General features: G+C 49.0%; 3 protein-coding genes and 1 pseudogene across 3 annotated transcripts; 2 read left to right on the forward strand and 2 right to left on the reverse strand.

The window, feature by feature from the left end:
* Positions 1 to 18,032: 18,032 nt before the first annotated feature.
* LOC125943040 (uncharacterized) lies at positions 18,033 to 20,636 on the reverse strand. The gene is made up of 2 exons (XM_049661374.1): positions 20,305 to 20,636; positions 18,033 to 19,668 (listed from the first exon to the last, which is right to left on the reverse strand). Exons 1-2 carry the CDS (start codon positions 20,599 to 20,601, stop codon positions 18,409 to 18,411), a joined length of 1,557 nt encoding a protein of 518 aa, XP_049517331.1. The 5' UTR covers positions 20,602 to 20,636; the 3' UTR covers positions 18,033 to 18,408.
* A 14,964-nt stretch (positions 20,637 to 35,600) lies between these two features.
* LOC119440097 (uncharacterized) lies at positions 35,601 to 37,293 on the forward strand. The gene is made up of 2 exons (XM_037705036.2): positions 35,601 to 36,073; positions 36,588 to 37,293. The coding sequence occupies exons 1-2, from the start codon at positions 35,620 to 35,622 to the stop codon at positions 36,974 to 36,976; spliced, it is 843 nt and encodes a 280-aa protein (XP_037560964.2). The 5' UTR covers positions 35,601 to 35,619; the 3' UTR covers positions 36,977 to 37,293.
* LOC125943042 (protein GVQW3-like) lies at positions 37,201 to 37,728 on the forward strand (annotated as a pseudogene).
* Positions 37,729 to 41,192: 3,464 nt separating this feature from the next.
* Positions 41,193 to 43,842, reverse strand: LOC125943041 (uncharacterized). Its single transcript, XM_049661375.1, has 2 exons — positions 43,623 to 43,842; positions 41,193 to 41,569 (listed from the first exon to the last, which is right to left on the reverse strand). Exons 1-2 carry the CDS (start codon positions 43,835 to 43,837, stop codon positions 41,212 to 41,214), a joined length of 573 nt encoding a protein of 190 aa, XP_049517332.1. The 5' UTR covers positions 43,838 to 43,842; the 3' UTR covers positions 41,193 to 41,211.
* Positions 43,843 to 71,554: the final 27,712 nt, after the last annotated feature.

Raw genomic sequence — 71,554 nt, forward strand, 5'->3', positions numbered from 1 at the left:
GTGAGTAGCTTCTCGATTGCCAGTCGCCGGTGTGAATGCCACTTTAGAGGGACGGTTTAAAAAAAGAAAAGAAAAAAAGAGAAAAAAAACCTTAACAGCAACAGCAGTGCACTCGAAGGCACACTCAGGTGCAGCGTTCTAACGCTTTAGCGTACAGGGCCCCGTGTCGCAGAAAATACTGTGTCGGCGTCGGCGTCCCGTCAGCGAAAATTGACCTATATAATCTATACCGCACTAAAGCTCTTCTTCTATCACTAAAGTTGCTCATGCCTTCTCTTGCATTCTTTACAAAGTTTACGGAGTTATTCCTCGGAATTTTGAGAACGACAGCCCACAAACAAATGTCATGAAACCAAACACCGACATCGTATGTTAAATCCTCGCAGACTGAAATACTAAAAGTTCGAAACAGTGACAGAAGATCGCCCAACTCAAGAGGCCGCGCTTCTACCAGAACGCTCGCCTTCGTGCTACGCATTCGCCACTAGCGTTTTCCGGTAAACATTACAGTTACATAAGCTGCAATTGCTGGGAAGCCTGAGAAGCAGTAAAGGATCTTTGAATGTTATCGCGTTCCACTCTTAAATTCGAAGCATACCCGTCCTCCAATTTTTTTAACGTTTGTGCTGAGGATACGCGGAAGCACTACTTGTTGGCTTCGCTGTCGCAATTGCTAAATGTGCCCTGAAGTCGGCAAATAAAAAAAAAATACCACCCGACTCCTTTTAGCCCTTTCCGGTCCAATAGTAGTAATCCGAATGTATTGCAATAAATTTACACACGTAGAAAAAAAAAATACCAATACTGATCTCGAAAATCTGAGCGTCCGCATATCTAATTACTAAAATTGTCCATTTCTCAGTCACAGGTACGCGCGGTGCTACCAGATACTCCCCAAAGACCCATTGCATGTCATCAATCCTAGGTTAGGCCTTTGTAAGCTAGAGCATGCTGCCTAAACATATAACTTATTTTTCTGGTACAAAGATGCTCCTCGAATATATTGTGGCCGTCATTTACATCATTCCGGTTATGAATTAAATAGTTTAGAAAACCGTACGGTGCCTCTGACATCTTCAATTCTTGTAATTTGACGTAAATGACGGAAAAAGCTTTCAATATCACAGCAAAAAGTTTCACTTTTGCTCGTAATTTCAGTCAGACGCACTAAATATAAATTTCTCACTTCAGTTATAAAATTTGCACCAGACAGGGTTAATTACTTACTGTAAAGTTGTTACTTTGTATGCAGATAACATCTATACTTTGCATGAACTTACCCGAAAAGGCGGTCTTTAAAAAATACGTTTGAACTGACGAAAGAAACGAGGGATATCGTGTGATTGCTTGCATCGTCTACGATCTAAAAAAGAGTAGCGCTTAATATTTCCATGTTGAAGCTTGTACGAGTTCTTTGTGTCTATTTATTAAAAGCAAGCTCAGAAATTGACTAGGTTTCAATGTGTCGTCTTCCCTAACAACTTGTGTGCGTATACTGGACGGAACGGCGTAAGTTCCTACGTGAATATAACGCGAATGGAAGCATAATTTTAGAAGCTTAGTAATTGATCTTGTGCAGCACAGCGTAAAATGACGAGGTCACGTGCGCGTCACGTTCACTTCACGATGACCGGCGAAGCAAGTCGCGCTGCGTGATGATTGAGCGCTTAATGCACTGGCGGCCTTGGCCATTGCAAAAGTTCAGGTACACTTTATTTTAATGGTGCGCAACACTTAGCAAGAGTCTGTAAACCAATTTCCCGCTACGCTGGCGCTGTAATAACATCAAAGTGAATTTTTCTGTAGCGATTTGTTGTTGTTCAAGTTATCGGGAACTCCGAAAAGAGCATTTTTGCAGCTTCGTTCATGTTAAAAAATAATCGATCGGTGACCTAACTGTGTTCATAGTCAGCTGCCAGTCGCTACGTTATATTTTCATGACCGTATGAGTGCAGTTCGAGGAATGTGTGAGTAGCTGTAAGCCTACCTCGTTTAAGATTCGCATACAATAAAGAATATATAAAGACTGCGTGTGCGGGTCTTACACAAATACTTACAATATATTCTGTTATGTTAGTTTGCCCCACGTAGCAATATTCACATGTAGTCACGCCTTTGATGCACTGCACACAAATGTCAGAAAGCCTCTATGGAAAAGGCACTCTACTCCTGGTCAGCCGCTGTCAGGTCGGAAGTTCGATCCGTGGCCGCATTGGCGACATTCTGGCATTGGTGGGATGCAAAACAAATGCTCGCTTACAGTGATTTGGGCTTACAATAAAGATTCGTAGGTGGTCTAATTTCATCCGGATCCCTCCTTTACAACGCTTCTCTTAAATGCGGCGTTACTTTCAGACCACGGTAATGAATCGGTCGGTAAACCCTGCTTCCTGTGTGACCTCTATTGTACTGATGAGTGCACAAAGGACTGAAGGGGAGCCCTCTCACATTTGTGTACGGTAAAAGGTCTCCTCCCCGTTGGTCGATGCGGGTGAGAGGTCTACCGGGTCAGTTCTGGTTGGACACATTGAACGCCGACAGCAAAGTGTAGAAGTTGGTGCACTGCCTGTTCAGCTTGGTAGGTGTACTGCTACCCTTAATGCGCCTGCACCCCCCCCCCGCAATCCTTGGACTGCGCGAACACTAATAACGCTTAAAGCTGCCATAAGTCTACAAAAAATTGCGTTGGACTGGCAGTACTCGCTGAAAAAGTCCTATTAGTTTTACGCCTTTTCGAGGAATTAGCTCTTGAGTGTGCCAAAGCAGCATGCATACAAAATCATGAATTTATTTTTGGCTGTTTTTGTAGCTTCTACGTCACAAGTGCTCAATGAATTGTGTTGAAATTACAACAGCTTATTTTTTATTTTACTTCAGCATAACCTAAAGACGGAATATATTACATAGGCGTCAAAGCTAACATTACAACAATATACAAAGTGAAAAAGAAAGCCGAAAAACATTAAAGGCAATCCCACTCTGCAAATAGAAATAAAACATCTAAAGAAAGAAAGAAAAAACATATTGTAAGTCCTACATCTGTTAAACTTTCATTTTTTTATGCAGAACAATGCGATGGTTATACAATGCAATACACTGAAATTTAGCACTACGAAACAGTTCTTTTTAACTGAAAGTAAATATAAAAACCGAGAGAAGAAAAAGAAAACAGGATGAGCGATAAAAAGGGACGAGCACGGTTGAAGAGCATTCAGGGCATAAGATACGACCGAACAAGTTTCTGAAATTGATTAAAGTCGAGTTCTGTTGCGATGTCAGATGGAAGGTTATTCCACTCGGTTGTAGTGCGCGGTGTGAAAGAATGACCGTATCGTGATGTGCGGCAAAAAATGCGTTTTAGTTTGAAAGGATGATCATGACGAGGGAGTATAGCGGACGGGGTATGAAAAAAGTCTTTATGAAAGAACGGGAGGTGACCAAGCTCATGAAAGAGTGTTAAGCGTGCTATTTTGCGATGAACTGACAAATTCTCGAGTTCAGCACGCTGTTCTAACTGTGTGACACTAGTTGTTCTTGAATAGTCAGAAATAAATACATCTCGCAGCACGATTTTGCAGAGCTTCAATATCTTCAACAAGGTACTCTTGTTCTGGGTCCCACAAGGCCGAGGCGTACTCAATCTTTGGTATTAATAATTTAGTCTATGGTAGTTTCGTAATGTAGGGTGAGGCGTGTGTTAGACTACGTTTGATGAGGCCCAGAGAGCGGTTAGCAGATGCTAGAATGCTTTCAATGTAGCTTTTCCACGCAAGATCACTGCGGAACCAGAGCCCTAGGTACCTATAACTGGAAGCAAGCTCAACTTTAGTGTCATTTAATACGTAGGAAGTCCGAAGTCTAGTAGTTTGTTTAGTAAAAGACATACCTTTAGACTTTGAGAGATTTAGTGACATTAACCAAGTATCGCACCAAGCGCTTACAAAGTTAAGGTCAGTTTTAAGAGCCTCTTGATCAATTACAGAACAAATGTTACGGTAAATTACGCAGTCATCTGCGAAAAGTCCGATTCTGGATGAAACGCTGTCTGGTAAATTGTCAATAAGAACAAGAAAGAGTAAAGGCCCAAACACGCTGCCTTGCGGTACACCTGACGTCCCCTGGCCACATGAAGAGTTAAAATTGTTTACTGGTGTGAACTCCATCCTGCAAGATAAGAAGACTTTAATCCATGCTATAACTAGAGGTCAAATCTTATACCTTGCTAGCTTTGTGAGAAGACGGCGGTGTGGAACACGGTCGAATACTTTCGAGTAATCAAGGAATATTGCAATTGAATACATGCATCTATGGATGAATGCTGACCATAAATATAGCCAGCTAACTGAGTGTCGCACGAATATCCCTTGCGTAATCCATGTTAGTACTTAAAAATTAAGTTGTGCGATGCCAAATAATTGATAACATGTGAGTGTATGACGTGTTCTAATAGCTTGCAGATTGTACTTGTTAAGGATATGGGTCTCTAGTTGAGGGGTAAAGAACGTTCGCCGGACTTGAAGACTGCAATCGCCTTAGCCATTCGTCAATCGTTAGGAATGTTTCAGTTAGACAAAGATTGTGAAAATATTGCATAGGCGATAGTCCTTCAGCTGTGTTTTTAAGAATGTTGTGATTGAATCCAATGTGGCCACGCATACTTGAGTTTGTGGGTACCAAACACGAAAACATGTCTGCTAATGACATGCTTACATGTAACTGCCTTTTATCCGTCCAAATTTGTGCGTAACGAACATTGATATTGCGAATAAATGAATTTATCAAAGGAATCTTAAAATTAAATATTTTGCCGATATCAGCGTATGTGCTTAAAAGGAATATCTGACGTAACGAATGGACTTTTCGGATGCACGCGACAGTTGCAATGACTCCAGGCGGTAACTTAGAAAATGTTTTAGAGGGACGTATATTTTTGGCTTAAAATAGTAGAAGAAAGATTTTCCGCTTACCGCTTCTCTGTTCTCCGTCACGTTTCGCCGAAATATAGCGATTTATGGTCGAGATTGTTCAATATAGTACTTCGCCCTCTTACTTGCCTGGCTTAACAAAAATGGTAGTTTCGTTAGCAGGGCGAAGCATGCGCTTGACAGTGATTGCAAGGCTTAGCGCTGCACCTGAACCGCTCGAACGCTGTTGTGAGTATATGCCGGCACGACATGGCTCCAAACAGCACCCAAGACAGCTTTTGCTGGGCATAAGGACCAGCTTCCTGGCAACTACCAGGCGTTACAGTACCCTGACCTCACGAGCGCCTCCAGTGGCGCAATGTCGACAAACCGACAGCAATGCCGTCGGTTTGTCGGAAATTTTCGGAAAGTGCGCAGCACAAGTAAGAAAGGGTGTACTACAAACTGCGCTCAGAAATTGAGCACACTGTTTTCTTTGCTGCGCATTCGGATCATTGTCGTAACACCTATTTCGTAGTGTTTTCATTTCAGAAAGCTACGCGTTATCGTTAGCTTGGCGCGTATGCTTGGTGTATGCGCGGCATGCTTTAGCTAGTACTGCAGACGTGCGCGTGCCGCAGTTTCGCAGCCTGACCCGGGCTGGACGCTAGCAGAAAGCGGTCCAGCCCAAACCGATGATGTACCAAGACGTTTCATGATGTCTGACAGCGCGAATTTAGAGAATGGACGGCGAAGGAGGCGACAAACCGAGACAAGCGCTGACTTTAAACTGATCTTAATTTCCGCAAAAAAGCAAGCATGCAAACGGGGGGTACATGCGCAATTTAACACTGACGCTGGCTCATCAGTGACAAAAAACAAACGCCGAAAGACAGTCATTGTCAAGGAGCGGGCGATCTTTTCTCGCGCATCCCAAATATGATACCTCCTTGGTCGATAGGGCTCTTGACGGCTTGCTTACCGCATCTTTCTCTTGAGTTGCCGCTGCTTCTGTTGCAAGTCTGGTCTGGCCATGTGCGTACCTAGCTGTAACAGTAGTGTCATTGAAGAGAGGGCTACAACCGCACGCTGAACAATGTAGTGCCAAGAAGCCATCCCTGCCCTTCTTAGTTTCTTGATGATGGTTTTGAAGGCGGTAAGCAATCCGTCAATAGCCTTACCAACCAAGGAGCTATCATATTTGGAATGCGCGAGAAAGGATGCGCCCGCTCCTTGACAATGACTGGCTTCGGGCGTTTGTGTACAGATATATAACCCATATTTGTACAAATATGATTGTGTGGAAATACAACATGTCTGAATGCCAGATTAGATTGTACCTTGAGGCTTTCCTTGTGCTTTATTATATTGGTCGAATAATCTAGCTAGAAATGGATCATATCAGCATGCTCTAACATTGATTTAATGCATATTAAGTACATAACTAGCTTACTAGATTGGGATGCTTTTTTAATTTCCAGTGGAGGAGCCACAACATCTGCTCGGGTTACATAGGTTTTTGGTAATCTGGGGTTTCCAGCCCCATTTTAAGCTAATGTGCTGGAGCAGGTAGAAGCACAGGCATGTCAACGAGATTGGCCAATAATTCCGGTAGCTTCTTTATGGTTGCCAATACGAATACAAAATCCTCGTGTTCTATTTTGTTATTGAACAAACAAACGTACTCCTACCAAGGTATTTAATGTCTGCCGTAAGGCTACTCCACTATGCCACGCACTGCCGCATGTTGACTGAAGCTTCTTCATACCGATTCACAGCATACTAACAATGCGAGTCACAGGACGAGAAAGTAGACGACGCCCATGTCTGTTGGAATACTATGATGCTAGGTATACAAGTGACTGTAGCTCCCCTAAAAAGATTGTGGTGTTGGCTTTTATGCCTTTCGATATATTTAGAGCGTACTTCTCTAGATAAATGCAGCACACGCGCCGCGATGGACGGACCAGGCTAGCACTAAGATTGACGTTCACAACTTAAATTCCATTGCACGTTCAGTAATCAGACACAGATCATTGGCGGGTTCCATAAGGGGCAGACGTGAACTTTCGGGTTGGTTCAAGAATAGGGATAGGAGCAGGATCCGCTTATGCACAATTACGAGCAATACTCGTATACGCACATCACTTCTTCAGAAGCTGACGCTAAGCACGGGTAGCGCGAGGGTCTCTCTGCGCTGACAAGACGACTTCACTGCAGCCGAAATCCGAATACTGCATATGCGATGAGGATAGCTATATACGCTTGTTGATAGGTCTTCTTGTAATTTGCCGTAGCGCAGGCAGAACGACACGGACATAGAAGGCACGAGAGAGCGCAAAGCGCTGAACGGCCCCCTGCGAACAGCTTTTTAGGCCCCGCCATGTCTTGTCGCACTAAACTTCAGAAACCGGTGTTGCACACTCCAAAAGAAATTTAAACTTCGAAGTGCTTTTAAATTACAAGCACGCGTAATATTTGCTCCTGTTAAAGATAGGTCAATAATATCGCAATTCAAAGGGGTTATTCCCTACATTTGAAAAATTATGCGGCCTATGCCACAAAACCTGGCAGCAAGCAACCCTGCACGTCGCACCAGCCGCATTGTTGAAAACGCAATCGTGTGAAATGAGCGCTCTAAAATCGCATTGCGATGCATGCCACTGCACCATATTTTTTTTTTGTTCCAGTCGCAGGATGTGGAACAGCCGTAACATACGAGTATTCCGGTGTCTAAGGCGTGGTCATCCATTTAGTGAGCGCAATGTTGTGTTTCAACCTGCTACTCTCCTGCTCACTGGAGGCTCTTCGAAAACCTACCCCCATGGACTTACGAAAGCCGGATGTACGGAGAAGTTGACTCGGCAAATCAATGATGAGTGCATAACCAGCCCGAGCTGTCAAACAGCTATTGTGAGCCTACAGGCGGTATAAGTCCAATAAATGCAAGTAGTGTCTTCATCATGGTGTAGTAACCTGAAATCACAACTATACGATGTAAATATAATGCACAAGACACGCCGAAAGAACAGAGCGCCTTATTAGGAGGTCCTTACGACAGAAAAAAAGAATCACCGGCTGCGTGGTTCCTACATAGCGAATAAGTGCAGTGCAACCATCCCAAAAATATGAAAACAGGTATGCAGGCATGGCGCATCATTGCTGCTAAAATATCGAACCTATGCTTCCTTAATGAATAAAAAGGAGCAAGTTTTAATCAAACATGTATTTCACCCGCATGTGAGACAATGAGATTCAACGGCAAAGTTCTAAGGTTTGGCATCCCCCATCAGTATCAGCCGCTTCCTGAACATTATGCACACTAAACAGGAATGCTAAGGCAAGCATCATTGGTGTGTCATACTTCGGCAACGTAAAACAGCCACACTTATGCTTAGGCGTACAGATATGCGTAAGTGCAATTAACGTAAGTGATGAACGTTTGCAATAGACGAAGGAAAGCGTTTTAATTTTTTTTTACCTTTCGAGCTGTTCGTCTCTCTTGTGGACAACTCGACACCGGCGCATTCCATTGCCTAGAATGGCTCTTGATCCAACGGACACAGTCCACCGCCTCCTCGAGAGCTGACTACTTTGCAGGACGGGTCCAGAATGTGCCAGCATCACAACAGCACTAAAGGGACTTTTCACGTGATGTCATCGACGCAGCATGTCATCATGCTCGTACCTTAACATGGCGGCCATGGTGAAGTCAGCGTACCGAATTATCCCACGTACATCTTGCTGCTTTTTCTTGCGAGCCACCGGCCTATCTGACCGACTGTGATCAGAACGCTCTTCCGGTGCAATGAAACAATCGCACACCTTCTTTGTGAGTGCCCTCGTTTTAACCCGCAGAGAGCAGCTCTCTCAGCCACGATAGGTCAACTGGACAAACGCTTAATAACGCAAATCAACATCCTTGGAAACTGGCCTACACGAACAACAGCGCGAGCCACCTTGAAGGCACTGTTGCGTTATTTAAAAGACACCGAACTCAGTGACAAATTGTGACTCTACACTGTGTGACGTAGGATGTGACGTTGACACTATGCAACACTAGAACGCCTTCGCAGACTGCGTGACAATGCCCATAGTTTGTGTGTGTGTGATTTTTTTCTTTCCTTTTTTCCCTTTTTTGTACTTATTTTTTTTTCTCTGTCTCTCTCCTGTCGAATCCCTTTACCCCTCCCCCGGTACAGGGTAGCCAACCGGAGATAATGTCTGGTTAACCTCCCTGTCTTTCCTTTACCTTTTATTGCGATAGCAATTATATGGACACTCCAAAGCAGATTTCTGCCGTCGGCGTCGCCGTCGCCGTGAGGTTGCGTATGACGTCAATGGAGATGAAATCGTCGCCGCGCGCCGCCGTATGCTGTATGTGAGAGTGAAAGGGCGCGAGGGACGCGCGCTTTCACGGGGAGTGAACGCACGGCGGAGAACAAACACGCGTTCTGCGCCGTGCTCCCTTAAGGGCTGCAGAAATAGGCGTCTCTGTCTCTTTCCTCCTTTACAATCACCATATATGTAGAGCAAACGCGCCCTCTTCCGACGCGCGAAAGGCCGGGGGGGGGGGGGGGAGGCCACGTTTAGCTGCGGCACCAAGTGCCTATTTATATCAGAGGCTCCGGCAACAGTCACCAACGCCGCACGCATCTTGTGCGAACGCGGGCAAAACGCCGACGGCGTCCACAACAGTTCTGCGTGTTGCCGGTGCTACTGCATGTCCAAGTTACTAGCCGGGTGGCGCGGGGTGTCCCCTGCGTCTTCTCTGGACCTCAATAAAGTTATTTCACTCACTCACTCACACAGCTGATTAAGCTGCTATCATTACTCCGTATAGCTCTCTACAAATTTGCAACCCGCCGCGGTAGCTCAGTCAGCTAAGGCGTTGCGCTGCTGAGCTCGTGATCGCGGGATCGAATCCCGGCCGCGGCGACCGCATTTCGGTGGAGGCGAAATGCAAAAACGCCCGTGTGCTTGCGTTGTAGTGCACGTTAAAGAACCCCAGGTGGTCAAAATTAATCCGGAGCCCTCCACTACGGCGTGCCTCATAATCAGAACTGGTTTTGGCACGTAAAACCCCAGAAAGAAGAAGAAGGAACAAATTTGCTAACGCAATTGATGCTTCGCCTTTAAGGTGAAACTGCGCCTTTTTAACACGAAAGTGTTTTATGCCGGGGTCCACCAAGACTTCACTGACGTATTTCCGTCACGGAAATACGTCAGCTTACAATGTACACGAACATAATACAAAGAAAGAAACCAGAAGAAAAAGTTCCACAAACATGCAAAATTTGGAAATCGAACCCACGACCTCTCGGTCCGCGACGATAGATCGCCGAGCGTTTAACCCATTGCGCCACAAACGCATTTGCAGAGAGCTACACAGACGCGCCTTATATATCTAACACTCCTCCGTGTACCCGCGCTCTTGCTCGGGGCGGTGCCGCCGCCTACGAGCAGAAAAGAGAAGTACTGCATTATGACACTAACGCGCACCGACAGTGAACGCTTCGGTGGTCTCAGCACTACGACGCCTCGATGCCAGCATTCGAAGGGACGCTGGCATCAAGAAGCACTACCAACGCCACCTAGGTGGCGTTCACCGTACTCAGCACAGCGGAGCGTGGCCTCCGCAATTAGCTCTGAAATGTTTCTGAAGTTGATCGCGGAGGCTGCAATTACGACGCGCTGTACGCGCTGATTTGACTCGGTGACGATTCAGTTACGTGCTTTGTCTTGCGCGTTGTATTAGTGTGTCAGTTACGTGCTTCGTCTTTCGCGTTGTGCTAGCGTGTGCAGCGTAGTGCAGCTTCCATATGCACGACGGTTGCTCATGGTCATCGACGTTGGTAGTCGTGATGGAGGAGACGTGCCACCAGGCGTCAGCGTGGGTGCATCAACGCCTAAGGGCGCTTTAGCCACAAAACACCAATAGACATTATATATCAATGTGCAATAAACATTACACTACTTCTGTGAAGACACGTTTCACTTTCGTGTTCTATGCCGATTCCTATATAAGAGGGATCAATCACATTTTTTTCTCTCTCTCTTGACGGGAACGGTTTTTCACCGGATCATCAGTGTTATCGATTTGCCCCTGTCCGCAAGACAGATTTCGTGCTGTCGTGCAGTCACGTTTTATTCCGATAGCAATTATATGACACTCCAGGAGCATTTCTGCTGTCGTCGTCGCTGTGATGTTCCGTATGAAGTTCAAGGGCGATAACATCGTTGCCGCGCGCCTTATCCTGTAAAAACGTGCAATGGTGAGCCGACGATAGTGGTACAATGTCACGCGCGCAAGGAAGGAAGGGGGGTAGGGAAGCGCACCGTCTTGCGTCGGGCGCAGGGGAGGGAGCCCCCCTCGCCCCCAACCTTCTACTCCAGCGGCGGCGGCGTCTGTCGCGGGCGCGCGTGGCCGCGCGGGCCTTATCTTGAAAGCTAACTGCGAGGGGACAGAGTCCGCCGAGTGCTGATAGCTTCGTGTGCGCTGTGTTCTCGCTGCTTAGGAGGCGCTGAAGTGAGAGGCAGCAGGAGAATTCGCTGGCTGCTGCTACCACGCTTTCTAAATCCAGCGTTCTGACAGCAGGTGTGTACGGTCATCGAGTGAGATGTGGTCATGTTTGCTTGTGCGCGCGTGACACCATGCTTGTTAATTTACTTAGTAAGCTAATGCTGTTTATAAGGCTGATAACGCTACTATCCTTCCTTCGTAGAGCTGTCTGCGAATTTGCTATAGCGATCGATGCTTTGCCTGTCGTGCAAAAGCGTGACTTTCTGTGTTCATGCTGCTTCTCGGCTAGCTAGTACCCCAATATATCGGCCACGATGACGTCAACATAAACTATCTATACATGCATTCGTCGCATCCTCGACAAATCCCGTCGGTCACCAGCTCGCTGCGGCAACGACGTGGTAGCGAAAACGGTGCACACGTCATCGCTCGGGATCCGACATAGTGACGTGTCTTCGGGCACTTATCTTGAACTCGCACTATAGCACAATGGCGAGTAGCTGGTGATTGAGCCTGCGAACCCTGCGGCTACTTAGTAGTCTGGTATACCGCGGCTTGCGTAGCAGCAAGGGCAAATACATCTTGTTTTCGCGTGACGTCACGCACGCAGCTTCTCAGCCAACAACACCTAGATAGCACAAGGCCTACACACTGCGATCCATGACGTCATGATACCTGGCCCGACTGTCATAGAATCTAATGGGGATGCTCCCGCGTAAGCAACAGTGATTTTGACGTCACCGCTTTCGTCACGCCATCCTTAGCAATGGAAATTTCCGGCCAGGTAGCATGACGTCATAGAGCGGAGTGCGTAGGCCTGTGTAAGCTAGGTGTAGTTGTCTCAGCACGACGGCCACGATGACGTCACTGCAGCACATCTACCATTACGCGCAAATTGTTACGCTTTTTTCACGGGGACCATTTTTCGCCGTATTATCACAGTTATCGATTTGTCGCTCGGCGAAAGACGCGCGTGTCATTCTGTCACATTTCATGTTGGTGCAGCTTCTCTAGTATCCTGAGATGGCGACCATGATGACGTCGGTGTAAAGAAACTACAGGGTGTTTCACTTCATCATCGTCGTCGTCATCATCATCATCATCATCATCAGCCTCTATTTATGTCCACTGGAGAACGAAGGCCTCTGCCTGCGATCTCCAATTCGCCTTGCGCTACCTGATTCCAACTTGCGCCTGCAAATTTCCTAACTTCATCAGCCCACCTAGTTTTCTGCTGTTCTCGACTGCGCTTCCCTTCTCTTGGTATCCATTCTGTAACTCTAATGGTCCACTGATTATCCATTCATGCTACGCATTACATGGCTTGCCCAGCTCCATTTTTTTCTCTTAATGTCAACTAGAATATCGACTATCCCCGTTTGCTCTCAGATCCACACCACTCTTTTCCCGTCTCTTAACGTTAGGCGTAATATTTTTCGTTCCATCGCCCTTTTTGTGTGTTCCTTAACTTGTTCTCGAGCTTCTTAGTTAACCTCCAAGTATCTGCCTCATATGTTAGCAACGGTAGAATGTAATGACTGTACCCTTTCCTCTTCAACGACAGTGGTAAGCTCCTCGTCAGGGTTTGGCAATGCCTGCCGTATGCACTCCAACCCAATGAATAATTTTATTCATTTTGTTTCACTTAACTTGGGCCAAACATTAAAAATATACAAGTGCTACGTAGCTGGACAGACCCAAGGTAATGTTGTTTGCCGTCGCTTGTAGACACTTAAATAAATTTTGCATTTCGCGTAATTAGATAATTAGTCTCAATAGTTATTTGACTTCTCATTATCATTAGATAAAAAGTGTCAATGAGAAAATTGTTGAACAACATGAGGAACTCCCAATACAGCTTTCCGTTGCTAAATACGTGCTACACAAAAGTTATCCTCCGAGCGTGAAAGATGCCCGCGAACACATGCAAAGTGCCTCGAGTGGCCAGTCGCGTGGCAATTGGTTTTAGTTTAGAGTAATATTAAAAAACGAAAACTCCATGTACGCGAGTTTTGTTTTCCTTCACCACGAATATAAAAATGCGCACTTCCACCGTCCTCTGCTACGTACACTCGTGCGCCCTTTAATGTCTGTTAGTAGTTTTTTGGCGTCAGAATGGTATATAATTTCAATCGTGCCCTTCTCTAATGCGCATTTGTACATTTACAAGAACAGATATCTGAGCGATTTTGTAGAAGTGCATGGTTGACCCAAAAGCGCAAGGAAGCGGAAAACAGTGATGAGAAGATCACAAGACGGGGTAGGACAATGCCTGCCCTGTCCGGCGGTCGTCTCGTGCCTTTTTTCGTACTACATGGCCTCTTACGCCAGTCGTGCCCTTTATTGAGTGACACTCCGGTATGTTGTACTCCTTCAAATAGTTTGTTCTTAACGCCGCAAAGCGTCGGCAACGATAATAACACGAAAACTCGAAAACCCGCGAAAACGTCGCCAAGCGTATCGCCCACCAAAAAAAAGGAAGCAAAGAAAAAGAACAGGCGTGGGGCGGATGGGGGGGGGGGGGGAGAGAGCAGGGGGAGGGGAGTGAAGCTCATGACTTAGACGTTACGCGATCCCTCGGCTCCTTTCCACACTGCCTAACCACCTTGTCTTTCCCTTTCTCTCTTTCTCTCGCTCACGGCTTGATTCCTGGGAAGGAATGTCTCACCCAAGGCACCTGAGGCAAAGGGAGAGTATCTTTTCAGGCAGGGAAGCTCGCCTCCTGGCAGCATCGGATCGTGACAATTAAATTTTCCCTGGCTCCCCTATTCATTAAGCAATTTGAAAGAAAAAATTCTCGCGCTGAGCGTTCCTTAGACAGCATCGTACTACGTCCAGACTATACCCGAAATTTCCGACAGCTTCGAGGAGCACTTTCCCACGATAAGTTTTAACTTAATGAAGCACATATGTCGGTGTTTGACAGAAGCAGTAGTAAGGTATGGAGGAGTTCCTGGGGTTCACTTTGATCACGTGGCTGTTCAATAAAGGTACTCTAAACGAAAAATAAGTCGGGCTGTGTTAGTGAAATCTCGTACAGCATACAGAAAAGGCGGCGATCAAACTGTGAGAAGATGCATGTTAAGCCATAAAATACCCATAAACAAAGGACCGGTCACGACAGCGTCTTCAGAATCTCGCACCAGCTGTCAGTGACGTGATCAGTTTTTGCTGCAGCCGAGCAGGTCTAGCTGGCATTTGTATGCGTAAAGGTGAACAACGTTTCATCTTAACGGAGCCAAAAACTGACCGGAGCATATTTTCAAAATTTCTACAGCCAAGAAGCGGCCAAAGTGCGAGGAAATAATTGGAACTCCGGTGCCGCCACACTGACGTACAGGCGCTGGGGTTAGGCGCGAAGTTTGCAAAATTATACTTCGAGATTAATTTTTTATCCTAATAACAAACATTTAATACGAAGTTAACGGAATTTTTTAAAGAGTACGTTGTCACTGTGAAAGGATGTTGCGTTTCTCTTCAGTGTCCCTTTAAAATGACAGATAAACAAAAGCAGCAAATCACTTGAGGCTGATAAAATTGTTTGTCCCGTTTTTGGGTTTAGTTCAGCGAAGTAAGATTGTTGTGTCAAATATACGAAAAAACCCGCCGCGGTGGCTCAGTCAGCTAAGGCGTGGCGCTGCTGTGCACGAGATCGAATCCCGGCTGCGGCGACCGCATTTCGATGGAGGAAAAATGCAAGAACGCCCGTGTGTTTGCGTTGTAGTGCGCGTTAAAGAACCCCTGGTGGTCAAAATTAATCCGGAGTCCTCCACTACGGCGTGCCTCATAATCAGAACTGGTTTTGGCACGTGAAACCCCAGAAAGAAGAATAAATATGCGAAAAATCAATGGATCAGCGTGACAGCGTAGATGGCTGGCAGGCCCTACGCGTACGGGTCTGTACCCATCTGCCACGCCTAGCACACCACCCAGGGCGATCCCCCTCTTTCTCTTTAGTCCTCTATCCCCCCCTCTTCCTTTTCTCTCTCTTTTCTTCAGGTGCAAATAAAGATTATTATTAATAGGACGCAGTGTTGAGCGCGAACGTCTGTTTTGTTCTGTATTATCACTTGTTAAACCTGCACTCCGTTGGTCAGGTCTGCGGAACAAAAAGGGGGGATTTCCGAAAAAAAAAATCCGTATTGGCGTGTGGATAGAGAGAGCTGTTCAAAATTACATGAATCAATGGGTTGCAGCTGGAAGTACGTGGAGAGCCTTTTTTGGGGTTGCTCTCGGTGTGATGTTCTTTTTGTTGTTCCTATTCCTGTATTTAAATATTTATTTGGGTTGTTATTTTGTTGAAAGCAATAAATTGCTCAAGTAAATGATGGGAATTATTAAAGGAAATAGGAGCATTCTGGCAATAAAGCTGTTTTCGCTAACATGTATCTCCGGTGCATTGATTATGACGCAAATGCGCGTTCAGCACTTTCTGCAGTTGAACTCAAATTAATAAAGAATCAGCAATCGAGTTTCAGAAGTTAAAAAAAAAGTTGTCGCAGTTTCACCTGAAAGGCGAAGCATCAATTGCGATAGCAAACTTGTAGAGAGCTATACGGATTAATGATAGTAGCTTTATCAGCTGTATAAACTTGGGCATGCAGCAGCACCGGCAACACGCAGAACTGTTGTCGACGCCGTCGGCGTTTTGCCCGCGTTCGCACAAAATGCGTGCGGCGTTGGCGACTGTTGCCGGAGCCTCTGATATAAATAGGCACTTGGTGCCGCAGCTAAACGTCGCCTTCCTTCCCTCCCCCCCACGGCCTTTCGTGCGTCAGAAGAAGGTGCCTTTGCTCTACATATATGATGATGGTAAAGGAGGAAAGAGACGCCTACTTCTGCAGCCCTTAAGGGAGCACGGCACAGAACGCGCGTTTGTTCTCCGCCGTGCGTTCACTCCCCGTGAAAGCGCGCGTCCCTCGCGCCCTTCCACTCGCACATACAGCGTTCGGCAGCGCGCGGCGACGATTTCATCTCCATTGACGTCATACGGAACCTCACGGCGACGGCGACGGCAGAAATCTGCTTTGGAGTGTCCATATAATTGCTATCGCAATAAAACTAATTTCTTGGGCAACAAGTTCAGCTGCAAATGAGGTTAGAAAGATCGAGACATACAGCACATGTCACTAAAACCATTGCCAACAAAATGTAAGCAGGCTCCTGACACAAGGAAAGTCAACATTTTATTTATTAAACGTACAAAAAGTAACACAAAGCGTGCAAGATATACAAAATTATGCTAACTCTCAACACAGAAATAAACACATCACTTTCAAAGCTTTCAACAGATTAACCAGGCGTCTCGCGTCACCTGCACCTCCGTGATGTGAAATCACGGCACATTTGGCTTGTGATGGCATGTTTTACCAAGTGCTTACATTGATTTGCGGATTTTGCGTGACGACTTCTAGTTGCGACATGTCTTACAGTGCAAAAAAGTCAGAGGCCTGCGCAGCACAGTCACAGCGTAAGCTGGAGAAGCGGCTGCCCAGGTACTTAATTTTCTGCACCAAGCACTACAAGGTCTTATCGTCGTTCTCACGAGAACGATTTGTCCGCCCAGCGTCAACGGCGAGCGGTGGCTTTCGGCGCAACACGGCGGGCTCTTCACGTCAGTCTACTGAGCCCTACGTTGCCGGGTTGCAGCCGCACGCGCAGCTCCACGATTCGCTTCTTCAGCAGAGGTTCGTACCTTGCGAGGAAACGCCATAACGTGTACCGGAGAGCAAACAATCCAGACTGCGTGGCGCACATGTCACATCCCTTGACCCGTGGCATGATGCGATGCTGTTGATGATGATGACGATGGTTTATTGGCATCCCTCTCGAAACGGGGCGGTGACAAATCGTCACCTAGCTTACTTGGGTTAACCAGGTCCAGCTACATGCCCCATGTAACTGGTATATGCAACAGGAGGGGCATTCTGTAAGAGTCCTCCTAGTGTACTGTCCACTTCGGCTGTTGCTATTGGCTCCAGCAGCACGAGCGAGAAGGAGCCAGCCATAAAGTCCCTATATAAGAAAAGTACCGCCATCTACTCTTTCCTCCGCCACCTCCTCTCCTAAATCGCTTGCTTTTTCTTTACTTTTTGCTTGCGAAAGCCAAGTCGACGGTGGCGCACCTAGAAAGTCCACGTTGAAGCTTGCAGGCCGGGCGCGCGCCGCCGCCGCCGCCGGCGACTGCGGCTGCGCAGAGGACTTTCAACATGGCTCTGAGGCGGAAAAAAAAGAAAATATAAAGAAGTGAAAAGCGCGCGCTATCATCGTCCAATCGGAGGTACAGGAGAGAGAGAAGCGGCGTTTATCAAAGGATGGCGGTACTTTTCTTATATGGGGACTTTAGCCAGCCATTCTGCTTCGGGGCACCTGGTGGAATATAGCGCAACTGCAATGCAATGTTCGCACGTATCGACGTTACGCGGCGCGCATGTCACATCGCGCGACAAATGGCACGAGATGATGCTAATGATGATGATGATTTAATGTCTTTCCCTTCGAAACAAGACGGTGACAGTCACTTATCTGGCTTGATTTAGTCAGGTATGCTGTACATGTCTTATTTCTTGCATTTTTGTATACATCTCGTTAACCTTTTTCTTGCTCAAACCTTGTCTATCTATGTACAACTACATATGCAACTGCTACATGGCATGTCACCTGGTGTATTAAAAGATGCAACTGCAATATAAAGCGTGCACGCAAAAGAATATTTTTAAAAGCGTTCTAGACAGCATTGGCACGTCTCGTGACCACTCCTTGAGCCATCGGTAGATTTCACTTGAAAAGACATGCACCAGGCTGAGGAAGCCTTCACCGTGAATGTAGCTATGGCGCGCACTCGTAGCAACGCAGCTGGGCAGTGGCATCGCGCGCGTGCGCCCATGTATATATTGTGCGAGTAAATAGCAAAGCGCACCTGGCGCCACGGTAGTCGAACTTATACCAAAAAACACTTAAAGCTCCAGTAAAACGCGCAACCTATTCGTCGACGACGACTACGTCAAACTTCAGTTCACCGTCGCGAATGAAGCCAGTGTCCCGGGTTTGCGTGACTCCAGTTTTGAACAAGCGATCTGAGTTGCTGTTCTGTTCGGCGAAGTATTTTTCCAGCACGCAGTTTTTCTCGGGGTCTTCGTGCAGCATTGTCACACTCGTGACAGGTGATAGCAAGCGTGACGCACGCAGAAAGCCAGTGCAAGACACCGCCACAAGCAGAGCGTCGGAGGTGGACATCGCACGGACCGCGAATGACAAGCACGCGTCGGTCCGGTGCCAGCGTAACACTTGAGCCGACGGTCGGTCCCGGTAGGTGAACAGCTGGTCGGCGTTCTTGATGGTCAAGCGATACGTCACAAACCTGTTCTCTTCGATGCCGTCTCTTCGTGACGTCGCCAGAGTTTCGTCCGGGAAAAAGTGCAAGAAGTTTGGAAGTCGCTCGCAGTAAGCTGCCGGGCGCCGCGCGTAGGACGGAGCGCATTGGCGCAAGTGTTCTAGGGCAGTCAGCGAAACGCTCGCGAAAACCTCCAACTTTCGAAGGATTATAGCTTGTTCCTTACACGACGGCAACGAAGTTCCTGATCCACTTGCGCCTTGAAATGCGCCTCCTCGACGAACTTCCGGCGCCGAATCTCGCCTTGAACGATGAGCTATTGGGTGCTGCCGAGATTCGAACTCTCTGTGAACCTTCTCAGCGACACTGTTCGCAATTCTTTCCATCTCGCCTTTCAAGCCGTCCTCGCAGTCTTTAACCTTCCGGAGCAACTGCTCGGTGTGACTCTCGAGTTTTTCCGCGAGCTCGTTGTGGTCTCGACTAACCACCGAAGTTAGGCTCTCCGACACTTGCTGCATCACGCTTTTTAAATCACGCTCGCAGACTTCGAGCGTCCGGGTCATTTCAACCAACTGCAGGCCTTGGCTTCTGGACTGTTGGAACAGTTCGTTTACTCGACTCCGATATTGTAGCTCGGCCCACGATTCACTGATATGTACTTTCAACTCGGCTAGTGCTGCATTCAGCTCGTCAACTGTCAAATGACCGCCGTGCGATGTCGGCTGTTGTGTGCCAGCGGGGACGGCGCAACCGGCGAGGTAATGTGCCGGCAGGTTTTGCTGTAGGATTTTTTCTTCGCAGCGCTGACATTCTACCGCGTGGAATATGCAGTCTTTCTCGTAGTGATGCAGCAAAGATTCCATGGTGTCTGTGAACTCGCAACCTTGCGCTTCGTTCCAGCAGTGAGCCTGAAAACGAAACACGAAATAAACTATTTACAACACATGTATGGCCTAACGTTGAAGCCGTATATCAAGAACAGCGTCAGCGGCACTTAAGATAGTGTTGAGTGATGATAGCTAGGTTATGTTATGTCCAGGACTGCCCGAAAGCTGGATCCGCTGCACTCATTGGCTGAAAACACCACCTCAGGTAATCCAGGACTGTCAGGTAGCGATAATCGAAGAGGCCTACTATTTTGCTCTATAAAAACGAGATCGCTCGCGCACTCCACTTCTTGTCGCAGGGTCCGCCGCGGTGCCCCAGCTGCGGTTCGAATGCCATTCGGAATGGCAGCGTTCCAATGATGATGGAATGCAAAAACGTTCATGTACTTTTATTAGGTCGACGTTAAAGAACCCCCAAGTGGAAAAGAATAATATGTTATGTTAGATTCCAGTTATGGAATCTCTTTGTGTTACGGAGAATCCCGAGTAATCCGGCTCTTACTTTGGGACGTTAATTCTATGATTTTATGGATGCAAGCAAAAAAAGCGTCACAAACTGATCAAACATAGCGGCACTCGCGAAAGCGCGGGGTAAAACGTGTATAGTTTCATTCTCACTTAGAATTAATCTGTAACACTTGATGAGCATTCACTCACCTTCAAGCTGTTCGCCTTCCTCGCTGGCAAGCGGATCCTCTCGCATTCTTCTTCGTCGAAGGGCTCACGATCCAAAGGGCACAGGCAGCCGCCATCTTGGACGCTGGCTCTGAGGCACAGCTCACACAGAAAGTGCGAACACGGAAGCACGACCGTGCTCTTTGGAAGGACGCCGCACAGGCCGCAAATACGAGATTGCGGCACGTCCTCGGCGAGCCGCGTCGGTCTCCAGTTGACGCCGACGACGTCGTGGCCGACGATTCTGAGCAGATTTGCGTGCCTTCCCTGTTCTGCCATTACTACGTTCTGGCCACAATCGCTGCACTGACGGACACGGGGTATGTTCGTTTCGCTGACGCCGTCTGCAAAGTCGAGATAACTGCCGCTAGAAGTGAACGGTGGATTTATTTCGTTGTCATGGGAATGACTGAAAAGTTGGGTCTACCACGCGTGACACGTGCAAACTTCAAGACATGGTTCGCAACAAAATCTACGCAGAGCAGCCAGACCAAAGCGATTATAAACACTTCCGCGCATACACACAACACCTTCAAAATAATACAAAGCCCGTTACGCTGTATCTGACGTCATATATTGCACCGCACCATCGAAGGAGGGAGGAATGGTGGTTATCACGTCCTTGCTTTCACTGTCTTTCCTGCAATCTCTGCTCGTCTGCGCATTCACTGTCATGAGCAGCACCTAAAATTTAAATTATGGGGTTTTAACGTGCCAAAACATAGGCCGCACCTTAAAGGGGCCCTCAACCACCCCTTGCGCTTGGTGAAATAACATAGTCCGCAGGTAGCATACGCTGTTGTGAACATCTCAGCCAAGTTCTGCTGTCGTACGCGGCCCGTGGAGCCCGCAAGCGGAACGCGAAGTCACCTTTCTCTGAAACGCTCTCGTTTCGAAGGACTCCATGATCCTCGCTCTTTTCTGTGTGCTTTATTTCGTAATAAATAAAGCACACTCCAATACACGGCTGCTATTGGTCGCGGCGGTCGGCTACACCGCGGCTGCCACGAGGTGCCGCCACGAGTCCTGTGGCTAAGCGCGCTGAGGCTCGCTGAGGGCCACCGCGTTTGGCTTACGTTAGCGCTACGTAGGCACCAAAATCGGAAGCCCAAAATGAAATTTGAACTGCGTGCCACGTTGACGTTTCCGAGGCGGAGCGTTGTGGCCCCGCCCCACTCCGCCGTAGCCTTCTCAGTGCAAGGCATTGAAGGAGGAGGGGAGCACAGTGGAGGCCGTGTTTGACTGCCAATAACTCCGCTTCTGCTCAACGCATTGAAGTACTTTTTGCGGCAAAGTTATTCTGAAACAGCCTATTTTCACTTAAACTCTATTTATCCACTTCGTAAAAAGTAGTTCAGGGCCCCCTTAACACCGTATAATGAATGTTCGTAAAAAAGTACACAAAGTGAGATCATGCGTAACCTTTTGTAGAACTTCGGCGTTCGTAGCCATCAAACGTTCTTTTTCAAGCGAAGCTTGTACACGCTAAACTGCGTCGGCAATGTAACGCAGAGGCTATCATCATCAGCAATGGTTCGAGCGTCGTCGTCTTCTTCCACAGCTGGCTCCATTGCCGCTCATAACATTCCAGCGTAGATGTTTAATTTCTCTTCTGTCGTCGTAATGGGAAGGCAGCGTTTACGGGGGTATGAGCCATTCATTGTGAACGTAATCACTACTATAACAAGTACGTGTGTAGATATGACATTTGCAAACGACATGTGTGACATCGAGATGACCGAACCGCTTGCAGTATACTGCTGCGATCACAAGGTTACTGTACTCATTTTCACAAAGTTGACCGGTGAAGTTTCCGATGTTCAATAAACATGTGTTTCACTGCCAACTTGTCTTCATTGATGTCACCAGTATCCACACAATGCACATCTCGTGAATCACGAAGCACACTACAGTAAACATAATGTTGATTGCAAAGGGGATGGTTAGGTATACGATGGGACAAGCTTCCCATAGCATCCATCTTCCTGTAGTGGAAGGGCCAATGATTTTTTTTCGAATTAGGATATGTTGACACATAGTACAAAAAAAAGAAAATAACACCAACCGGGGCGAAAATGGAATGTGAACGAATGGAAAAGACAAAATCTCGCAATGCAGGAAAATCTAATCGGAAGTCTAGAACTACAGTCGACAGTTGATAATCAGAAGCCTTGCATCGAAGTGGTCTCACGTCTTCATTCCAATAGCGGTTGAACGACTTCATTATCAGACTTCGCTCTGGTAAGGTTGTATGAAACCATCTGTTAACGGTCAACTGCTGCCCAAGGATGTATGCCGCGCGAATGCAGGGTCAGATCCACTGGCTTCGTCCAGAATGTATGCAGAAGGGTCTGAACAGATTAGATGGCAATCTAGACTCTAAATACATTGTACCCATATCTCATTCTTACAGAGTTACTCCAAAAAGAAGATAAAAATTCGAGCCACGTGCAGCCTCCTCTCCCTCAATTTGTATTCAACAGAACTCTCTGCTGTTTCAAGTCCGACATGTGCCGCCATCTATGGCAAGCGGCTGCGAAAGCCGTATGTTTACGGCGCGCAGTCGCGCAGTGTTTAGTTTGGCGCATGAAAGCTAAACTATCAGTGCGCGACCAAGAAATACACTCAGCTGTGCTGTTGCTCGGCTAAGTATGTCTCAAAGAACACACTGAAACCTCTTTAACGCTACCAAAGGGAGAAGTTCTTCCATTGTCGCGGCAATATTGTGTGCGCTATAGCGCTGCATAAGCCCTCATTCACACAGACGTCAAACGTTCCGTCGTGTCATCGTCACGGCACCGATTTTCGTCAGGAGAGAGGGTTTTGGAGCCGTTTTCTCATTAGAAACGGGTTGCCGGTGACGTAAAGCCGTCATCTACGTTGCTGTCCCCAGCAGGGTAATGGAGCCCCACCCCTAAAAAATTGACCAATCAGAAATTAAGAAGCCGTCGCTCAATACAGCCATATCAACACAATGATATCGATATTGTGTTGGTAATGTAATATTAAACAATTTCTTCTTACTTTATACAATCGTTGCACCAACATAAAATTGTTTACGAGATTCAATGCATGATGCAGAATATATTTCCCGAGGTTTAAGCGAACATGAGACCGGTCAGTGAGAGAGAGAGAGAGAGAAAAGTCATAAGGGAAAGGCAGGGAGGTTAACCAGGTTAAGCCCGGTAGGCTACCCTGAACTGGGGAAGGGGGAAAAGGGGTTGAAAGAGGAGAAGGAAGAGAGAAGTTCACACCCTACACATTTACACAGTCAAGCGTTCATCGCTGAGTTTCGTCACAGGCTGTCATACGGGCCAGTGCACCTTAAAAAGCGCAGCAGCGCGTTTGTAACCCTGCACATAGTAGACGCACGAGGCCACGGGCCCGAGATCTTCTCCGTAAAAGGCCTGTCGTCTAAGTGCCCCAAAGCAGTCCGAAGGGCACTCGTCTCATGTTCGTATCTGGGGCAGTCACATAAGAGATGTCTGGTGGTTCCCTCAACACCGCATGTGGTGCAGTTGGCACTGTCCGCCATTCCAATTAGAAATGAATAGGAATTTGTAAAAGAAACTCCTATTCGCCGGCGGCACAGTAATGTTTCTTCTCGTCGGTTTAAACCCGGTAAAAGTTGTAATTGCTTCTGTGGATGCATGGCATATAGGCACCCGTTGGTAAACTCTGGTGTATTCCATTTTCTTGGAGTTACAATATGGGCAAGACTGCTGAGGCGCCGCGCTGCATCCGTTCTTGAGAATGGTATTGAGATTCTTTCAAATTCTTCATGTGCCTCACGGGCAGCTTTGTCGACACATTCATTGCCAGTGATGTTGCGGTGCCCAGCTATATAGCCACAAAAATACAATGTCGTGGCCTCTGTCCACCGCTTGATGGTAGCGTAATCGTATCTCTGCTACCAATTGCTCACGTTGGCTGCGGTGCAGAGCTGATGAGAGTGTCTGTAGGGCTGACACACCGTACACAACTATGCTGCTGTCGGCGCACCACCACCGTCGCCTATTCGTACACTGCTCCGTCGCACCTGCTGTGCGTCTTTTTTTTTTTTTCGACGTGACGGTGACGCGACGGAACGTTTGACGGCTGTGTGAATCAGGCCTAAGAGCTGTCCGGCTCACACATCGTCAATGGCCAGTCATGTAAGCCTCTCTAAAATTCATTGATTATTTTACGATACTGACGTCAATTCGTCGATCAATTCCCGTCGAATCTTTCTGAGGGGTTTTGTAACCTCCATTTTTGTCGCAGTTTTCCTAGACAGCGTCAACGCTTTCAGAAATTAACACGGCGCCTGTTACATTTAGCGCATCCCATTGCAGACTATTGTCACTGCGAAGAAGTTGATGGTAACGAAAAGAAAAAGGACCTACCCTTTTGTGTGCCTGTTTTAGGCTGTATTAATCATTATCTCATCACGCTGTCAGAAAACGGACATGTTTATTGTACGCGATGCACTTTTGCAATAAAACGGAAACAACGCAATTACATAAAAAAAGATACCTTGATGCATTTGATTAATTTTCCTTGAGTGACGTCTACTAACGTTTTCAAATATAGCAATATCAAATAATGTACACAAATCTTCATCGACTAATCGCCTAGCCTGAACACTGGCGTATCTCGTGTAGTTTCGAAAAAAAATATGTGGGAGAGATAAAACGCAACATTTATCATCAGCGTACAAGTCACCCACCCACACGAAAAAAATGTGCTCTATGTGAAGCATTTACCAGGATATTTAAGCGTGGCAGGACAATATTAGTGGTGCCTAAAGAGCCACTGCCAGCTTTGGCCCTTTGTCTGTTGGCTATAGTCAGCGCAGCGCATTTTAGTACACGTACGCTGTGCGAATAAGCTAGCACACATAAAGTTGGCACGGCGACAGTAATGCGATAACGCTGTGCGAAAGAATCGTACTGACGTTATATATTCCCAATAAAGCCCGAACTGCCGGTAGCAGCTGCCGTTATCGCGCATGTGACACGCTGAACATGCGCAGTGTGCATCACTCGGCTGACAGGTGGCGCGCGGCGACAAGGAGCGGTATCTATGTACAGTACATTTGATTAAATCAAGCAGGCTAGGTGACTATTTGTCGTCGCCATGTTTCAAAGGAGATGGCAATAAATCATCATCATCATCATCATTGGTAACGCCATCATACGAACAAACGAGGCCTATAGCGGCTGCCTGTGCACGGTGATCAAGTAACTAATTTTACATGCAAATCCTGTTATTGCCACAGCAGTTATACAGACATTGCAGGCGAATTTCCGCCGTCGTCGTCGCAGTGACGTTCAATATAAAGACCAAGTTTCATAGGAGAAGAAGATATTGTTACGCGAAGGACGAGTCAATTATACGAGCAACTATTTACAGATTATATTTACAACAGCGGTTGCAGCGCTGACCGGTTTAATTCACAGCGCCAGCCCAGTTCGCTCTTCCTCCTCTTTTCTCGAGTGATGGCGCCCGCGCGGCTCGTTCATACAGCCAAATACAACACGCGTGTAGCATAATCCCCCGGCGGCAGAAGCGACGTCGCGGGGCGTCTAAATGTCATCACTGGGAGGGTGAGAGTGCTTCAGTCGTTTAACGTGCACGAAATCACTGGACTGGGAAGCGGATGGGGCGTCAGGGGCGATCTCGTAGGTGGGAGGAGTCACGGCGCGAAGCACTTGGTATGGGCCTGTGTAGCGAGACAGAAGTTTTTCTGTCAGGCTGACCTGACGTGTCGGAGACTATAGAAGCACCAAAGAACCAGGAGGGAAGTGCACATCTCCGTTTCGCCGGTCGCACAAACGCCTTTGACTCTCTTGGGAGTTCAGAAGGCGGTCAGGTTCAATTTCCCTTGCATGGGCAGCGCGGGTGACGGCGTCAAGTGCATATTCACTGGTCGGTGCCGCGTAGACAGGGAGGGTTGTGTTGAGGGCCAGTGCTGGTTCTCGGCCGAACAGAAGACAAAATGGGGAATAACCGGCTGTGTCGTGGCGCGAGGTATTATAAGCAAACGTAACAAACGGTAGAGCGAGGTCCCAGTCAGTGTGGTCTGAAGAGACATACTTCGTGAGCATGTCTGTGAGAGTGCGATTGAGACGCTCCGTAAGGCCATTTGTTTGCGGATGGTATGACGTGGATAGCCTGTACCTCGTAGCACAGGACTGCAGGATCTCTGCGATAACTATTGATAGGAATGTCCGGCCACGGTCTGTGAGTAGTTGTCGCGGAGCTCCATGTAATAATATCACGTCGCGTAGAAGAAAATCGGCGACATCTATTGCGTAGCTTGTAGGAAGCGCTCGGGTGATGGCGTAGCGCGTGGCGTAATCTGTGGCCCAGCGATCCACCTGTTCCCAGTGGTAGATCGAGGAAAAGGGCCAAGTAAGTCCAAACCAACCTGAAAGAATGGCTCCGCGGGAATGTCGAGTGGTTGAAGAAACCCGGCAGGGAGCGTCGATGCTGTCTTGCGTCGCTGGCATTTCTCACACGTTGCTACGTATCTTCGAACGGAGCGAGCAAGCCCTGGCCAAAAGAAGCGTCGGCGGATCTGGTCGTAGGTACGTGACACACCGAGGTGGCCGGCAGTGGGGAGGTCGTGAAGTTCGTGGAGAACAGCCGAGCGAAGGTGTTTAGGGGTCACAAGGAGTAATCCAGGGCTGTCGGGGTAAACTTTGTGACGGTAGAGTACGCCATATTGAAGAATGAATAAGCGAAGGGAACTGTCGGCAAGTAACGATTCCAGGCGCTCAATGATGATAAGCAAGGACGGGTCACGGCGCTGCTCTTCGGCGACATGGAGCAGTGGAAAAACAGAGCGCAGCCGTCGGTGTCAGTATCAGACGTAGAGGTCGGTATTGGACTGGGTAGCGAGAGAGGCAGTCTGCGTTCTGGTGTTGGCGTCCCGACTTGTAAGTCACTATGTAGGGATATTCTTGTAGTCGGAGGGGCCCAACGACCGAGCCGGCCAGTAGGATCCTTGAGCGACGAAAGCCAACAGAGCGCATGATGGTCTGTGATTACTGAGAAGAATTGCCCTATAAATATTGGCGGAACTTTGAAACAGCCCAGATGAGAGAAAGACATTCGCGCTCGGTAATCGAATAGTTGCGCTCTGCAGGTGATCGGAGCCGGCTAGCGTAGGCTATGACACGGTCGCGTCCATGTTGGCGTTGCGCTAAGACGGCGCCGATCCCATACGAAGCGGCATCGGTTCGGAACTCTGCAGGTGCGGACGGGTCAAAGTGGGCCAAGACAGGTGGATTGGTTAGAATCGTGATAAGGTGTGAAAACACGGCAACGTACCTGACGGGAACCTCACGTAAAAGGCACGTCTTTCTTCTTAAGTTCAGTGAGCGGTCGAGCGATTGTTGCGAAATCTTTCACGAACCGTCTGAAATACGAACAGAGTTCCACAATACTCCGGAAATCTTTGACAGACTGAGGTACAGGAAAAGCCATTACTGCTCGAATCTTCTCCGGGTCTGGTTGTACGCCGGAAGCATCGGCGAGATGGCCTAGCACAGTAATCTGTCGGCACCCGAAGTGGCACTTCGATGAGTTTAATTGTAGCGCAGCCTTGCGGCAGACGTGAAGGATAGCTGCGACGCGCTCAAGGTGCGTCTCAAATGTAGGTGAAAACACAAGGACGTCGTCGAGGTAACAAAGTCAAGTTAACCATTTGAAACGTGGCGGGGGCATTGCATAGACCGAACGGCATAACCTTGAGCTGGAAGAGGCCATCTAGAGTGACGAAAGCGGTCTTTTCTTGGTCTTTCTCACCTACGGAAATCGGCCAATAACCAGGTCAAAGGTCTATAGACGAAAAGGATTTGGCGCCGTGAAGACAATCAAGAGCGTCATCGACTCATGGTAAAGGGTAAACGTCCTTTTTAGTGATTCAGTTTAGGTAGCCGTAATCAACGCACAAACGCCACGTGTCATCTTTCTTTTTGACGAGCACACCCGGCGACGCCCAAGGACTCGACGAGGGCTCAACAATGCCTTTGGCGAGCATCTTGTTTACTTCCTGCTGAATAACTTGCCGCACTGCCGTGGACACGCGATATGGTCGGCGGTGAATAGGAACAGCATCATCAGTGTGTATTCGATGCTTAACAAGGGACGTCTGACCAAGTGGTCGATTGTCAGTGTCAAACATGTCGCGGTAAGAAAGCAAAAGGCGATATAGGGCGGCTGCTTGAGTAGTTGCGAGGTCCGGAGCGACCACGGGACGTAATAGGTCATCGAGGTTCATGGCATCCTGCGGGTAATCAGGAGGATCTGGAGACGCGTCGGCTAGAAAAGCAGTGACGTGGTCGTCTGTCACTGACTGGAGCGGGGCCACCGCAATGCCTTCTGGTAACACTTGCTTGGTCACGTCAAAATTTATAGCGGGGACGCACATCCGATTAGCGGCAAGGGTATACCGACGGAGTGTGGCACAGAGATGTCGCGCGCCAGGAGAACAGCAAGAATTGGTACGACGACATAGTTGCCATCAGGCACGGTTGCTGTTGAAGCCAATTCGACGAAGGATAGGGCTTTTGGAAGTAAGCGAACAAACGCTGTAGTGCAGAGGGTGTTCGGTTGTTCGGGGCGAACGTCTGAATTGAGGGGAAGATCGAGGCACAGCGTACCGGCGGAACAGTCAATGAGGGCAGAATGCGTCGTCAGAAAGTCGAGCCCGAAGATTAGGTCACGAGGACAACTGGTCAGCACGGTGAACAGGACTGGAACTTGGCGGCCAGCCTTTCCTATGCCAGCAGTGCACATACCGCTGACGGCAATAGTGGTGCATTTGGCGACGCGTACGGCTCGAGTGATGGCGGGCGTAAGCACTTTTTTGAAGCGACGACATAGGTTAGCGCTCATTATAGACACTTGGGCTCCAGTATCAACCAATGCCGTCAACGGAACACCATCTATGTATACTTCAATTAGCTTCGTGTTCGTGAGGAGCGTCAACGGAGTATTTGGACAGGACGAACGTGATGCAGCAATATTTCTTTATTCGCATAAGAATACATGGAAATGTACCGGAACTAAAAGCCACGAACATGGATTGAAAGTGTTCGAAGGCCCGACAACAGGCAAGGCAAATGTTGCACGAGTATACCAGCGCCCTTAAAAAAAATCAGATCTGTACCCATCGCATAAATGATATCACGATTGGCATGTTATACAGAGAAACCACAAACGATATGAAGACAGTTTACACAGGCAAAGATGCACTTAAATATATTAAACGTTTAATTCTGGGGTATTACGCTCCACAACCACGATTTGATTGAGACACGCCGCAGTACGCCATCTTGGACTCCGGATTAATTTTGACCACCTGGGGTTCTTTAACGTGCACCCAATTCACAGTCGACGGGCGTTCTTGCATTTCACCCCCATCGAAATGCGGCCGGGACTCGAACCCACGCCCTCGGGCTCAGTAGCGCAACGTCATAGCCACTATGCCACCGGGGCGGGAGTCCTTAAATACAGGGTGCCGCGAAGCCAACTTACACATTTCAAATGCGAATAATGCGCCGCCGCGATAGCTTGTAGTGGTTGGCGGGGGGACGCCATTTCATGACGGTTTGGTGCGGAGTCGGTACTTTCGGAATTGCAGGGCCGTAAATCCTTAAAAATTACAATGAACAAACAGTGAACCTTGGTTCAGAACGTTATGTGACTATGTTTATGGCTTTGTTACAACTGCTTCGCACTGACCCTAAATACCTATATTTCCAGCAAAATGGAGCAACAGCCCACACCACGCGAAACAGTATGGCTGTACTTCGCAAAATGTTCGGAACTGTTATCTCTCGTTTCGGCGAAATCGCTAGGACAGCTCGGTCAGCCGACCTCAGTGTACCAGGGCCGGTATTTTGTAGCGATGCCTTTCCGGTGCTAATGCCTTTTGGCGCTTATCGCGCTTTGTCAGTGGTCAGAGCGACGGTCCGCTGACGTTATCAACGGGATCAGCCGGCCGTGAGCGGTGGATGACAAGACTAGTATAGAATAAGTCATAAGGCATCGCTACAAAATACCGGCCCAGACTTTTTACTGTGGGGGTTCCAGAAGACCGTGTGTTCCAGAGGAATATCATGAGTGTTCAAGAACTCAAGCAAGCCATTGGTGGCGAAGTTGCCGCCATTGATGAGGACCTACGCAGGCGCGTGTGCGATACCTTCAAGAAACGTTTGCAACAATGCATTTATGTAAACGGAGGCCATCTGCCTGATGTAGTTTTCAAAATATAATACGGATTTGCGAATAATCGAAAATTTCGAACAACGAATCCAATAGCCTTCTATTCGATTCCGTACTACAAACGCATAGGGCATATTCGAAATACCGAATATCTTTCGAATATTTTTCGCATAACCCGCACCGACGGGTAAAATCCTGAGGAATGAAACGTTGGTACAGCGAGGGGACATTTTTCTTCGTTAATTCACTGAATTACCAATATGCACGCAGTCCAATCTTTTACTGCTCTGTTTTTTGTTGGATTATATTGTTGGATTATTTTTTGTTGGACTAGCCTGGCTTCTGGGGACCTGTTTTCTCTGAGATTTCTCCCAGGATAGTTCTGCCGGACGATGTCCTGGCAGCAACAGAAAAACCCACCTGAGTTATGCAACACCCCAGGTGGGCAGAAAGGTTCACTGATCGTGTTCCATTAAGCCAATGTCATCACCGGTGCAGGGTTCACCATTTCAGAGTCTGCTTCCAGGTGATTGGTTGGCCGCATAGACCACAGGGACGCCCCCCGGGTTAGACATGGGTCGGACGCCCCTGACAAACGCCGATTCCCCATCGGTGAAGCTGACCCAATTGTTCGGGCGCAGGCACGATACCATGCAACCTTCCCGATCTCCTGACGCAGCAGCACTAACAGTGCTGCCACTTGCAGTTTCGGGCAGCCCAGCCGAAGACAGACCGCCCTCCACAGCTCTCGGCAGACCAGGCCCAGTTCTGCTTACCTATGGCACATCCCACTGCACCGACCGTGCAGGAGGGGGTGGACAGCCCGCGCTGAATTTTGCCGGGTGTCTGTTACTTTTTGAGTACAAACGTTTTCCCCCTCACTGCCGCCGTGGTCCTCCGAGTCCAGACACACAGCGTGAGCTCTCCCTCTTAGCCATGTGGGTCCCTTTACCACCCACACGTTGCCCCTGACGCACCCCGTGGAGGTGGGGAGAGCTCCCATCCAGAGGCCGCGACTTCACCCAGGCTAGATTACACGGACACGCCACCATCCGCATCGTTCAGGCACCTCTGGACCATGAATGAATACCGGACTCAACCAGACACCCGACTTCTGAGATCCGACTTCCACGCTGTGGCCTCCAGTGAGCTGGATTACACAGGCACGCAACTAACCCCCAGCCCTAACAGCGTGGTAATTGACTCTCCCAAGGAATGCAATTCCATACCAAGGCTTCCAGGAAGTTGGATTACAGAGGCGTACCAAAGCCCCCAGCCAAATCGGTACGGTTCCTGCTCACGCGGTCTCCCTTGTGAGCACAGATTGTTACTCTTCCTTGGATGCAAGCCGGCAGTACTCGAATTCATCCGGCATCATTAGTGTGTAGGCTGATCAACACCTTGCCCCCACGCAATGGGTTACAAAGGCTCGCCACAAACCTCCGGCATGGACCAGCCATGGCATAGTACAACGCAACACACTATGCGCGCCACAAGAAGTATTGGCCCGCCACAAGAAGTATTGGCCCGCCAAACAGTATGCCCCCGACCTTACACGGTTCAGTCAGGGCCGGGCACCCTTCCCAGGACCTTCACTCATACTGGGTGCAGCAAGGCATGCCGGCCTACCGAGCCACCTCCCAGGGCCGGGACGCTAGCCAGAGCTATACGTCCTGTACCCATTTACGTTGGGTCATCGTCGGACCGAAGTCCTCCCATCGAGCGTGACGGCCTACCCTACTACTGTCACCTCGTTGGTCATGTTGTGGCCGACCCACGTACTCGAGTTGGCGGGGGCGTTAACTCCCCGAATGCCACCCGTGAAAGGCACCTCTGCCGGGCGCCGTAGCGTCCTCGAGATTGGTGATTCCCTTGTACACCAGGCCTCTGGCTGGGAAGCCATCTCTCCCCTAGTATTAAAGCGGTTGGGTTGACGTCACGCCGGCCCTACCCAGAGGGCCTACCGCATCAGTGACAGGAGGCCTGAGTCCTGACATCAGGAAACTCCCGATAGTCACCTTACGGTACTATTCCGAAACCCGAAGGCTTGGTTTCGCTTCCTCGCCCTCTTAGCCACTTTACAGTGTTGCCCGCGGCGTCCCACGTGGAGGGGGGGGGGGGCGACGTTCTACACAGGCAGCGCTTCCTTGATCGAGATCGCCGGCTTGGATTACACGAGAGTGTAATCCAAGCCGGTTTTTTTTTTAAACTTGAGTGTCACCGAAGCGAATGTGCTACCAGTCCACTATCATCATCATGAGATCGGTGGTTTTGTTGGCCAGGTTCTTGGCGATACACCGGGACCCTCTCACGTGCTTTCACTCTATACTCTCGTTTTCGCCGTAAAGCCCAGTAAAGCGAGCCGCCTATAATTGCTCGTTTGTGTAGTTTTCGGTCGGCAACGCTCGCTGGTTGCGCGGAAGTTCCTGCTCCGTAGCGTGGCGAACCATGAGTAGCGAACAGGAGACGGCCCCAAGAAAGCAACGAATTGTAGTATCGAGCTTTCTTGACCGAACTGAGGCTGGATCGTCAAAGTGGCGCGCTTGTGGTTGTGTTTTGAAGATGCCGACAAACACCACTACGCTGTTGATAAAGCACCTGAAGCGCCATCCAGCTGCCCACAAGGAGTATAATACTAGCGCCGCAGCCGCCACACCGACTCGGGCGTCGAAAAATGTCGATAGTAGGCAGGCAAGTCGGTGCGCAGCTTTTCTTCCACGGCGAAGCGCCAACAGCACCCGCTTCCCGGGAGCTCACCATGAAAATTGCCGCGTTTATTGCGACTGGCCTGCATAGTTAAGAAGAACCAGGCTTTATTGCACTCATGGAATGCGCAGCTCCAGATTTCACAGTTCCTAGCCGGACAACGTTTTCTCAAAGCGTTGTTCCTGAATTGCACGCCGCAGCAAGATGTGCTGTCCACGAGAATTTGCATAACATCTTGAAGACTAGCTCGGCCTCAATCGCAATCACCACAGACGGGTCGACATGTTACGTGCTGGTTACAGTTTTGAAGCGATGACATGCCATGTGTTCAGCGACGAATTTGTGCCTCACAATTTTGTGCTTGGGTGCCAGTCGCTCCGTCAGAGCCACACAGCAAGTAACTTGCGTTCTCTGCTTCGGGAAGTTTTGATAGAATGGGATATCAGTGACAGCCTTCCGTGTTTTGTAGTCACGGTCACATCGAAAAATTTTGTTTCAGCTGTTGGGCAGGCGCCGTGAGTTCGTGTTTCATGCTCCGCGCATACTCTGCAATTTTCTGTTCAAGACGCCAAGAAAGAAACGATTGGCTTGCCAACGTATGTTCCAAAGCGCGAACTATCGTCGGCCGCTACAAACAGAGCAACACTACGGGGGCTAGACTGCAGGAAATACACAAGCAGCTTGGCTTGGATCCACCACTCAAGCTCATCCAAGATGTTCCAACACGATGGAACCGCGAATTTGCGATGATAGCTTGTCTGCTGAAGCTGAAGACTGCTGTTACAATCGACCTGACCGAAAATGATTCGGTTTAAAACTTGGCAAGTGTTGAGTGGCGCCAAGTGTCAGCATTAGTGACAGTTCTTCACTTCAGCCAGTGGAAAAGGCTGCAACAGCTGCGTGTGCCGAGTCTTACCCAAAGCTCTCTCTGCTTGTGGCCCTCGTTCACTGCATGCAGCTGTTGCTATGCAAAAAAACAAGTGACAGTGAAGGGTATGACTTTTCGAAGAACCGTTTAAAATCTCTAAAAACCAGGTTTCGGGGTGCAAGCACTACTCCACCGATTTGTCTTGCCACATTGCTTGATCCTCGTTTTAAGGATGTATGATACAATGATGAAAAGCAGGAAGTACAACCTCTGTTGCAATCAGTGCTTCAAGAAATGTGTTGCAGTTCTGCAGGCCAGGAGATGCCTGCGGGAGTGCAGTGGTAACCAAAGTGGACAAGCCAGTGAGTGTTCTCCGGTGTGAAAGATTTTCAGTGTGGCTGCAGGACAAAAAGAGAGTGCTGATCCATTAATGCAGGAATTATCAGATTACCTTCAAGCTCCACTGCTGCCTCGTGTTCTTCTTCTTTCTGGGGTTTTACGTGCCAAAACCAGATATGATTATCAGGCACGCCGTAGTGGAGGACTCCGGAATAATTTTGATCACCTGGGATTCTTTAACGTGCACTACAACGCAAGCACACGGGCGTTTTTGCATTTCGCCTCCATCGAAATGTGGCCGGCGCGGCCGGGATTTGATCCCGCGATCTCGTGCTCAGCAGCGCAATGCCTTAGCTGACTGAGCAACCGCGGCAGGTCTGCTGCCACGTGAGGACAGCCCGTTTCAGTGGTGGCAGACAGTAGGGAAAGCGAACTACAAAAAGCGAGTGAATGCAGCCAGCAAATGACTACCTTTCTATTCCTGCAGCCCAGGTGCCAAGCGAAAGGTTTTCCTCAGCCTGCTCTAACACAGTTACTAGCAGGAGGGAGTCACTCTGTTTAAAACATGTTGAAAAACTAGTGGGCCTCTTCGATTATGCAATCCCGGTCTGTCCGCAAACCGTCCGTGGCTTCCGGTCTGACTAGCCCTGACACAAGAGCGCGTCACAAGTCACGTGATCCAGCTGTCTGGGACCGTCCGAGATTTCGGTCGAAGCACCGCGACCGGAAGTGACTTTCCTGGCTGCGTCGTCTGCTCTTCGCTACTCGTAGATAGCCATTCTCAGACAGAGTTCCAAGCAGCCAGCCGTGTTCTTTTCACAGGCATGTCGTTTGCAGAAATGGCAGGCGATCTAAATCTCGCTGCTGCTTTCATTGACGAGCTCGCGTTCGACTCGGACGACGCTTTTGAGTTTGAGTCTAATGAGGATGAGGAGGCAACTGACCTTTTCGTCGCCTCCGTGACATCTGCCCTCCTAGCAAGAGACGAAAGGAACCGAGTGCCATTCTACGTGGAAAGCGTCGTGTCGCATTACATGGACTTTGAATTCAAGAAGCTGTTTAGGCTGTCGCGAAGTACGGCTGCAACTCTCACTGCTGAGTTTGCAACTTCTGCTCACTACCCGGAAGGCTGTCGCGGAAGGCCGAAGATCTCAGCCGAGAAGACAATGCTTATCGCGTTAACCTACCTTGGCACTCAAGCGTCAATGTACAGCATTGCTGACAAATTCGACGTGAGTGAGTCGACAGTGCACAGTGCAATTTGCCGCATTCTTGGGTTCCTGCTCTCCATCGGCGCGCGAGAAATTCACTGGCCGGATCACGATGAAGGAGCGCGGAACAAACGCGCATTTCAGGCTCTATATCGCCACCAAGGACGCGGAGCTGGCCTTCCAGATGTAATTGGGGCCATCGACGGCTGCCATATCCGCATTGTTAGACCCACGGAGCGCGAGGAAGATTACTACAATCGCAAGAAATTTCACTCCATCATCCTCCAGGGCATCTGCAATGCGGACATGGTGTTCACCGACGTGTTCGTCGGCTACCCTGGGAGAGCCCACGACGCCCGAGTGCTGGAAGAAAGCTTCTTCTTTGAGAACGCCACGGGGAAGTGTGAAGGTATGGAGTATAATATTTTATAAATTCATAATTAAATTTTTGAGGTTTCATATGCCAAAGCATCTGATTGTAAGGCACGCCGTAGTGGGGCATTCCGTAATTATTTTGGCCACTTGGATTTCCTTAACGTGCACCTAAATCTAAGTAGACGAGCGCTTTTGCTAATTGGCCCTATCGAAAAGTAGCCGCCGCGGCCACTGAGCTACTACGACGGGTGTTTTGTAAATTGATACTTGTGAAGTTTTTATTATGCTGTTCGTTCAGCTCTCTGTGAGAAAGAACAGCCCAGCATGACTGATCGTCATGTCTTTCACTCGTTTCGCTGGAGCCGTAAACAAGCACTAGTGTGTGCATTTGTTCTTTGTTCGTAGTCGAATAGTCTGTCTGTAGGTTATATTATGGAAACCATGTGTTGGAATATTTGCAGCACGCCTTGTGCATCAGTTAGATGGCATGCATATTATGCAGATATGTTGTTATGCCATTATATGAAGCATTACAGGTATTCTTGCAGGAGGCTACATCTTGGGTAATGCAGCTTATCCACTGCTGCCCTGGTTGCTGCCACCCTACCGACAGTGCAAAGGAAACTGGCAGCCTTGGATGGAGAAATTCAACGTCGTTCACAGTAGGCAGAGGGTGGTTATCGAAGGCACGTTTGGGATTCTGAAGGCACGATTCCAGCGTCTGGCCTACATCGATGTTGCGTCAATTGAAAAGGCAGTGGAGATTGTCATGGCAGCCTGTGTATTGCACAATATCAGCATGAAATGTGCTGACGAAATGCAGGATGTGGAAGGAGTAGAGAGTGGCACAGATGTTTCACCGATAGATCCACTCAATGCGCAGCAGATGTCCTCCCTGGCAGCCAGGATACGGGACACCCTGGCACAAAGTTTGTGAGCATGTCGCCTGTTCGACATGATACGGGGTCTGTTAGAAAAGTAGCCGACATTTTTTTGCGAACACCTGATGGATATGAAGCAAGCGCGCTTGCATCAGCTGACCTTGAACCTTCCTACGCATGCGCGAATTTTTTCTCGGCTGTTGGTAGCGTCAGTCGTTGGGACGCAGCATTTGAGTGAGGTAGTGCGCAATGCTCTCGTCGGTTTTTTTATTCAAGGAAAATGGCGGTGCGACTGGAGCAGCACTACTGCATCGAATTTTGCTAGGAACTGGGTGACAGCCAAGTGAAAACCATTCGGGAGATTCAGACGGCTATTGGTGACGATGCTATGAGCAGCACACAGATTAAGGAGTGGCACAACCGGTTTAAAGACGGCCGCACATCGGTGGAGAGCGAGCCACGCTCCGGTCTGCCATCAACATGCCGAAATGACCAGGTTATTGCCGAAGTGAACGCTGTGGTGATGCGGGACGGTCGTGTGACTATCTGAGAAATTGCGGAAGAGGTGGGCATCAGCATTTTTTCTGCACATTCCATTATGACCGAAGATTTGGCCATGAAGAGAGTTGCGGCGAAATTCGTGGCGACGCTGCTCACGGTGGAGCAAAAGCAACTTCGTGTTGAAGTTTCACAGGAAATGTTGGATTCCACAATCAGTGACCCCGACTTCATGAACACCATAATCACTGGTGACGAGTCTTGGGTGTACGAGTACGACCCAGAAACGAAATCCCAGTCGTCACAGTAGCAGCATTCCACGTCACCAAGACCAAAGAAGGCCCGCCAAGTGCACAGCTACGTCAAAGTTATACTGAGTGCTTTCTTAGACTCCCACGGTGTGGTACACCATGAGTACGCACCACAGGGTCAAACAATCACCAAAGAGTACTACAGGGATGTCCTCCGTCGCTTACGTGATGCTGTGTGGCGCAAGAGACCAGAGTTGTGGTCAACAGAAAATTGGCGCATTCATTACGACAATGCTCCTGTACATTCCTCGCACTTGATTCAGTCTTTTTTGGCAAAAAACCAGACTTATTTAGTTCAACAGGCTCCTTATTGACCTGATATGGCCCCCTGCGACTTCTGGCTGTTTCCCAAAATCAAGAGGCCATTGAAAGGAGCGCGATTTCAGACAAGAGAGGACATTATGGCTGCCAAGATAGCCGAGCTGAACTCCATTCCGACAGAGGACTGGGAGAAGTGTGTGGAGTCCCAAGGAGACTACTTTAAGGCTGATTAGGTTACAATGCTGCAGTTATGCCAGTTTTTTTCTTCGACCAAAGGTCGGATACTTTTCTAACAGACCTCGTATAAGCGCTAGCAGCAACTTGTCAAAGTGTTCACTGTAATGCTCAGAAATTTTGTTTCGCAAAAAGGGAAGGGCTAGTACAATGCTACTATCATGTCCCTTTACTACGTTTCATACATAACTAGCAACACCGCTTGCATCAGCTAATAAAAGGTGGTGGTGTCACGTAGCTCCTGTAGAATGAAGTCTGATGCGGCTGTATACAAACATATGGAGTATTTATTACATGACATTTGTTGGACATCTGAACCTATTTACTAACAAACAAGATGAATGTGAAGGTTGTGTAACCAGAGGCCACAGCTTATTACTTGATCCCTCAGCCCAAAAATAGTCCACCACATACTTGGAAGCACAGAAGTACACAAATTATATGTGATTTGATGTAACCATGTGTCCACAAGTTGTAGTTCGTAGAAAGTGTAACAGATCAAAGAGAACTACAGTGCGAGCTTTCCATGACTGCACTACTTGCATAGCTTCTGCAGCATTGCCTGCTATGTATAAAGTGTTATTTGCATAGCATTCTCTGTTGTGAAAGTGAGTGCCATGGTTATGTTATGTACCTTTGTTCATTTGTGTACAAGTCAGTCAAGTGACACCGCACCAGAATGTTTGTGAAAAATACATTTTATTATGTCCATCATATGCAACATTACTTTGAAGTTGGAGTGACTGCACAGCTTGTACAAATCTTTTCCAGAAGCGCATTGTTTACCTGCAAGCATGCCACTTAGGTGTCAAGGATAGTGTACTGCGTTAATATCACCCTATGCTTCACCTGTGATGACTATTGTATACAGTTACACTGTACTTATTGCAACATCAAGGTGCTCACACCCCCAGGAAAGCCTGTAAGCTTACATACATACAGTAAAGAAGGTGCGCCCGTTAAGGAACCCCAGGTAGTCAAAATTTATCCTGGAGCCCTCCACTACAATGTGCCTCATAATCAAAACTTGCTTTAGCACGTGAAACCTCAGAAAGAAGAAGACAATGAAAAAAAAATGGAGCCAACTTGTCTAACCATGAATTTCTTCATGCATTACTTAGAGGGTGTGTTTGCTATGTATACGCCAAATGTACTGGGGAGAAAGCTGTCCATGTCATTGTTAAGCTTGTTGCAGTTCACATGTAGCATGCCATGCATCTCTTATAAATGAGTATGACTGTTCTCTATGTTGTATTGAAAGTAGCCCGGCCTGCCTTGTGATGACCATGGAAGCTTTTCAAACTAGTCATGTTGATTCCTGCATTTATACAGCAGGTGTGGTTTCCACAGTATTTCGTTGATTCAGGTTGAAATAAACATACAGCTTGTAAAAACGAGCTGATAAAATTTTTATGTTATTGCATTGCGGGGCAAGAAATATGTTCACTGTAATGTGCATTGCTCTGACATCGTCTTGTGTGCTTTCTGTACTATATTCAATGTAAAGTATTTCTTAACAAGAGAAATAAATAAATAAAAAAGGAATAAAATGCTGTGTATCATTATCTTTCATGAGGCCTGAATGCAGCCAAAATATGCATGCCAAGCAAGAATACTTTTGCCTGAAAAATATTAAGACCTCTACTTCTTTAGGCACAGTTCTTCTTTGCCTAGTCTTCGGACGCACCAGCAACACATCTCTCTTCAAGAACGGTGGCCAGCCTCAAAAGAATACTGTTGCGCTCCTGCAGGCACTTATTGCGGTTTGTTTCCGCCTCCTTTAGAGCAGCGAGACGTTCCTCGTGCCTTCTTTGTCGATTTCTTTCTGCTGCCTCCAGGTTTGCCAGGACGCTTGACAGTAGTGCCTGGCCGTTGCTTTGGCGCCTTTTCTTGGCCTGAGGGGCTGGTTAGGGCTGCTGTTGGGATGGTGGCTCCTCCTCGATGTCCCTATCCAACCCCTGACTCTCCTGGGAGCAATCAGCCTGCAGCTGCTCACTATCATTATCTTTCATGAGGCCTGAATGCAGCCAAAATATGCATGCCAAGAAAGAATACTTTTGCCTGAAAAATATTAAGACCTCTATTTCTTTAGGCACAGTTCTTCTTTGCCTAGTCTTCGGACGCACCAGGAACACATCTCTCTTCAAGAGCGGTGGCCAGCCTCAAAAGAATACTGTTGCGCTCCTGCAGGCGCTTATTGCGGTTTGTTTCCGCCTCCTTTAGAGCAGCGAGACGTTCCTCGTGCCTTCTTTGTCGATTTCTTTCTGCTGCCTCTAGGTTTGCCAGGACGCTTGACAGTAGTGCCTGGCCGTTGCTTTGGCGCCTTTTCTTGGCCTGAGGGGCTGGTTGGGGCTGCTGTTGGGATGGTGGCTCCCCCTCGATGTCCCTATCCACCCCCTAGCTCTCCTGGGAGCAATCGGCCTGCAGCTGCTCACTATCATTATCTTTCATGAGGCCTGAATGCAGCCAAAATATGCATGCCAAGCAAGAATACTTTTGCCTGAAAAATATTAAGACCTCTATTTCTTTAGGCACAGTTCTTCTTTGCCTAGTCTTCGGACGCACCAGGAACACATCTCTCTTCAAGAGCGGTGGCCAGCCTCAAAAGAATACTGTTGCGCACCTGCAGGCACTTATTGCGGTTTGTTTCCGCCTCCTTTAGAGCTGCGAGACATTCCTCGTGCCTTCTTTGTCGATTTCTTTCTGCTGCCTCTAGGTTTGCCAGGACGCTTGACAGTAGTGCCTGGCCGTTACTTTGGCGCCTTTTCTTGCCCTGAGGGGCTGGTTGGGGCTGCTGTTGGGATGGTGGCTCCTCCTCGATGTTCCTATCCACCCCCTGGCTCTCCTGGGAGCAATCGGCCTGCAGCTGCTCACTATCATTATCTTTCATGAGGCCTGAATGCAGCCAAAATATGCATGCCAAGCAAGAATACTTTTGCCTGAAAAATATTAAGACCTCTATTTCTTTAGGCACAGTTCTTATTTGCCTAGTCTTCGGACGCACCAGGAACACGTCTCTCTTCAAGAGCGGTGGCCAGCCTCAAAAGAATACTGTTGCGCTCCTGCAGGCACTTATTGCGGTTTGTTTCCGCCTCCTTTAGAGCAGCGAGACGTTCCTCGTGCCTTCTTTGTCGATTTCTTTCTGCTGCCTCTAGGTTTGCCAGGACGCTTGACAGTAGTGCCTGGCCGTTGCTTTGGCGCCTTTTCTTGGCCTGAGGGGCTGGTTGGGGCTGCTGTTGGGATGGTGGCTCCTCCTCGATGTCCCTATCCACCCCCTGGCTCTCCTGGGAGCAATCGGCCTGCAGCTGCTCACTGCCCCCACTTGTACCAGCAGCTGGCTGAACGCTAAGGGAAGCAGGATACATATTTTTTGGATGTCTTCACAAACGCATACTCATATTCATGTTGCAAACCAAATTGTTTATCTGTACATTTTTGTTAACTTTTCTTTGCTTCATAGTTTAACAGCCAATGAATCATGCAGTGGCAACCTTATTATGATTATAAGAGGACTAATTTGCGTGGAGCATATTTTAAAAAATGTGGTTGATCCCTCTTATATAGGAATCGGTATAGAACACGAAAGTGAAACGTGTCTTCACAGAAGTAGTGTAATGTTTATTGCACATTGATATATAATGTCTATTGGTGTTTTGTGGCTAAAGCGCCCTTAGGCGTTGATGCACCCACGCTGACGCCTGGTGGCACGTCTCCTCCATCACGACTACCAACGTCGATGACCATGAGCAACCGTCGTGCATATGGAAGCTGCACTACGCTGCACACGCTAGCACAACGCGAAAGACGAAGCACGTAACTGACACACTAATACAACGCGCAAGACAAAGCACGTAACTGAATCGTCGCCGAGTCAAATCAGCGCGTACAGCGCGTCGTAATTGCAGCCTCCGCGATCAACTTCAGAAACATTTTCAGAGCTAATTGCGGAGGCCACGCTCCGCTGTGCTGAGTACGGTGAACGCCACTACCAACGCCACCTAGGTGGCGTTGGTAGTGCTTCTTGATGCCAGCGTCCCTTCGGATGCTGGCATCGAGGCGTCGTAGTGCTGAGACCACCGAAGCGTTCACTGTCGGTGCGCGTTAGTGTCATAGTGCAGTACTTCTCTTTTCTGCTCGTAGGCGGCGGCACCGCCCCGAGCAAGAGCGCGGGTACACGGAGGAGTGTTAGATATATAAGGCGCGTCTGTGTAGCTCTCTGCAAATGCGTTTGTGGCGCAATGGGTTAAACGCTCGGCGATCTATCGTCGCGGACCGAGAGGTCGTGGGTTCGATTTCGAAATTTTGCATGTTTGTGGAACTTTTTCTTCTGGTTTCTTTCTTTGTATTATGTTCTATGACGTATTTCCGTGACGGAAATACGTCAGTGAAGTCTTGGTGGACCCCGGCATAAAACACTTTCGTGTTAAAAAATAATTGGCTAGCAATTTATATTGTCAGTTGTATTGCATCAACAATATGACTGCCATAGCATTGTAATGCTGCAACAATGACACATTTAAATTGTACTAAGGGTGCTGTGCTCACTTGTACCTCGAAGCGCTACAGCAACGGAACTCTCCCTCTGGATCTGACCTCTATTTCTGCATCATCCAGCAAAGGTGTGTATGATTTCTATTTCAGAATGTTCTTCAGGGGATATTACTCTATCGTAAACTAGAAATAATGGTGACTGCTCTGTGAAATGATGGCCAATTGCAATTTATGAAATATAGGGGGTCTGTTAGTTTTCCTCATACCAGTAGAGGTCTGCAAGAAGCACTTCCTGCTTTTTAGTTTTCATTTTTTAGTTTAAACACACTGTTTTTGAATTATGAGCATATAGTGCAATGCAGCCTGTTCAGGTAGATTACCTGAAGAGGCATATATTACTATCACGATAAATCACACTGTCCTGATACCAAATAAAAACATTCATATTTACCTATTTGATTATTATTAATAGTGAACATACTGCCGTTGTGTGGCGCTGAATCCGAGGCGTAACTCAGTCATGTCCCCTTAATAAAAATACTAAGACTGCAAACACTTTTGGGATAGTGGTCCTTAATACGTGCCACGGAATACATTGGTGTATCATTTCTGTTTGCCAGAAGCATTGCGCTAGCATTAAGGGCCAATGTGACAGAACTGCATCGTGTGTCACAGTATAATTTAGGGGAGGACATCCTGAATGTCGGGAAGGCGTCACGACGGCTGGAATGCTATTTCAAAATAGCAACATGTATAACATGAAAGAAACAATGTAAAAGATTGTCAGTAGGTGTTTTTTATTTGCTACCTTGATGACATAATTTGTTATGCAAGTGTGTGATGATCACCTTTTAAGGTGGTCATCACATGTAAGTCAACTTATTAAAAATAATAAAAAGAAACCTACCCAAGGCTGGTCCGCACCTGACCCGGGCCCATTAGGTAGGGAGGGTTTAGCATGTGACTTTGGTAAAAATGTCGCTCAGTTCCCTGTGTATGTGAACCATATGCCACAGATAAATGCACTAAAAGTTCATTACTGCACACTGCTGGTGCATATTTATGACAGTGTGATGCAACCTCATTGAAACCTGTACGCTGTATAACGGGATATTTGGCCATGGGTAGTAATTATAGGAAAGCACAACATATTCAATTATTTGTGACACAGACTATCACATTTCTATTATATGTGCATTTAGAGAAACCTGTGCTCGTGATCTACAGGGAGAATTTAGGCTCTTAACATTGCTTGTGAAGCACAGAAACAGAATGTATCCTGCAATTGCTTTAAGTTTGTAACTTCAAGAAAGGGTCATCATGACGTGAATTGCCAGGTATACACACTTCAATGTGCTTTGTATTTTAGTTTATGAACAGGACTCGCATCACTTTAATTCAGTCCTTGACAATGTCTAATGGTAAAAAGAAAACATTACATATAGTCCATCACCAATTTTGTCATTTTATGTAAAGTATCAGTTTGCACTGTAATATTTACATAAAGCATGCAGGCAGAATCTGCATACCAGACTCCGTTCTGTTAGCAGCATAATTTATGTAAACTTATAACGCGCTACACGTACGCAAGAAATGAACAACGTTTTTTTTTCTTTCTTTTCCTTTTTTTCGTTTTTTTTTCCGGTGCCTAGCGAAACGTAAACACCTCGCAGACGGTGTCAGGAGCTTTACGTCACGTTGAGCAACAAGGTAGTAGTGCGTAATTGCAACAAACAAGTAAAAATAAATAAATGAAACGAACCGAAGACAAATACTACACTGTCCGCCTTAAGCTGTCAATAATAAGAATTAAGGAACAAACCCTACGCTGCTCGCGCTCATTAATTGAGCTCGATGTGCGTGACAACTCACTTTTCAAAGTCGCAGACGCGGCGGTCGTTGCCGGACTTGTTGTGGCGCCGCACCTTGAAGAAAGCGCGTTTCAACACACGCCACTTATTCTCAATTTGGGCTGGCATCACAGGGACACTCGGGAACTCAGCGTTGAGGATTCGGCTCAACGCTTCCCATAGCAGACGCTGCGGTTTCAGTCGCATTGCGGGGTCTCTTTTGAAGATTTTAAACTGTTGAATGAGCCGCAACACCTTGGCTCGAGGCCAGAGTTCATCAGCGCCAGCACCATCGCCTTCGCTCTGCCCGCCTGCAAAATTTACGCATACGCCGATTCCTCCTGGAAAAAAAAACATTCCATCGTGGTGACACATTTATTGGGGTCATGCCTTATACGAATTTCCCTACCTTCAGTGACATAAACAGGCAGGCCTTCGTGCAAAACTGGCATACCGTCGCCGTCACACACAGGGTAAATGTTGCTTTCTTCACTAGCTATCACTTGAGCCATTTTGCTTTTTCAAAATGGGCGCCACACTCAGCGTCGTCTGCTAGCTAATTTCGCTTGTCCGAGCAAACATCTGCTACCAGCTCCAACAGTCCGCGGGCAGTCCGCAACTTCCGGTACGCGAAAAAACGAACGCGCTTCCGACAACTCTCGGACCAGTTGGCGGAGCTTCGGAAGCTGTCCGAGCAAAATCGAATGCAGGGCAGCTGTCCCAAGCAGTCCGGGACTGTCAGGGACTGATAATCGAAGAGGCCCAGTGTTCTTGCATGGCAACTCCCGCTATTGTCTTAAAGTACTCTAATGAACTAAGTGGCTTGCTTTGAGATTCTGAAGATTTGCCAGCAAGAGTTCTTACCAAGTGAGCATAGCATGGTTGCAATTTACTCATGTTGTTTGTGATAAATTCACAAGTAGCCAATGCTATTGGTCTCACGAAATAATAGTTCGCATTATGCAGGTGGTATATTTCAATTTCTTTTTGTATTTTCACTGAAAATGGGCACTTGCGTGTTGTTTCCTGTAATTGTGTTTGTGTTTCTCTTAGTGTGTTAGGCTCCATTTTGTACGGTTTTTTACCATGATGCAGCTGCATAGAATCAGTCAGTTCCTATCTTCATCTTGTATAATTGAAGGTGGGCACTACCACTGCATTGAGCTTCAGAAGTGCAATTTTTGTACTCATTTACATGAAAACAACAGACGCAAGTGTTGTGTTTGCACAAGTTGTTCTTTCAGATAAAGTATTCAACAATGATGTTTACCTGCTTCTGGTGCTAAGGCCAGTGCTGTGATTACTGTTTTAGCTGTTCCTTTACATATTTAGCTGTATGTGTACTCTTTGGTTCGACATTGCTAATTTTTTGTCACATGTGATATTTTGTTTAATGCTTGTCTCAATTTTATTTAAAAGCTGGTGAAAATATACCACCTTGATCACTGTAGTCACTGCTGTATTTTATCCTACAGTTACAACATATCTCGAACGCTCGAGTCGCTGGTGTATACGAGCTTATTTCAGTTTACATAATTGTGGTATGTTTTGTCGGTTAAAAGTCATCATAATGTTCCTTTGTTGGAGTTTGTGAGTTAAAAATTAATTAAATTATGGGGTTTTACCTGCCGAAACCACGATCTGATTATGAGGCATGCCGTAGTGGGGGACTCCAGAAATTTGTACCACCTGGGGTTCTTTAACGTGCACCTAAATCTAAGTACACGGGTGTCTTCGCATTTCGTATTTGTTTCAAATAAAATGTTGAGCAATTCTGGGGTTGTATTGGAATGGTTGCCTTACTATTCGAAATATATTCGAATAATATTCGAATCGTATTCGATTCGGTGTCATCACTATTCGAATCGTGTTCTACTCGGTTCCAAAACTCACTTATTCGCACACCCCTAAAAAATAACCTTGTAATCGGGGCGAAATAAAGGGCATAGTTGGTCGTATTTACCGGCACTTTTACTTTATTTTCCCCCGCTGCCGTATATAATACATGACCAGTTGAAAAATGTCCGTTGGCACTGCGCCACCCTGTTTGCCAGTGTTAAAACGTTAGTTAATTGTTGCAAGAAATAACTACACTACGAAATCGCACTGCTAGTATTAGGAAAATAATGATATACAAAGTCGCACTACATAACGCCAGTTAGGCTACCCTCTGAAGAAAGTGAAGTTTAAAGTGCTTCTCGGGGCACTGTGAGAATGTTTGTATCTTTGTATTGTGTATATTTAATATGCTAGGGAGGGTAAACTGTAAACCTTGGTTCCCGTAATTGGTCCTCCTACGCGGTATTGTCCACTCCTCTGTGCTGCGTGTTGTGACGCGCTTCTCGTTAGGAGCGAGCTGGCACGGGCGATTGTTATTTATTTATTTATTTATTTATTTATTTATTTATTTATTTATTTATTTATTTATTTATTTATTTATTCATTTATTTATTTATTTATTTATTATCCCTTCAGGCTCAGCAGACATTCCAGAGGGGAATGGTATAAAAAACAGAAAAACAACAAAATTTTAAATACAAGAAGCAGTACAATGCTTCTGCTTATACAATATAGTTACGAAGAGGCAGAATACAACATGTTACAAAAAATAATATAACTACAAAGAAGCAGTGCAATATTTCTAATTATACAGTAATAGCTATAAGGAGACACGTGCAACAAGATGTTGTGAAGCATTGGTTAGTAAAGTCCCAGATTTTTCATGATCTCAAATTGTTACTACCGATTTGGGAAAGCAATTCAAATCATTTGATGTGCGTGGTATGTAGGAATTATTCGGTTTTACACAACGGAATGCAAACTTTATGAGCATGATCAAGGCGGCGCGAAACGTAATGGGCAGCAAGTATTAGTAAATCGCGCAGCTATGGATAATCATACACTTTGTGAAAACGCTTAACCGGGGCATCGCACGCCGAGAAGCAAGCGTCGTTAGTTTAAGGTTAGCTTTCATAAACGTGATGTTCGCCATTTGATTGTAATTAGACAGTATAAAACGGACCAAATGATTTTGCACCATTTCTAGCGAATGTACCAAATTATTATGATGGGGATCCCAAACCAAAGCTGCATATTCTAACTGAGGGCAAATGAGTGTTTTATACAGCATTAGTTTGAGAGGCTACGGTGATATTCCAAAATTACGACGAAGGTATCCGAGCATGTGATTACGGTAGCACACAACATGAGAGGTGTGAGTATCCCGTATTAGATTGCTGTCGAGTTTTGCGTTATTTGAGTGGCAAATTGGTAAACTAGTAATCATTTTTGACACTCGCGTGATTTTGCATTTTTTAATGTTTAATTCCATAAGCCATGTGTAAGACCAGTCAAATACGGCGTTAATGCCACATTGAAGAAGAGCGGTGTTGTTTGGACCTGTGACTTCTTGAAATATTACGCAATCATCGGCAAAGAAATGAATTAATGAGGAAACGCAAGGTGGTATATCGTTAATATAAATGAGAAAAACACGAGGACCGAGTACTGAACCCTGCGGTACACCATAATGTATTGTGCATTCTTCGGAATTTGTGCCGTTAGCTGAAACAAACTGAGAGCGCTTAGCAAAAAAACTTTCACTCCGGGTTAAAATACAGGGATCAAGCTTAAGTAGTCGTAATTTATAAATGAGCAGTTTGTGACACACAGATTCAAAGGCTTTAGAAAAGGAAAGAAAAGTGCATTCAGCCAAAGACCTTTTGTTAAGAATGGTGTTTAGTTTGTGTAAAAAAAGTGCTAATTGAATTTCACACGAGTATGATTTGCGAAATCCATGCTGCGTTGGTGCGAAAATGAATACGACTGCAAAAAAGTAGCTAGGTGAGCAGCCAAGAAATGCGCTAATAACTTCCAAGGCATACTAGTGAGCGAAATTAGTCTGTAATTTGGAGCGGAATGCTTGTTGCCCCATTTATGAATTGGAATTACGTTCCCGACTTACCACTAGGGTGGAAGAAAGCCATCGTTCAGTGATTGCTGAAAAATTTTAGTTAAGATGCTTCGTTTGTAGCAAACTGTGTTTTGAAGGAATCTCCCATTAATCTGAGCAGTACCCGGCGCAGAGGATGGTTTTAGCAACCTAATGATGCTTGCGACACCAACATAACTGATAGTGAGAGGAAACATTTCCTCATGCATGGTCACATGGTCGTAGGTGCGGCAAAGTGGAATGACTGGGTAGCGAAAAATAATTTGCGAAAACTTCATTTAGTATTCTGGGACACTGGTTGGCTGGTATAGCTCACCATAAAGGTCATTTAGCTCTATTGTATTATCGTCATTAAAATTAGCCACGCGCAAAAATTTTTTAGGGTTAGTTTTACGCATGGAAGGTAATGTGCTGCCTAGGAAGTTATGTTTGGCTTCTTTCAAGGCCTGCACGTATTCATCGGCGCTCTGTTCGTAGGTTCACCAACGAGCATTGCTATGGCTTAGTTCAGCTATTGAACCAGGCGCTTTTTTTTTATTGGACAAGCGTTTTGGCCGACGATTACACCATGCATATTTTTTTTTTAGATTAGAGGTGATCGTGTAAACAGGGATGTGCTTATCTGTTAATTCAGCGACTTTCTTAATAAAGATACATCAGGTATACTTAGCTGTGGTACGAAATACATTTCGTGAAAAGGGGACAGAAGAAAATCACAGCATATCCACGGGGTGAATGATGATGAGTGGGCGAAGCTCCGGAGGGAATCATCGGATCTCCCGCTTAAGGGGACGCTAGCACGAACGCGTTAGAAACGTGCAGTACTCTCTAGTAAGGGGGAGCGGCCACAGCGTCTTACGCAGCCATTTACACATGCCGGAACGTGCACCGCGTTTGCCGACGCCATCACATGACTGCTGAGAGAGTATACCTAAGGTCCCTCTATGAAAAATACAGGGACCTTAAGTATACCCCCCGTATTCATAAACGCTCCTCGACTTGAACTTGACTTGCCACCGCCTTGGGCAGCGCGTTCGAAACGCGTTGAAGGTAAGACGGAGAGCCCACAGCGTCTTACACCAGCTTCTTACACGGGCCGTAACGCGCTAGCACAAACGCGGTTGAAACGCGCTAGAAACGCGGCCTTTCGTTAATGTTGGGTATTTATTGCCATCGTGGTGCGTGTGTCTATGTGCGCTTCGTGGCGTAGTGGGCTAACGCCGCGCGCTCGGAAGCGAGGAGTCCCTGGTTCGATTCCGCGCTACGGACACAACTTCGGAATTTTTTTATTGCGATAGCAATTATATGGACACTCAAAAGCAGATTTCTGCCGTCGGCGTCGCCGTCGCCGTCGCCGTCGCCGTGAGGTTCCGTATGACGTCAATGGAGATGAAATCGTCGCCGCGCGCCGCCGAACGCTGTATGTGCGAGTGAAAGGGTGCGAGGGACGCGCTCTTTCACGGGGAGTGAACGCACGGCGGAGAACAAACGCGCGTTCTGCGCCGTGCTTCCTTAAGGGCTGCAGAAGTAGGCGTCTCTTTCCTCCTTTACAATCACCATATATGTAGAGCAAACGCGCCTTCTTCCGACGCGCGAGAGGCCATGGGGGAGGGGGGGGGAGGGGGAGGGAAGGGAGGCGACGTTTAGCTGCGGCACCAAGTGCCTATTCATATCAGAGGCTCCGGCAACAGTCACAAACGCCGCAGGCATTTTGAGCGAACGCGGGCAAAACGCCGACGGCGTCGACAACAGTTCTGCGCGTTGCCGGTGCTGCTGCATGTTCAAGTTTATACAGCTGATAAAGCTAATATCATTACTCCGTATAGCTCTCTACAAATTTGCTATCGCAATTGATGCTTCGCCTTTCAGGTGAAACTGCGACAACTTTTCTCATTTTTCTCAGACTGGTTACACACTACTACTACGACGACGGGGACGGAACGGGTGCCGCTATAAGGAGCTTCGCTCCTAAAAGGAGGCAGTGAAGCGCCAAACAACCAACTGTTAAGTGACAGCCTCAGAACATGCAGAAAAAAAGGACAACTTCCACGCGTGCGTCGAGAGCCAAGGTGGGACGTAGAATTACATGGTCAGGATAACATATTTGCAACAAAGCACAATTCTGCAGTATACAGTGTGATTGATGTATCGCTAACACCAGATCCTTTCTTTTTAAAAAGAAAGCTTCCAACAATTTCCTGGAAGTTTTGCCCCCACATTAGCCCAAAATCGATACTTGCTTAAAGCGTGGCTCACTGTATGCTAATAATAGTGGTAAGTGTGACAATGCGCATCTTCCCGCGAACTGTAAGGCCTTACCACATGCACGCGATATTCAAGCGACACCGACAAGCGACGCGACAGGCCCACTCTGTCGCATCGCGACGTGGGGCAACAACATGAACGCGACATACTTTGTTCTCAGCTTGAGATAAGACAAGGCGATTACTATTTTACTATTTATTTTTTGCTGTCGCGGCCGAGAGCAAGTTGCAAGAGCGAATTCAGATCGGCCCGGGCGGACCAGGGCGGCCTGATTGCTGCGATGTTGCGCAATCACGCTGTCCACAGCGGATGTCGCCGCACTAACTTCCGGGCGACAAGCGACATTTTCTGGCTGGTCAAAAACCGGCTACGCGATAATCGACAGCGACGGATCTCCCTGCGCTACAGGTCGACAGGTCGAGGTTTTGTGAGCCATTTTCGTCCGCCACAGTTTTCTGCACGATGGGACGCGAAACTCATCTATTTCCGCCACACAAGTGTGCCTGCGGCATCAGCACGCTGAGTGTTTTAGGGGCGAAGCACCTTAGGGCCGAGCCTTGTCCCCCCCTCGTCGTCGTCGTCGTACGTAGCTCTGGTTTGCGAACGCCGGTGCAAAACGGCGTTCGCAAACCAGAGCTACGGCCATGGATGATAACGGTCGGTGCACAAGGGCCTTCGTTCCCGACGCACGTTCTCTTTCTCTCTTCAGCCATGGATGATAACGGTCGCTTCTGATAACGGCGCGCCCGCTATGGATGAAAAGGCGAGAGTGACAGCTCAATTGCAAGCGGAGTCGAGGGCTCGCAAAGCTGCTGCAGCACGGCGACGCCGGCATGCGGACCCGGAGCTGAGAGCTCGCAAAGCAGCATCAGTACGGCAACGCCGGCAAGCGGACTCGGAGCTGAGGGCTCGCGAAGCTCGCGCTTGAACCGAGCATCGGCGCCACCAACCTCAGGTAGAGAACGCTTCCGGCGTTTTGCCGCCGCTTCCCGCGCTCTCGCCGCCTCTGGGTCCGCCTGCCGGCGTCGGGGGATTCACGGTTACCCGAACGATCCCCCGGTCTTTCGCCCACTGATCATCATTCACTTCGTGGATATGCGGTGTTTTTTTTTTTTTTCACTCGTTCGCATTGCTATGCACTGCTCAATTCGCATTGCATTTGTGCTTCTGGCGTCTGTACGTAGAAGATTCCACTGTTAAAAAGGGCAAATTCTGCGTTTTTAAGTATTGTTCAAAATAGATTGATCCTCCTGCCGCGCGTGTGCTGGGTCGATTAAGCAAAGCTAAAGTGACAGAACCACTTCATTTGCCCTGCATTTTCCCAGGCGTGCCTGAAAGCCATGAATACTGCAGCTCAAGCATATGTGCTGTCTCTCACTAACATCACGACTGTTTTATTTTGTTGTGTGCTATTTCTGAATGGGAAATGAACTAAATTCCCATTTTGCGGAAACCTGTCTTCCCCACAGAACAATTCTGTTGATGTTTTTTGCAGTAACCCCTCTCCCCTTTTATTTTTCATGTGATAGCTTTCTTTAGCTCCCAGTTTTTTGGTAATGTGGGTGTTGGGTAAAAGAAAGCGGGCAATTTCATGTGAGAAGAGTGGAAAGGGTAGCACTACAGGCTCTATTATATCACATGTTTGAGGAGAGGGAGGTAAATGTGCCTCAGTTGGTTCACGCGCTGACGCTACACACCCAGGAGGTGTGTGGCGAGACGAGGGTACACTCTATCGGCACGGCACGCACATGATGCATTGGCACGCATATGAGCATCGGCACGCACATGATGACCCCAGAGAGCACACGATATGTGCTCTTGCCATCGGCTCTTGCCAGATCTGCACTCGCTGCCTCAGATGGACATATCGCATTGCACTGGAAATGGCGCTAGAAAGCATCCCCCCCCCCCCCCCCGAGAAGAAAACGACGGCAAAATGGAATGAAACACGTCTGCAATGCTACCAAAAGTAGAACAACAGGGGATAAAGGCTTGTTAAAAATTTAATTGTGGGTTCAACGCCCTAAAACTGTTTAAAGTGCATTACAAGGTATCATGCGAGAATACGTCCACTTGGTACTGGCAAAACAAATTAACAAAGTACGCAGAAGACGAATATGTATTCTGATCCACCATCACTTTCCTGTGACGGATGTGACGTCGACACGAACGTGTAAAATATGCTGTCTCTTCACAGGGAAGGCGCCGCCATCTATGAGCGGTGAAGCGATGTACTGCATCGGGACAGTAATGAGCGCCGACAGTGAGTGCTTCGGTAGTCTGAGCGCAGCGCAGGCTCCAACGCGCTGCAGCCTGGTGTAGGCGGTGTAGGCCTTCTGCTGAGGTGAAGACCCAGTTTCTGCACATAATTTGTCTTTCGTGTCGGATTAGCCTGTGACACCCTTCGCCCACGGAGTGCAGTTTCAACATGCAGTGCTTACACGCCGCCTATTGCTTCGATTGGGATCACCAACTAAGAAAACTGCTGGTCAGCTAAGGCGTTGCGCTGCTGAACACGAGATCGCGGGCTCGAATCCCGGCCGCGGCGGCCGCATTTCGATGGAGGCGAAATGCAAAAACGGCCGTGTGCTTGCGTTGTAGTGCACGTTAAAGAACCCCAGGTGGTCAAAATTAATCCGTAGCCCTCCACTACGGCGTGCCTCGTAATCAGAACTGGTGTTGGCACGCAAAACCCCAGAAAGAAGAAGAAGAAAGCTGCTGCGCTAAGCGGCGCAGGACGGGCGAATCTCGCTTTGGTGCGGCGAGAGAGACGCCAGCGTGAAGCTGATCGCCTCTGCGCGTTCGCGGAGCACGCTGCGAAGTCTGCCACTCGCATTGCTGAAGCTGAGAGCGTCGCAACTAGCTGCCCAAGACAGTATCTCCCACTCAATCTCCCACACGAAAGGAGGAAGACGGGAAGGCCGCCTGGGAGGGAGGGGGGGAGCAGCTTCTACTCTGCCAACAGCTGCGCTTGTACTTTGCGCCGGTGCGGGCTGTCGCGCATACCGTATCTTGAAAGCGATCTCCATACGGCTCTGACCTTTCTATGCGCTGTGCATTCGCCGCTCAGTTTCCGTTGAAGCGATAGACCGCATGAACTTTCGCCGAAGCGATTCGGCAGCAGGACGCCGCGCGCCAAGAAAATCTGCAACATGGTCGCCGACCCACAAATCGTGCGCCTTTCGCTGAGGCGGACCTTGAGTTCACGAAGCGATTTACTAACAACCCATTCGGTTTCGCTTGTAGTACAGTTTGCGAGCGCCTACGGTTTATGGCTGATTTGTGCAGTGCTCTGGCGCGTGCAATGCAGTGTCTCCGGTGAATGTTTCCGGGTTGCGTGCGAGTCAGTGTGGGCGCAACTACATCAAACGGTTCCATGCCAGCCCAATAGCAATCTACATTGTGCGCATTGGTGCTCTTATAATTCTTAAATTTTCACGCACAATAAACATGCAACAGCTTCTGTGAAGACCCTTTTCACTTTAGTGTTCTACCGATTCCTATCAAACAGGGATCAACCCTAATTTTTCTTCATTGTCATCATCAAGCATTCATTGTATGCTGAAAGGTGCCTTGCAGGTCATTACAGGAAGGAAGAATAGGGGCAACGTGTTATGTGATGTAGGAACCAAGGATGTAATTAAGATCTCAGGATGAAACATATGTGTTTTAATATAAACTGTACATTGCAAACGGGTCCGAAGCTAAGCGTGGTGTTTTGTGGCAGCATGATTAGAATGAGACGCCGTACAATGTGACGTTTCCGCTTAATCCACATCGGGGTTTTTTTTTGTTTTTGTTTTTTGTTTTTTCATTCAAGCCCATTTCATTAGTGCGAAGGCATTATACGTCCCATTACGCGAAAATCCCTCGGCGTGACCGAGAGACGGTACCAAGAATGGCCGACGCCACAAAGAATAAAAACAAATAAAAGAAACGCTCAGATTGACGTCACATTTCTCAGGGAGTTTCCTGCAAGCGAAATGAAATGGCTTTCAAACGAAAATTTGGCACACTTCGTTCCGGGCGGGATTCCAACCCGGGCCTCCGGGTTGCGAGCCGAGCACACTTCCCGGACGCCGCCTCGGCTGCACGCTTCTGGCTTACTAAAGGTGTGCCTAGCCTGCAGAAGGACTTGTTGTTGGGCAAGTTGGTGTTTGCTTAACAACATATTGCAGCGCGAAGGCGCAGATATAAAGAAGACACACGTGGCGTACTTGTACTTCTGCGCGTCTTCTTTTGGATTGTGTCTACGCGCTGCAATATATTGTAAAGTTGTGCATAGTGCGTGCGGGATTGCACACGTCACGTCGCAGCCATCTGTCTCACTAAAGGCGTTGCCTATAGTGCGTGCGTGATTGGGCACTTCATGGCCCAGAAAATGGGGAGGGGGTGGCGCCACGTCACGAATGTATGCATAAAATGAGCGCGTTCATGACGTTCCGAGGTGTACAAACAGTATGACGATTTCGCATTACCGCACGTAAGCAGTCTTGAGTCTTATCTACCGAATTTTGTGAACCGACCCGCGCAGCTCAGCCCTATTTCAGCCCGCTGTTGTGCCATAGCACCTGCCATCATCTCCACCCGTCCCTCTGGGTCCTGCCGACTAGTCCCAACGGGACGCGGCGACACAATGCGACGCGGGTGCCTCAGCAACCGCCCCGTCTGGATCCTGTCAACGAGTCGCCAAGGGGACGCGACGACACATTACGGCGCGGGGGGACCTCGGCAACTGCCCCGTCTGTGTCCTGCCGACGTGCAAGCAGCCCCGGCCATCATCGCCACCCGTCCCTCGGGGTCCTGTCGACGAGTCGCCAGGGGGACGCGACGACACAATGCGACGCGAGTGACGTCAGCAACCGTCCCGTCTTCCTCCTGTCGACGAGGAGCCGCCGCCAAGGGGATTTAAGGAAGAACCGGCCCATTGTTAAGCCAGAGAGTCGCCACCGGCCGCCCCGTCGGTCTGGTGCGCTCTTACCAGCTCTTACTGCTTTGACCAGCTATCCCTAGCTAACGGCAGCTATTACCAGCTATTACCTGCTATTCCTGCTATATATGTACATATTTGTACATATTGTATAAAGCTTTCGTCTCCTCTTCGTCTGCTTCAAGACTCAGTCTCTCGTCCCCGACCCCGAGTCGCAATACCGCGCAGCCCTCTTTCATTCCTATTGTCACGTAGTAGTGAAGCTGAAGTAAACAGTAGTAAAACTGTGTATGACGAAACTGGTTGTTTATTGGGCGAACCTGTGCCCACGAAAGCAAGCTACACTCGAAGCACAACGAAAGCGGCGAACACAGTCAGCGGTCGTCGAAAATCTGATCAGCGGCGCGACGCGTCGGCTTTTATACCTGAGTCATCGAAGGTTCCAGATTAATCCCTGATGCCCGCGTGTCTTCCAGAAAGTTCTAGACAATTCGCGTCGGTCACACAATCAGATAACATAAGCGTTGGTGAAAACAGGCAACGAAAAGAAGCATCGATAACGTTCTAGAAACTTCCGATATATATATATATATATATATATATATATACAGGCGCGTCCTGCGCCGAGCGATAACGTTTAACATTTGTTAGCCGGTGGAAAGCGGCCACCGGTGAAAGATAAACATGTATACGTGCCAATACCCTCCCCTTAAAAAGCATCGTCCCGATGCTACAAACACGAAAGCGAAAACAAAACCACGCGTACAGAAAGGAACAGAAATAACAAAGCAACAAAGGACCTACGTTCCTCAGCGGGCGTAGAAAGGCTTAAGACGCACCACGTGGATGACTTCAGGTCGTGCGCGGCGCCGCTGTGATTGCGAAATACCGTCCGGAACGACCTCATAGTCCAGTGCGCCAATACGTCGGATGATCTTATATGGTCCGAAATAGCGACGTAAGAGTTTCTCGCTAAGTCCTCGTCGGCGTATCGGAGTCCAGACCCAAACACGGTCTCCGGGCTGGTACTCGACGTAGCGTCGTCGAAGATTGTAGTGTCGGCTGTCGGTTCTCTGCTGGTTGTTGATGCGCCGGCGGGCGAGCTGTCGACCTTCTTCGGCACGCTGCAAATAGGTGGCAACGTCGAGATTTTCTTCGTCGGAGACATCCGGTAGCATGGCGTCAAGCGTCGTTGCCGCTTTCCTTCCGTAGACCAGGTTGAACGGCGCCATGTGCGTCGTTTCTTGCATGGCCGTGTTGTATGCGAAGGTCACGTACGGAAGGATGGCATCCCACGTCTTGTGTTCGACGTCGACGTACATTGCCAGCATGTCGGCAATGGTCTTATTTAGGCGCTCGGTGAGGCCATTCGTCTGCGGGTGGTAGGCGGTGGTCCGGCGATGGCTTGTCTGGCTGTAGCGCAGGATGGCTTGAGTCAGTTCAGCCGTGAAGGCCGTACCTCTGTCGGTGATAAGGACTTCTGGGGCACCGTGACGCAGGAGGATGTTCTCAACGAAGAATCGGGCTACCTCGGCGGCACTGCCTTTGGGCAAGGCTTTTGTTTCGGCGTAGCGGGTGAGGTAGTCCGTAGCTACGACGATCCATTTATTGCCGGACGTCGACGTCGGAAAAGGCCCCAGTAAGTCCATCCCGATCTGCTGGAACGGTCGGCGAGGTGGCTCGATCGGCTGCAGAAGTCCGGATGGCCTTGTCGGCGGTGTTTTGCGTCGCTAACAGTCTCGGCATGTCCTTACGTAATGGGCGACGTCGGCAGAGAGGCGAGGCCAGTAGTATTTTTCTTGTATCCTCGCAAGCGTGCGGGAAAAACCGAGGTGTCCAGCCGTTGGGCTGTCATGGAAAGCTTGCAAAACCTCTGGACGCAATGCTGCGGGTACCACGAGGAGGTAGTTGGCTCGGAGAGGCGAGAAGTTCTTCTTTAGGAGAATGTCGTTTTGCAAGAAAAACGACGCCAATCCTCGCCTGAACACCTTCGGCACAATGACGGTCTTGCCTTCCAGGTAGTCTACAAGGTTCCTTAATTCCGGGTCGGCTCGCTGTTGTTCGGCGAATTCGTCGGCACTGATGGGTCCCAAGAAAGTGTCGTCATCCTGGTCGTCTTGTGGCGGCGGTTCGACGGGGGCGCGAGACAAGCAGTCGGCGTCAGAGTGCTTTCGCCCGGACTTGTAAACGACGGTGATGTCGAATGCTGGAAGTCTTAGACTCCATCGTGCGAGGCGACCTGAAGGATCCTTCAAGTTAGCTAGCCAACACAAGGCGTGGTGGTCGCTCACAACTTTAAAGGGCCTGCCATAGAGGTAGAGACGAAACTTTGATGTAGCCCAGATGATGGCGAGGCACTCCTTTTCTGTTGTGGAATAATTTGCTTCCGCATTCGATAGCGACCGGCTAGCGTAACTTACAACCCTTTCTAGTCCGTCAGTCCTCTGCACAAGCACGGCGCCGAGTCCTACGCTGCTTGCGTCAGTGTGGACTTCGGTATCGGAGTTTTCGTCGAAATGCGCAAGTATTGGCGGCGATTGCAGGCGTCGCTTCAGTTCTTCAACTGCTTCGACTTGCGGCGTCTCCCACTTGAACTCGACGTCGGCCTTCGTGAGGTACGTCAGTGGCTCAGCGATCCGCGAAAAGTCCTTGACGAAGCGCCTGTAATAGGCGCACAGTCCAAGAAATCTACGCACTGCCTTCTTGTCGGCGGGCGGAGGAAAGTTGGAGATGGCTGCAGTTTTCTGAGGGTCGGGGCGCACTCCAGACTTGTTGATGACGTGGCCCAAGAACAAGAGCTCCTAATATGCGAAGCGGCACTTTTCTGGCTTTAACTTGAGTCCGGAGGTTTTGATTGCTTGAAGAACTGTTTCAAGGCGCCGCAGGTGTTCTTCGAAGCTTGAGGCAAACACAACGACGTCGTCCAGATAGACCGTGGCAAGTCTGCCACTTCAAGCCTGCCAGTACTGTATCCATGACGCGTTGGAAAGTCGCAGGTGCCGAGCAAAGACCAAACGGCATGACCTTGAACTCGAACAGTCCGTCTGGTGTTATAAAGGCAGTCTTCTCCCGGTCCCTCTCGTCGACTTCGATTTGCCAGTAGCCGGTTTTGAGGTCCATCGAGGAAAAATACTTTGCGTTGTAGAGTCGATCCAAGGCGTCGTCAATCCGTGGGAGGGGGTATACGTCCTTCTTCGTGATCTTGTTGAGGCGACGATAATCGACGCAGAAACGTAGGGTTCCATCCTTCTTCTTCACTAATACCACGGGGGACGCCCACGGACTCTTGGACGGCTGGATGATGTCGCGTAGCATTTCATCGACTTGTTGCCTAATCGCTTCGCGTTCGCGCGCCGAAACTCGGTACGGGCTCTGACGGAGTGGGCGGACAATTTCGTCGGTTATGATGCGGTGCTTGGCGACAGGGGTTTGTCGAACTTTTGACGACGACGAGAAGCAGTCCTTGTATTGCAGGAGCAGAGCTTTTAGTTGTTCTTTCTTATGCCTGGGAAGGTTCTGATTGATGCCGAAAGTTGGTTCAGGTATTATAGTCGTCGTTGCAGGTGCACTAGAATCCGTGAAGGCGAAAGCACCGCTGGCGTGTACTATTTCGTCGATGTAGGCGACCGTGGTGCCTTTGTTAATGTGCTTGTATTCAGGGCTGAAGTTCATGAGCATCACCCTTGCTTTCCCTGCACGTAGCTCAGCTATGCCTCTAGCGACGCAAATTTCACGGTCGAGCAGTAGGTGATGATCGCCCTCGATGATGCCCTCCATGTCTGCAGGCACTTCGGTACCGACGGAAATCATTATGCTGGAGCGAGGCGGAACGGTGACTTGTTCTTCAAGCACATTCAAGGCATGGTAACTTATGCTTGTATCCGGTGGTATCGCGTTGTGCGTTGAAAGCGTTATAGACTTGGATCTTAAGTCGATGACTGCACCGTATTGGTTTCGAAAGTCCATGCCTAGGATGACATCCCTGGAGCAGTGCTGCAGGATTACGAAGCTCGCCGGGTAAGTGCGGTTGTTTACCGTGACTCGGGCTGTGCAGATTCCAGCCGGCGTTATTAGGTGGCCTCCCGCTGTCCGGATATCGGGTCCTTGCCAGGCCGTCTTCACCTTCTTTAACTTGGCGGCGAACGCGCCACTGAAGACGGAATAGTCGGCGCCAGTGTCGACGAGAGCGGTGACGTTATGACCATCGATGAGCACTTCTAAGTCGGTAGACCGTCGTCTAGCATTACGGTTAAGTCGTGGCGTCGGATCACGGCTGCGTCGGCTTGCTCCGCAGCTGCTACGTCGCGTCGGCCGGTCTTCTTGCGGCGGCGAAGTGCTGTCAAGGCTAGGCGGCGTGCTGATATCTCGTCGTGATGATTCGCGAATCGTCGTCGTCGGCGGCGGAGGATCTTCGGCATTGCGTCGTACAGCAACCGCACCTCCATCGGTTGCTGCCTTTAGTTTCCCGGGTAAGGGCTGGAAGATCGGCCCCGGGTGGGACCGGTGCACTGACGGCGATGCGGCGAGATGTAGTGGCCTGGTGACGGCGAGCGTGAGGATAGTCGTGGTTGCCACTGGGCTCCGGCGAGGTAGTCGGCGATGTCGCGCGGTCGTTCACCCCGCACTGGACGCGGCGCGTTGACGGCGAACCCTCGTAGGCCCATCTCGCGGTATGGGCATCGGCGGTAGACATGGCCGGCTTCCCCGCAGTGATAGCAGAGCGGGCGGTGGTCGGGGGCGCGCCAAATGTCCGTCTTCCTTTGGTAACTGCGCTGGGCGAGGGGCGGGCGTGCTGGCGGCGGCGGCGGTGGACGACGGAACTGCGGCGTTACGGGGCCCTGGCGCGAGCGCGCAGGGGGGCCTTGACGACGGGCGACGGCGGCGTAGGTCATCGCTTCCGGCTCGGGTTGCGGCGATTCGGGAAGTCCTAGCGATTGCTGGATTTCCTCCCGCACGATATCCGCGATGGAAGCAACTTGAGGCTGCGACGATGGTAACAACTTCTGCAGCTCTTCGCGTACTATCGCCCTGATGGTGTCTCGTAGGTCGTGGGAGAGTCCTTGGACTTCGGCGTACTGTGGCGTCGAACGGCGATTGTATTGCCGGTTGCGCATGTCCAGTGCTTTCTCGATCGTCGTAGCCTCCGAGGGAAAGTCTTGGACTGTCGTTGGTGGATTCCGCACCAGTCCGGCGAATAGCTCCTGTTTAACACCCCGCATGAGCAAGCGAACTTTCTTGTCTTCTGGCATACCGGGGTCGGCGTGCTGGAATAGTCGAGTCATTTCTCCAATGTACATACCGATGCTCTCATTCGGGAGCTGTACCCGGTTTTCCAACAAGGCTGCAGCTCTTTCTTTACGGACGACGCTCGTGAAGGCGTCCAGGAATGCGGCTCGGAACAGGTCCCAGGTTGTTAGTGCACGCTCCCTATTCTCGAACCAGGTTCTGGCGCCGTCTTCAAGCGAGAAGTAAACATGGCGCAGCTTGTCGTCGGAGTCCCACTTGTTGAACTTAGCGACTCGGTCGTATGCCTCCAGCCAGCTTTCGGGGTCTTCACATGGCGATCCGCGGAAAGTCGGCGGCTCCCTGGGCTGTTGCATCACGATTGCAGATGTTGGCGCAGGGGCTGTCATGGTAGCTGCTGCCGAGGTCATGACTTTTGTCCTCTTGGTCGCTGTGGTCTTCTCGGGAAGAAGTCCGTACTCCGGTAGAAGTCCTTGCTGCCTACGGCTAGCTCGCTGGTCCTTGGCGACGTTGGCGCTGTCCTCCGGTTTCGGGCTTGGATCACGGCTTTGCGGGGGCGTTCGCTGCATGAACGCACTAGCATCTCCACCAGATGTCACGTAGTAGTGACGCTGAAGTAAACAGTAGTAAAACTGTGTATGACGAAGCTGGTTGTTTATTGGGTGAACCTGTGCCCACGAAAGCAAGCTACACTCGAAGCACAACGAAAGCGGCGAACACAGTCGGCGGTCGTCGAAATCTGATTAGCGGCGCGACGCGTCGGCTTTTATACCTGAGTCATCGAAGGTTCCAGATTAATCCCTGATGCCCGCGTGTCTTCCAGAAAGTTCTAGACAATTCGCGTCGGTCACACAATCAGATAACATAAGGGTTGGTGAAAACATGCAACGAAAAGAAGCATCGATAACGTTCTAGAAACTTCCGATATATATATATATATATATATATATATATATATATATACAGGCGCGTCCTGCGCCGAGCGATAACGTTTAACATTTGTTAGCCGGTGGAAAGCGGCCACCGGTGAAAGATAAACATGTATACGTGTCACTATTATTTCACTATAGAGCCATTTCCGCATTGGTGCGCCCAGTGCCAGAGATCAATCCCCGTGAACTTGTTTGAATGACCCGCATAGACCCCAGCATGGATTCGTCACTACCCCGGTAAATAACACGACGTGCAAAATAAGGGATGGCAGGAAGCAGGCTCGACGTACTGCTAAAGGGACCGCACTGGAAAGTAATTATTTCGTGTTCTCTTTAAATCTGTCTGCGGGCACTGTGTGCGGGCACTTCTACGCCCCGCTCGCCAGTTAAGGGGCGCATCGAAAACACAATCTACCTGCCTCCATCCACTGAGGTACGGTAATGTTCACGATATCGCCGCCGCTAATTCGATCCCAACCGACGACAAAGGCGAAACGAAAGCGCGGCGCTTCCCCCTCGGAGGGTCGTTTTTGCATAGCCCGCCGTTTGAACCTTGTTCTAAAGGTACAGCAACGCGACTCCACTGTCGCTTTCGCCTCAGGAGCCACTCCCCAAATATACGTGTATAAACAAGTGTGCCCTTACACTCACACGGCTGCAACCACACACAATGATGACGGAATATACTCTCCCTACGCGTGCTCGAGTCTATTAAGTTCTTCATTTCATCCCATCATTTGAGCCCTCCAACGCAGCCCTCGGTTCGATCTATTCGCACCCCCCACCCCTTCCCTTTCATGTCTGCGTATCCAAAATTATAGGTCAGGCGTGAACGCAGGAGAGGATTGAGCAATGCAACGGGAAACGCATTGCAACATGTGATTCTCGTTTTCTTTTTTTACATTTTTCAGTGTTTTCGTACAGTCGTTTGATGAAGTTTCTTGAGGCCTATTCCTGTTTTGCCACATGGCCCGAAAGCGTTATCAGATAAGTAGTAAAACGAGACAGAATTAAAGTGCCCCTGACGGCTTCTCACGCTTCCCGACAACTGCAGCTTATGTAACCGTAATCTTTACCGCGAAACGCTTGCAATCACGCGCCGCGCGTCGCGCTGTGATTGGTAGACACTTTTCGCTAACGGTCAACGCACGCTGAACGCCGGCGACGCTGTGCTTTCTGCTTAACGGAGCCCTTAAAGCTGTCGCTGCAAAAACCGAGCAAACATAACAATATATAAGGCTCTATAAAAGAACACGCAGTTCCTCCGCTTATGTATAGAGGATTGAAAAAAGGCACAGTGCAACAGGAAGTGAGCAACGGGGGGAAGGGGGAGACGAGGGAAGAGGAGTTCAAAGCAAAAGGCGACGACAGGTTGAGCTCTCGGTGAGTACCGTAATACAGTTTGGGAGAGAGCAAGGGCGGGGGGGGGGGCAGTGAGCTCTAGGGGAGGGTATTGGGGGGGATGACGCGAGCGCGGGCGGGAAAACGGGGAAATTAACAGCCTTCGCCTGTGCGGCGCGCGTGCGCGGTTGCGGGTGCACTGGGTGGTGAAACAAGTGCACTTGTGCGACGCCACCTTGGCTGTTCTACGCGCGTAGAAGCCGGGCACACATAACACACGCGCAGAAACATGGACATGGTTGCGGTCTACGCGTCTGCGGCCTCGCGTACGCGCCGCGTAGCAGCAGAAGCGGGTAGCGTGTCACGCCATTAGGGAATCATTTACCGTGTCGTCGCCACCTGCAACCACTTATGCATGGATAAAGGGGAAGCGCGGCGTCTGCAGAGCCTCGATAGGAAGCCCTCCTCCTCTTCCTTCCACGTTTTCCTTCTCTCCAAGCGCTTTCCACACCGGACGCTGCGTCGCACCAGTGCTTTGGTGAATGCTTCGCGGCACCATGACACCGGTGTTACTCTGCACAGCCGCTCTACGCCGATAGACTACTTCAGAAGGGTGCAGTGCCTCACCTGCTAATGTCCAAGTTCTAGTTCTTATTTTTATTGCAATATCAATTATATGGACACTTCAAGCGGATTTCGGCCGTCGGCATCGCCGTCGCCGTGAGGTTCCGTATAAAGTCCAAGGGCGATAACATCATCGCCGCGCGCTGTATGTGCGAGTGAAAGCGCGCAGGTGAGACGCGCTATCGCGGAGAGCGAACACACGGCGGAGAGCACCGTGCTTGTGCAGAGGACTGACGGACTAGAAAGGGGCGTAAGTTACGCTAGCCGGTCGCTATCGAAGGCGGAAGCAAATTATTCCACAACAGAAAAGCAGTGCCTCGCCATCATCTGGGCTACATCAAAGTTTCGCCCCTACCTCTATGGCAGGCCTTTTAAAGTTGTGAGCGACCACCACGCCTTGTGTTGGCTAGCTAACTTGAAGGATCCTTCAGGTCGCCTCGCACGATGGAGTCTTAGACTTCAAGCATTCGACATCACCGTCGTTTACAAGTCCGGGCGAAAGCACTCTGACGCCGACTACTTGCCTCACGCCCCCGTCGAACCGCCGGCACAAGACGACCAGGATGACGACACTTTCTTGGGACCCATCAATGCCGACGAATTCGCCGAACAGCGAGCCGACCCGGAATTAAGGAGCCTTGTAGACTACCTGGAAGGCAAGACCGTCATTGTGCCGAAGGTGTTCAGGCAACGATTGGCGTCGTTTTTCTTGCAAAACGACATTCTCCTAAAGAAGAACTTCTCGCCTCTCCGAGCCAACTACCTCCTCGTGGTACCCTCAGCATTGCGTCCAGAGGTTCTGCAAGCTCTCCATGACGACCCAATGGCTGGACACCTCGATTTTTCCCGCACGCTCGCGAGGATACAACAAAAATACTACTGGCCTCGCCTCTCTGCCGACGTCGCCCATTACGTAATGACATGCCGAGACTGTCAACGACGCAAAACACCGCCGACAAGGCCAGCCGGACTTCTACAGCCGATCGAGCCACCTCGCCGACCGTTCCAGCAGATCGGGATGGACTTACTGGGGCCTTTTTCGACGTCGACGTCCGGGAATAAATGGATTGTAGTAGCTATGGACTACCTCACCCGCTACGCCGAAACAAAAGCTTTGCCCAAAGGCAGTGCCGCCGAGGTACCCCGATTCTTCGTTGAGAACATCCTCCTGCGTCACTGTGCCCCAGAAGTCCTCATCACCGACAGAGGTACGGCCTTCACGGCTGGACTAACTCAAGCCATCCTGCGCTACAGCCAGACAAGCCATCGCCGGACCACCGCCTACCACCCGCAGACGAATGGCCTCACCGAGCGCTTAAATAAGACCATCGCCGGCATGCTGGCAATGTACACCCGTCGGCAAAATAAGTCGGGACGCGCGAGCGACGACCGCAATCAGATAAAACTGCATCGCCGCGCCGTCTGACGTGGAAAGTGCGTGTGCGCGTCCTTTCAATCTCGCAGCCATATATTTTTACTCGCTTGCAGCCGACCAGCGAGAACATGTAGCGCTTTGCGCTAGGCGTCGCTTTCTTCAATCCGTGACGCGCTCAATTCGACGGGGGCATGGTGGCAGTGAAGTGTACGCGGCTCGCTATGCCCTAAAGAGATAGCATATCTGCTATTAAAGAGATAGCATATCTTGTCTCAGTGGTTAACCGGTGCCACGCACATCATTACTGAAACACAAACACAGCGAAAACGAAAAGGCGTTGAGCCGAAATAATGCTTCACTTTATTAACATAATATAACAAGAGGCAGGCAGATCGCTTTGCACATGCAACAAAATAGGCGAATGGACTAGGAAAAAAAAAACGCTCGCTATAATCGGAGAGGTCATGGGTTGGCCTTGAAAGAACAAAAAAGAAAAGCGCTGAGGACGAGCGAAAAATAGCAACGGCGAAATCTATCACGTTTGCCCCCCTCCCCCCCTTCATAACAAAAATTTAATAGTGCGTGAAGTGGCCATTCACGGAAATAATTTCAGACATCCTTCTCGGCATAGATTTGTACTGCGAGGCGACATAATCGCCGTCCGACCTAAGGGCCTCCCACTCTTCTTGAATTGCGTGCCACAGCGCGTCCGCCGTTGCCCTAGACAAGTTGCGCCTGGACAGACCCCACTTCATTCGAGCCCACACATTCTCGATTGGGTTTGCGTCCGCGCCACAGGGAGGCCACGGCAACGTGCGCACGCCAAGGTCTTCAAGCGTGGCGGTCACCTGACGAGCCATGTGTACGGGGCTTTTGTCCTGCTGAAAGATGAAGCAGCCGTCGGGGGAAAGGTCCATCCAGAACATATGGGAGCATGGTGTTTTGTAGCAGGGAACGGTAGCAGGGTGCCGTGAATTTCCCATCTATGCGGACAAGTGGCCCTAGCCCATCTTTGCTAATAGCACCCCACACGGACACTGAACACCGGCCACTTGAAAGAACGCTCTGAGTATAACGAGGGTGGTACCTGCAATTTTAAAAGAACCAGAATGGACAGGTAGAAGGTGTCGAAAACTGATTTGGGAATCGGTTATGCGCGTTTTGCTTAAAACTATAGTTTGCTGTAAACCATCGTGCGAACAACGCGTACAAGACTCTGTGTGAAAAACTTGAAACACGTGTATTTGACGCGCTGCTAACGAGGAATTATTTGTGGACTTTCTGTTATTTGCAGTGCATTCGTTTCTTAATTGACATTGTAGGATATTTTTATTTGTTGAAATAAGTTTGAAAATTACTCAAGAATGTTACATCTACGAAAATATTTCGGTACATGCAAAGCAGCGAAACATTAACACCACGAAAACTGAACGCATTGGTTACCTCGAGTTCAAGGGCCGCCACACCCTCCTCTGCTGATCCCACCGAGTGCAGAAAGTCGACTCGTCAGAAAAAACTACATTTTTCCATTCTTCTTCATTCCAACGCTGGTGATTTAAAGCGAAGTCCAGGCGTGGTTGGCGCTGTCGCTCAGGCAGAAAAGGCTTTTGCGCCGCGGCAAAATTGGAAATTCCAGCCTCTTTCAATCGTCGGCGCACGGTCGCTGTAGAAATACTCAGTGACAGCTCGTCCCGGATTTCTTTAGCTGACAAGAAAGGGTCCACGAAAGCTGCGGCCACAATGTCGTCGTCGTGACTCTTGGCCGGCCAGACCGCTTGGCATCCGCAAGTGTTCCCTCATCCCTAAAAGCGCGGATAATCCTGGTGACCGCTGTCTTCGACCTCCCAGTTCTTCGGGCAATCTCTCTCTGTGGCACAGCCTCCGCAAAAAGTCTGGCGATGTGTCGCCGATCTTCAATGGGAACACGTGGCGCCATTTCGGTCGACGACAGACCTTTGTCCGGCACTCACTATTTCTACATGTTTAATAAGTATCGCTGACCAATAAGAAGCCCGAACACATGACGGGCGGATGAAGATAAGAGAATGGCGTGACAGCCGTATTCCAGTCGAACCACTGAAAAACAGCTGATCTACTGTGTAGATAAATCTATGGTCGCACGGCGCCCCTCTGACTGGCGTTTGATAACTACAGTTTTTAAACTGTGCTTCAATAGATACAGACGTATAAAATGGTTGGGCAGATGGGTGTGCCATGCAATATTTTATTGAGAAACGTGCTCGCGAACAGGAAATTTACCAGCTTAAACACATGATGCCGTATTGAGTTGTCATTAAAAACAGTGAAACCGTTGCAGGATGTGGTCACACTCATACACTGATCGGCAAGTTTTCGGACAGGATACCAAACGATGTATATCTTTGGAACTATTTGCTGTGATCACGCTTTTTCAGAGCTGGCGATATCCTCAATAGAGAGCATGTAAATCACAACGCGTTCCGCGTGGCTGCAGAAAGTTACATAAACACGTGGCAGCAGTGATGAATTCCGAAAAGCTGAGTGACAGCTCAAAAGAACATAGCGTGTTCATCGATGAGTACAAGTTCCCTGCTTCTCTGTACTCTAAGTGTGAGCTCTTCGAACCACGATAAAGCGAGAAGGACGCTTGAGCTTCGCCTCCAAGAGTAGAACACGATAACCTGATCGGGCGCTGTTGGCATCGCCTTCTCCATGATTAGCCTCAACGAGCCGTGAGGAAAAGAAAGCCTGTGCGCGTAACATTGAACACATTTTTGCCGCGCAGAACGCGCTGATTTTTCGCACACTACCGACGACGCTACGTAGACACCGACACCGGAATTTCTGCGAAAGGAGCTTTTAAGACCAGCGCGTTCAACGCAAAGTTCGGCTTCTCTGCGTTGTCTGTGAAGCGAGCCGCGTACACTTCACCGCCACCGTGGCCCCGTCGGATTGAGCGCGTCACGAATTAAAGAAAGAAAGCGACGCCTAGCGCAAAACGCTACATGTAATCGCTGGTCCGCTGTAAGCGAGTACATACATGCCTACGAGATTGAAAGGACGCGCACACGCACTTTCCACGTCAGACGGCGCGGCGATGCAGTTTTATCTGATTGCGGTCGTCGCTCGCGCGTCCCAACTTATTTTGCCGACGGGTGTACGTCGACGTCGAACGCAAGACGTGGGATGCCATCCTTCCGTACGTGCCCTTCGCATACAACACGGCCGTGCAAGAAACGACGCACATGGCGCCGTTCAACCTGGGGCGCGATCTTGTACGCGTTCCAAAATGGAACGGAGGCGTTCCGTTCCATCGAGCCGCCCACGATTGGTCAATTTGAACGTCGCGGTTGAAATTGACCAATCGTGTGCGGCTCGATGGAACGGAACGCCTCCGTTACATTTTGGAACGCGTACAAGATCGCGCCCCTGGTCTACGGAAGGAACCCGGCAACGACACTTGACGCCATGCTACCGGACGTCACCGACGAAGACAATCTCGACGTTGCCACCTATTTGCAGCGTGCTGAAGCAGGTCGCCAGCTCGCCCGCTTGCGTATCAAGAACCAGCAGAGGACCGACAGCCGACACTACAATCTTCGACGACGGTACGTCGAGTACCAGCCCGGCGACCGTGTTTGGGTCTGCACTTCGATACGCCGACGAGGACTTAGCGAGAAACTCTTACATCGATATTTCTGACCCTGTAAGATCATCCGACGTATTGGCGCACTGGATTATGAGGTCGTGCCAGACGGCATTTCGCAATCACAGCGACGCCGGGCCCGCCCTGAAGTCATCCATGGATGACTTGGTGCATCTGAAGCCTTTCTACGCCCGGTGACGAGCTTAGCTACTTTGTTACTTTGTTATTTTTCTTTCTTTATTACGCGTCGTGTTGTTTTCGCTTTCACGTTTGTTTGTAGCATCGGGACGATGCTTTTTAAGGGGAGGGTATTGACACTGTAATGAAGCAGAGGCGCCCCTGGGTATGTGCCGACTGAGGAGGAAGACGAAGGACCGTGCCGTGATCGCGAGAGAACCCCGTGCTACAAACAGTCCTTGCAGTGCCTACCAGTACCTAGCGTTCTTACAACGTTATCGACGACAATAAACCTCGTCGCATTTGGTGGAGGTTGCTGAGATTCTTCGCCTCGTCCTGGAGCTCCGCACTCGAACCCTGCCAAGACCAACACGATCGCCCTGCACTATGCCTGATCCAGCCACTTCGTTGCTTGCACCACCGGCTGCCACTGTCGTCTGCGCCGGCGTCCCTCTTCATCGCGATCCACCCATTTTCAGTGGGACCGCTGAACACGACGTGGAAGCCTGGCTCTCATCGTACGAACGTGTAAGTGCCCATAACAAATGGGACGACCAGGCTAAGCTGTCCTATGTGTCCTTCTACCTCGCCGACGTAGCCAAACTGGGGTTCTTCAACCACGAATCAGACTTTTCAAGCTGGTCAGCATTTAAGACCCTTTTTGCCGAAGTGTTTGATCGCCCCGCTGTGCGTAAGCTACGCGCTGAACAGCGTCTGCGCCAGCGCGCACAGCAGCCTGGAGAGACATTCACCAGCTACATCGAGGATGTTCTCGATTTGTGCAAGCGGGTAAATCCCACCATGTCAGAGGATGACAAGATTAAGCATATCCTCAAGGGCATCGAGGACGGCGCATTCCAGATGCTGCTGGCAAAAAGCCCAACGAGCGTATCATCCTTACTAACCTATTCAGAGCTTTGACGAGGTAAGGCGATATAACGGCAGTTCGGGTGGTCTCAAGCAATGAAAGACGACAGCGAAAAGAAGTTTTTACGCAAAAGCTGACGTTTATCACTCTTCTTTATCTGAGCACGCATCAAGTGCTAAGATGCTTCGCTTGCTTCTTTGCTTCTCGCGGTGCTTTTCGTGTCGCCCGGTTCTCTTGTGAGCAGAATCCCCACATTCTCATTAAACATAATAATTGGGAATTCCTGCCAGTGTTTCCTGCTCATTATTTCACAACAGAAGCTCTGACTATGTGTCTGCATAACTAGGGGAATCATCTCGAAGGCGAGGCTGAGAATTTACAGGGTAGCCAGCCGGCATTTACACTGGCTAACCTCCTTGTCTTTCTTTACCTTTCTCTCTCTCTACATTACGGCATGTGTCTGGGCAAGGAAAGGCACCTGCACTGTGTGTAGTTGAAGAGAAATTTAAATTGAGCTCCTCCCGTACTTCCGCATTGGCGTCTTCTGGTTCCTCCTGGCATTCAGCATCATTGAGCTACGCCAGGCTTCCCTAAAAAATTGAAGGAACTGCTCCGCTTCGAAGTTGAGGCACTTTCTTTAGATCTAGTAGGACATCACCTTTGTCTTTTCTGAAGTAACTATCAAAAATAAGCTGCTTCTCGAAGTGTCGCGCACATATTTTGTCCATTGCTTTAAGCGCTCGCTTATTTGAGGCATTTTTGACGCCACTGGTGGAGTAGTTGAAGATCAGATGGCGAAGCGAAGAGCGAAAACTTCTCGCGTCCTTTGCCATACCCAGATTTACAGCCGGGAACAAAACACTGTCCTGTTGCTCAGTCTCTTCACGCACAAGTATCAAGATACCTTGTTCCGTCAGACATGAATAAACATACTGCAGACATGGTAAACAAAGCGAGGAAGACGAAAATTTCCCACCTTCGCTTCCGTGCAGACGTAGAGGAGTGAAAAACAAGTACGTCTGTGTTGTGTCTTTTTGTACAGCATCATTTATCGTCTGTTCCCTCTAAAGACATCTAAAAATGTTTCGTATGCGAGTCTTACTAACCTATGTCAGAGCTTTGACGAGCTGCGCCGCCAACGTTCCATCGCTCGCCAAAACATTCAGCTCACCGATTCCGTCTCGAGCATTGCGGTTTCTGCCGACCTTCTGCCCAACTCGACCCTATCGCAACACATAAAAGATTTTATTCGTGAAGAGGTGGCCAGGCAGCTATCGCTGCTGCCTCACAGCGACTCACCTTCGGCAGCTTTGACTCCGACGCTACAGCAAGCCATCCGGAATCAGATATCGGAAGCGCTTCCTGCAGCTCCTCCAACCTCCCCACCCAATCCTATGAGTGTGCCGCAGCCATATGCCAACTTTCCCACCCACCCTACGTCGTTGCCGCTCAGTTACGCAGCCGTGGTTGCACGGCCTCCTCCGCCGCCAGCTTCCTTTTCATCGCCCATGCATCCAGCTTCATTTCCAGTTGCCCGACCGTCACCGCAGTTTTTTCGTCCAACCTCGACGTGGCGCACTGAAGACAACCGGCCTATCTGCTTCGCCTGCGGCATTGCTGGCCATGTGGCGCGCTTCTGCCGCCGCCGCGCCCCAA

The sequence above is a fragment of the Dermacentor silvarum genome, chromosome 2, assembly GCF_013339745.2.
Source record: "Dermacentor silvarum isolate Dsil-2018 chromosome 2, BIME_Dsil_1.4, whole genome shotgun sequence".
NCBI lineage: Eukaryota > Metazoa > Arthropoda > Arachnida > Ixodida > Ixodidae > Dermacentor > Dermacentor silvarum.

Bases quoted from the DNA above. Each gene is read 5' to 3' on its own strand.
- LOC125943041 (XM_049661375.1), bottom strand. From the start codon at position 43,837: ATGGCCAAATATCCCGTTATACAGCGTACAGGTTTCAATGAGGTTGCA. The intron at 41,570-43,622 runs GTAGGTTTCTTT...TGCTTCCCTTAG, and splicing joins CAGGTGCGGACCAGCCTTGG to CGTTCAGCCAGCTGCTGGTA.
- LOC125943040 (XM_049661374.1), bottom strand. From the start codon at position 20,601: ATGGCAGAACAGGGAAGGCACGCAAATCTGCTCAGAATCGTCGGCCAC. The intron at 19,669-20,304 runs GTGAGTGAATGC...TTTCGTTTTCAG, and splicing joins GGAAGGCGAACAGCTTGAAG to GCTCACTGCTGGAACGAAGC.
- LOC119440097 (XM_037705036.2), top strand. From the start codon at position 35,620: ATGCTTATCGCGTTAACCTACCTTGGCACTCAAGCGTCAATGTACAGC. The intron at 36,074-36,587 runs GTATGGAGTATA...GTATTCTTGCAG, and splicing joins CGCCACGGGGAAGTGTGAAG to GAGGCTACATCTTGGGTAAT.